General features: G+C 40.1%; 9 protein-coding genes across 11 annotated transcripts; 6 read left to right on the plus strand and 3 right to left on the minus strand.

Annotated features, from left to right (window-relative positions):
• Nucleotides 1-8,508: 8,508 nt before the first annotated feature.
• Nucleotides 8,509-9,557, plus strand: mrps17 (mitochondrial ribosomal protein S17). The gene is made up of 3 exons (XM_079565767.1): nt 8,509-8,587; nt 8,761-8,931; nt 9,142-9,557. The coding sequence occupies exons 2-3, from the start codon at nt 8,809-8,811 to the stop codon at nt 9,463-9,465; spliced, it is 447 nt and encodes a 148-aa protein (XP_079421893.1). The 5' UTR covers nt 8,509-8,587; nt 8,761-8,808; the 3' UTR covers nt 9,466-9,557.
• Nucleotides 9,558-9,936: 379 nt separating this feature from the next.
• On the plus strand, nt 9,937-14,024 carry LOC306970457 (protein NipSnap homolog 2-like). Its single transcript, XM_079566437.1, has 10 exons — nt 9,937-10,078; nt 10,735-10,859; nt 11,014-11,059; nt 11,125-11,219; nt 11,624-11,694; nt 11,897-12,037; nt 12,113-12,144; nt 12,480-12,574; nt 12,834-12,917; nt 13,200-14,024. The coding sequence occupies exons 1-10, from the start codon at nt 9,987-9,989 to the stop codon at nt 13,262-13,264; spliced, it is 846 nt and encodes a 281-aa protein (XP_079422563.1). The 5' UTR covers nt 9,937-9,986; the 3' UTR covers nt 13,265-14,024.
• An 819-nt stretch (nt 14,025-14,843) lies between these two features.
• On the plus strand, nt 14,844-21,103 carry cct6a (chaperonin containing TCP1, subunit 6A (zeta 1)). Its single transcript, XM_079566844.1, has 13 exons — nt 14,844-15,018; nt 15,492-15,555; nt 15,651-15,785; nt 17,081-17,254; nt 17,625-17,728; nt 17,982-18,252; nt 19,027-19,109; nt 19,306-19,402; nt 19,477-19,624; nt 19,903-20,036; nt 20,117-20,219; nt 20,631-20,703; nt 20,783-21,103. The coding sequence occupies exons 1-13, from the start codon at nt 14,882-14,884 to the stop codon at nt 20,853-20,855; spliced, it is 1,596 nt and encodes a 531-aa protein (XP_079422970.1). The 5' UTR covers nt 14,844-14,881; the 3' UTR covers nt 20,856-21,103.
• A 362-nt stretch (nt 21,104-21,465) lies between these two features.
• On the plus strand, nt 21,466-24,252 carry sumf2 (sulfatase modifying factor 2). Its single transcript, XM_079566858.1, has 9 exons — nt 21,466-21,620; nt 21,690-21,843; nt 21,917-22,031; nt 22,103-22,147; nt 22,405-22,555; nt 22,819-22,874; nt 23,527-23,611; nt 23,881-24,022; nt 24,101-24,252. Exons 1-9 carry the CDS (start codon nt 21,581-21,583, stop codon nt 24,216-24,218), a joined length of 906 nt encoding a protein of 301 aa, XP_079422984.1. The 5' UTR covers nt 21,466-21,580; the 3' UTR covers nt 24,219-24,252.
• A 2,342-nt stretch (nt 24,253-26,594) lies between these two features.
• On the plus strand, nt 26,595-34,371 carry bicdl2l (bicaudal-D-related protein 2-like). 2 transcript variants are annotated; one of them, XM_079566579.1, is made up of 7 exons: nt 26,595-26,730; nt 26,930-27,350; nt 29,333-29,452; nt 30,077-30,226; nt 31,752-31,837; nt 31,923-32,043; nt 33,906-34,371. In XM_079566579.1, exons 1-7 carry the CDS (start codon nt 26,708-26,710, stop codon nt 34,245-34,247), a joined length of 1,263 nt encoding a protein of 420 aa, XP_079422705.1. In that variant the 5' UTR covers nt 26,595-26,707; the 3' UTR covers nt 34,248-34,371. The 2 variants fall into 2 exon arrangements, with proteins under 2 accessions (XP_079422705.1, XP_079422704.1); XM_079566578.1 differs by having other exon boundaries at nt 26,597-27,350.
• Nucleotides 34,372-36,977: 2,606 nt separating this feature from the next.
• abhd11 (abhydrolase domain containing 11) lies at nt 36,978-41,142 on the minus strand. Its single transcript, XM_079566087.1, has 6 exons — nt 40,911-41,142; nt 40,286-40,421; nt 39,435-39,608; nt 39,172-39,342; nt 38,229-38,410; nt 36,978-37,927 (listed from the first exon to the last, which is right to left on the minus strand). Exons 1-6 carry the CDS (start codon nt 41,003-41,005, stop codon nt 37,789-37,791), a joined length of 897 nt encoding a protein of 298 aa, XP_079422213.1. The 5' UTR covers nt 41,006-41,142; the 3' UTR covers nt 36,978-37,788.
• Nucleotides 41,143-41,404: 262 nt separating this feature from the next.
• LOC306970299 (uncharacterized protein) lies at nt 41,405-47,836 on the plus strand. 2 transcript variants are annotated; one of them, XM_079566214.1, is made up of 10 exons: nt 41,405-41,523; nt 42,281-42,452; nt 42,531-42,940; nt 43,127-43,298; nt 43,378-43,754; nt 44,031-44,202; nt 44,279-45,637; nt 45,719-45,858; nt 46,455-46,656; nt 47,659-47,836. In XM_079566214.1, the coding sequence occupies exons 1-10, from the start codon at nt 41,485-41,487 to the stop codon at nt 47,796-47,798; spliced, it is 3,183 nt and encodes a 1,060-aa protein (XP_079422340.1). In that variant the 5' UTR covers nt 41,405-41,484; the 3' UTR covers nt 47,799-47,836. The 2 variants fall into 2 exon arrangements, with proteins under 2 accessions (XP_079422340.1, XP_079422341.1); XM_079566215.1 differs by lacking the exons at nt 42,531-42,940; nt 43,127-43,298.
• An 8,726-nt stretch (nt 47,837-56,562) lies between these two features.
• LOC306970168 (claudin-3-like) lies at nt 56,563-57,413 on the minus strand. Its single transcript, XM_079566046.1, has one exon. It carries the CDS (start codon nt 57,312-57,314, stop codon nt 56,673-56,675), a length of 642 nt encoding a protein of 213 aa, XP_079422172.1. The 5' UTR covers nt 57,315-57,413; the 3' UTR covers nt 56,563-56,672.
• A 2,372-nt stretch (nt 57,414-59,785) lies between these two features.
• cldn3d (claudin 3d) lies at nt 59,786-60,457 on the minus strand (the record flags this gene model as incomplete). Its single annotated transcript, XM_079566045.1, has 1 exon — nt 59,786-60,457. One exon carries the CDS (start codon nt 60,455-60,457, stop codon nt 59,786-59,788), a length of 672 nt encoding a protein of 223 aa, XP_079422171.1.
• Between the last annotated feature and the right edge of the window lie 622 nt (nt 60,458-61,079).

Here is a 61,079-nt window from a genome sequence, read left to right on the forward strand (position 1 = left end):
TCATTAAAAAGAACAAAAATAGAGATTAACTTTGCTCAGACCATGAATATGTTTCCACCCTTTATGTTTGAAACACCTTTCCTAACCTAAACACAGGACACAAAGTCTAACTATCGCATCTATTTACGAGATTAGAAATGATAAAAAATGATTAGGAAAACTTTGTAAATGTTTTATTAATAATAATAATAATAATAATGCATTGGTTTTATATAGCGCTTATATAGACGCTTCACATTGCACTATTCATTCTCTCCATACTCGGTGGTGGGAAGCTACTATTGAAGCCACTGCTGCCCTGGGGTAGACTGACGGAAGTGAGGCAACCAGTCTGCGCCATCGGCCCCTCCGACCACCACCTCTCACTCACTCACTACATTAGTTAGGCTTCCTGGTGTTCCCAAATGGTCTCCCATCCAAGTACCGACCAGGCCCTTCCCTGCTTAGCTTCCAAGGTCTGACGGGATTGGGCATAGCAAAGGCGGTATGACCATGAAAAAGTAAGCATTGCCAATGCTTTACAAATTCTTTAGTTGTCATAAAGCAAAATGTCCTCTGACCTCACATCTAGGTCAACATGGCACCATGGCGTCATGATTGGGTCTAAACACCATGCAGGCATCATCAGGCCTTTATTATTATTGTTATTATCATCATCAGAACTAAAATATGTGCTTGTACATGTTTACTGTATCTCGTCTCCACAGCCACAGCTGTGTGACATTTGTTCCACATTATTGTGTTTTGTAGATACTTTACTTAATCCTTAAATCCTTCAGAACCACGTAACGTGACTCATTTCCATTTATGCTGCTCTGTGCCCATGTTTGACATCACTCGTCACGTCTTGTCTTTTAAAACTCTTCCTCTGGCCATGCACAAATGTTTGCAGAGCTTTGTATCAACGCTGTAACGACCAGAGTGCAGTAAAATATAATTAAAACATAAAAGGGATAACTTCATTAAGCAGTATCTCGCAGGGTTCTTTGCATGGGATCCCCTATATTTACATCATGATCTCAGTCAAAATGATTCTCTTTCTTTGTTCTTTTGTTCTTAAAAACCGGGCTGTATACCTCAGAGGTGGGTCGCACAGATTATATTTGCGTCGAAAAGTCTTTGAACACAGCCAAGAGAAACAGACTTGGGAGCTCCATCTTTTATTTACAAATGGTGGGTTTTGCAGAGTCAACCTTGAAATGAAAATAGAGGGATTTTATTGTATAAGAGAATGGAACATTTAATTATATTTTGCCTTGTATTTTTGTGATGATTTTTGCAGTGTCACGGAGCAAAACAAACACACTTAGAGGTGGTCTACGCTTGCAGATTGTTTAGAGTTGAATATAAAATGGTTCATTAATCCGTGAACAATATTGCATTACTAACCCTTAATAAAATAGGTCATGAGGAAATGATTGCTCAGTTCAGGGAAAAGCACCAAGTAGTTATAAACGGACCTGCAAGTAAGAAGGAATGCTATTATAACCTGTAGCGCTGATTAGAAACTCGTGTGTTATATTGAAACAGCAACAGATGACTTAAATTACACTATTCTTCATGATGATGCCCATCCAAGAGCTGCCACTACATTTCACTGTGAACATTAACTTAAAAAAACATATACATCTAACGTAAGTGTGTCAAACATATGGAGAGGCTTTGCATGCCGCAGCCATGACTGTAACCTGTCTGAAGCTTGAACTCTGTCCAGAATGCAACGGGAGGAGGTAATCGCTCGGCACGGACTCAGGCAGACACCGAAAGACTGACAAGAAAACGATGTGAGACAATTGGAGCGAACTGCCACTCTCCTTCTTGGCAGCTGAATCTATGGCCTCCGCTTGTGGCTCGTACCTGTTCCAGCCTGACCATACATAGAGCTAGGCACAACGAGAAAGCCCTGACATAAATATTGAGTTTAAACTTTTTGGCAGCAAGGACCGTGACACTAATGCTAAACTATGAACAGCTTTGAGGACCATTTCTTGGAGGCAAACATCAGAAAATAAAACTAATGAAGTTACTGTAATCTTTTTATAGATTATTGAGGCAGTCTGGCCAATCCCATTAATCACGCGCTGACATGAAGTGTTGAATAAAAGTTATTTTGGGCCAAGTCATCATGTTTTTTAGCTCTATCCGGGCTGCCAATATTGTAATCTAAAGGGGAAAAATATAACTTTCAAACTAATTAAAGACTGATTGATGACACAAACTTTTACATTTTACTGGGGGTCCTCTTAATGATACACAGCAGAGCAGGCTTGTAAGCTCTCTCTTATGTTGGAGCCTGGACCTTTCCCAGGATTAAACTGCACCTTGGAAGTATCAGGTGTGTAGCTGAAGGCTACAAGCTGTTCACATGTCCACAGTCTAGACTCGACACCAGGTGCACGGTTTAACAAATGCGGTGTTAAAAGGCAAAGCCAAGAAGTCGAACTAAAACAAATTGCATCCATTGTACCTAAAGAATTAACAAACCCAGATAGTGTTGAAAGAAAAAATAACGTAGAGCTGTGAAGTTTAGATAACATATACCATAAGTGAGTCGTTTACACAGATGACATGACGATTTTGTCCTATTGATGTGCAGGTCAAGTTATAGATCATACATCATTTATTCACTTAGAAGATGACATAAAGAGGATAAAGAAATGTGAAGTATTTTTTCCATGTTTGTCTTTTACATCTCTTTGGAAACTGTTGTTTATAAAAGGTACCTGAAAGACTGGATAAAACTTAACTAATGCTTGCATAGTATTCAGTTTTGGATTGTAACATCATACTTAGTGACTGAATTCCTCTCACTTTGCCACAGTGACCTATCTGACTTTAACCACTACCTCTGGGTCCTGGCATGTTTGGTGAAAAAAAAAAGCCCTTAGAGACGTGAAGTTGTCTTTTAATCATGAATTCAGTGATAGCGTTGTTATCTCCAGCAGCCCCAGTGTCTTGGGCCAAACCATGAGCTCACTTCACTGTGGGAAATGTCAGGGAGCTCCATGACTCCACAGCCATGTTTATCTCCCACTAATCATAGGGATTCCCACTAACTCCTTATCAACCCCAGTGTCTTTCATAGATCAAGAGATTGTTCGATAAGATCCATCTTTGGATGAAAATGGTAAGAAAGTTAGGAATGAGCTTGGAACCCAACTTTGGACACTTCTCCTTCATTGTAACAATATAATCAGGTAACAATTGTAATAATGCATTGGATTTATATAGCGCTTTTCTGGTATATCTAGTCTATTTTACAGTTTAAAACCATTCTAGTCCATTTACTTTACAGTTTACTTGATGTAATGATTTTACATAGCTCTCCTGTCAAAAAGAAATGTATATATAGTATAAGTCAAGTTATGTATCATCCATTTTACTCCCTTGCACATACTTAGATCACATAACATTCATCCATTTTTTTTTTAGAAATATCCTATGACCCATTGCATTGTGGGTCCCCCTTCAGCGCAGGTACTGACAGAGCTCCTCTCACTGCATAACACTCTCCCATCCCGCGCAGCACATTTGAGGGGAGTATTGTCTTTCGGCTCGTACTGCGGAGGTCAGAGTGCTGTGAGCTGAGAAGAGTTGATGTCAGTGTCGGGGGAATATCGCTGATCCCACTTGCTGTGCGTGTTTCATTTAATCCATAAACTCATACCATATTGTTAACGGCATGACCTGTTGCAATACACAGTGCTGTTGGAAGGACGTTAAAAGCCCTCTTGTAGTGGAGGGAAATTTGTTTTGTCCTCCTTCCTCCAAGACTGTGCATCTAATCAGCATTTTCATTGACCATGAACTACTTAAGCTCCACTTTGTTTTCTAAAAGTTTCGAACTGTTTAAAAGAAATAGAGAAATAGATTAATTTAGACCCTTGACAAGTGGAGTCTTTAGCCTTGGCCTTTCAATGTTTTTTCTTGTTTCAGAACTGTGAAAAGGTGTTTTTTCTAGAGGCTGACCGATATGGGTTTTTCTAAGGCCGATGCCGATATTTTGGGATGTTAATTGGCTAATGCCGATATGCTCGGCCGATATTTTTGACCAATATTTTTGATTTTTCCTAATGTCTGATCTATAATCCTGTAAGAACAAATACTCGGCCGCTCCAGCACTGGCTGATTTAATTTAATTACTTTAGGTGATCCAATCATGTATCTGTCCCAGCTTTGATTAGTTTCCATTAGCATTAGCATATTGTTACTAGTTACTACTATTTTGCGTGGCGATCAAAAATACAATAGTGGAGGTTAAAACTAACTCAGTGATTGAAATCTCCAGATTCTGCACTTCAAAATAACATGCAACATGTCCATATTGACGGAGGTTTAGTGAAACTAGGGGAGTTGGGGGAAGACTGGTTTTAAAGCCCTGACTTTGCTCTTTCCAATGCAAAAAACGGGAAGTCTCTCTCATTTTCGTTCCCGGTAGCATCGGCTTTTTTCGGCGCTAGATCGGCCGATAGCCAATATTGCAGGATCCCCAAATATCGGCCGATATATCTGTAGTTTTTTTCATCATATATATTCATCATACACTCTGAGCATTATTGGTCATTATTGTCGTGTTCATCCAAGAGCGTTCATCATTCTTAATTGGTCATCAACTTTGCCTTTCTGTCTATCCATGGGTCTATCTTCTGAATGGTCAAAATTTACCAAAACGTCATCTGTAACAGTAATGTGATTGAAACCCATGAATACCCTCCCAAATGGACTCTCCAATGAAAGAGACTGGATCATGACTGAAATTATACTTGATTTACCTTCCCTCATAGTCGGTCACTAAGATGAATGAAGAATGTCCGAGTAAAACACTGCATAGTCTAAACTGAGAAACTTGGGTGTGGCTTTTCCTTGTGTTATTTCAAAAATTCATAAATGTTTTTAGACCAGACAGGTCAATCAGTCATTTTCTAATATAAAGTCTCAAAAAAGTGGACGTACTGACACATATTTTGAGTGTTCCCTTTAGGAACACATTTGATGTAATAGTTTCATGTCTGTCAGAGCAGACGGGTCCACACCAGAATAAATACAGCGCGGCCTAAACTTGTATTTATTTGCATGCAAAGTAAGGAATAAACAGTGTTTTTCCGTTCATATGATAATAAGCAGTGGAACCAGTGTAGTTTGATGTAAGCGAGGGGACAAGTAGCAACTTAGTAAGGACTTATATGACGCAAAGCCGAGCAAAAGACGAGACGTAATGAGGTGTTGTCGATTTAAATAATGCTCACTTTGTCTATTCAGGTGCTGCTAATGTACGTGGATGATAACAACACATGTAAAAAACATATACAAGTTTAATTTAAATAGTGCTCTGGATAAGCATATAAAGTGTTATGGGGATGTGTAACTTTGCAAGAAAAACATAGAGCTGCTGAATACTGTTGATGCCTGTTGAATGACCTCCCTGTCCAGACTCCGGACAATAGGACCACGTGCCTCTTGCACCTCTTTCCAAAGATTATTTATCGTTCATTGCTGTTACACCAAGCAAGGAGTGAAACAAAAGCCTGGAAAAAGAGACAAACAGGCCTCAAAGGATAACCATCTTCTAACAACATGAGCAAAAGTCTGGCTGCAGCCCAAAGAGGGGAACACATTTATTCACCTCTCAGCCGTCCACCATGAGATTAGCTTCCCCGTAATGACTTACTGCAGTGTTGTGTTAGCGCTGCCCTGCTTTTTTTTCCCCCTGTCAGCCATGCCTCTCCCTTCCTTGCTTCTTCTAGGCTATCAGGTTCAACTTTTGGCCTCAAGAACAAGCACCTCAGCAACCTGCAACATTTTGTTAAAATCATAACGGATGAATTTCACAAACACAAACGGGAAGAGAGGTTGTTCCGTTTTCACACTAACAATAAAAGTTGCAGGAGGAACAAGCTCTTCCTTCCAGTATTGTCACAGCCCAAACTGTGTCCTACTGTGCAGTGACTTTGATCAGATAGATTATGCACCTGATGCTCAACCTGATGTTTATATGTCTATATCAGAGCTTGGGCTTAGTCTGTAAACTATCACTTTTTACCATTAACAAAACGAAATAACGCAACGCTATTATGTGAAACACATTGTTCCGTTGAACTTGTCACTGGGGGATTTGTGCTCAATTTCCTGATTCAAACCAACCCCATGCAAAGTACATTGCAAGTAAAATCGAATTAAAAATGTTGCAATCTGTAAATTAAAAATTGCACTGCCGGGGGCACTACAAATGACTGTAGCTCATTAGTTCAGCAAAGTGGACAGATTTAGCCAATCTCAGGAGTATTTTATCACTGAAAACATACATAAGTGTAATAGGGCAGTGTGCGTGCTAGCAGGCCTCTGCCTTATGTCACTTGCTCACATGATTTAGAGCAGATAAGGAACTGTCTCGTCTACTTAGTAAAATATGCGCTATCTTTGGGTAAACATTGTGGTGCCTATGATTGACACAAATAGGTTGAGCACTGGTTTAATGGAAGATAAATCCAGTAATGTGCATTAGGGGTGTCCACAGTTTTTCTTTGTGGGCCATATATTAAAGTGTAAAGCTAATATAGAGTGAGGGGTCACAGATGGTGGTCAATGCAGTGAAACGTTCAACTGGGTGCAATCAGTAAGGTTTTGATTGTGCAACCACACCTTTATTTAGCCTAGGAACCTTAAAGCCCGCTTTATTTCACACAAAACTACAGTTATTAAAGTTAAAATTTGAACCACACTTTCGGTGCCGCTTTACTTGCATTTTAGATTGATTATTATCCTTTCAAGTTGAATAATTTATTATATTCTTTGAAGCCTATCTTGAGAAAGCAGCACACAAACAATAAGGACTTTGTGAATTGTTTCAGTGTTGTTGTTGTATGAAAGTCTAAAGTTGGCCAATGTTGTAATTTGGCAGAAGAGTACCAGCCCTGTACTGCCTTAAATGGAAAACACAGACTCTCATCTGTGCTTTACTACAACATGGTCCTGATTAAGTCCAGATTGGTCCGACTGTGGTTGTGATCAGCGGCCAGGACCTGCTTGGGGCGACCACTCTGTGAATGCACCCATACATGAGTTACTAGTGATCTGGTACTGGTAAGTTTCCTTAATTTAAAAAACACTAAAACATGGCCTGCGTGCTTTAAAGCAAGAAAGGATAAAATCATGTTTTGGTTGCCCATTCCCTTATCTGCTCAGTCATGAACACTGACATCATGAACAACCCCACCTCCGGCCCCCCTTGAAAAATATTTAAATGGTCTGCTTCAAGTTTTCGTATTTTGTATCTTTTATTGAACTAATGCAAGCTGGAGGTAGAGGTAAGCTGTGCATCCAAGTAACATAATTCGACTGTTTTCCTGGTTTGTATATTATTATATTTGATAAATTATATGTGCATGGCCAAATGGTGAGGAAAGAGGGTGCATTGGTGTGTTCACGACAGTAACCAATACCTGATTCTAACAATGTATCATTTACAATATTTATTAGTGGTGGGATTGAATTTAAAAAAAATGTAAACAAGCTAATTATGGCCTTTGTAATTAAAGGCACACTGTGTAACATTTTGGACTTTACTGTTGCCATCAATACAAACATGCTCTTATGACCAGCTCAACACTGACTTTAGTCACATCTCCATGGAGACGAGCTGGAGACGTACCCACTCCTAGTAAAATTACAGTCATGTCTTATGAGAGCTCATTGCAAAGGCACATGATTGTTTGAACAGTTAAGAGGAATTTTCAATGATGAAAATATCTGTCATAAAACAAATGCTTATTTATTGGGTAGAATTCTACGCGGTGTGGCTTTAATCAATCGCAATTAATCGCATTTGAGCATAATTTATTTAGGGGTTATATTTATTTGGTGTATTTTAGATGCTTCTTTGTATTTTCCGGCATTTGAACTCATCTGAAGTGGAGATGTGAGGCCTGTGTGAACATTTCAAACACTTTTTGGAGAATGATGTTTTTAAATAGGTTTATGTCGGCGCTTAACAATAAACAACTTTGACAGTCAAATTGTTTTTGGCTTTACGTGTTGTTTGTGCCTAAGCAACGTCTGCAGGAAAAACGAAACTGAAGTTAAGTGCGATTAATTTCGATTAATATTTTTAATCGCACTGAAGCTTATTCATCGTAATGAATCCGAAAAAGTCCCGTCCCAATTATTATATTTGATAAATTATATGTGTATGGCCAAATTGGTGTGTTCATTACAGTAACCAATAGCTACCTGATTCCAACAATGTATCATTTACAATATTCAGTGGGGAAAAAAAGTATTTGGTCAGTTTCACATAGACATTCTATTGGATTTTGGCCAAATACTTTTTTTCCCCACTGTATATATCAGAGAGTTCCTTACCTATATGTGTCTTAATAATTTTTAGTTTTAGTTGTGCCTAATTGTAACTTAGTCTGCGACCACATGTGCTCTATGTTATTATTATTGGTTTATTATTATTATTTGTAAATTCAGTTTGCTTTTTGTCCATTTTGTCCTCCTTTCGTTTGCCGTACTGACGTCATCAAAACATGACAACGAGCAGCATGGAGGAGCGTTTCGTTCTGTGACCTTCTGAAATCTGTGTTTTGTAAGTTATTCCAGTGGCAAATCGTATTCAACTCTAGTCTATGCACGTCGTTAGAAGTGCTACAAGCGTTATATACGTATATAATGTTTGCAATGACATTTTGACGTCCGTAGCGTTAGCCGATATTACAGTACATGCTAACAAGTCTGATTGATGCTCTGCCTTTGTTTCAGTTTGCCCGTGGAAGATTATTAAGTAGTCAAGACGTCGGATCTTTGAAGATGTCTGTGAAACGACCTGTTGTTCAAGCCTTATGGATCATAGGGAGAGTTGTAGGGACCAAAATGGTGAAGACTGTCAAAGTTCGAGTGACCAGGCTGGCGTTAGACCAGTATCTGCTCAAGGTAAATCACATTTAAGTGGACACAATATAATATTACAAATACACTGTTGCTAGGACTTGACACCATCAATACTACCATTAGTGTTTTTATTTCTTGTCTGTAAGGAAATAACTCGGGTTTTATATATCCAATTCCAGATTTATGTTTTCATTTACATAATTAATAACTGTCACATTAACCTATTGTTTCATGGTGTTTATGTTTTTGCAGTACTACAACAAGAAGAAGACTTACTTTGCCCATGATGCTCTGCAGCAGTGCACTGTTGGAGATATCGTCCTTCTAAAAGCCCTGCCTGAACCCAGATCCAAACATGTGAAGCATGAACTGGTAGAGATTGTGCACAAAGTGGGTCGGGTGGTGGATCCTTTGACTGGAAAAAGAGTGGCTGGAGCTGAGTTTGTAGAGCCTCTGACAGACCTTACAGAAAGTTTCTTGGAAGAGACTACGTTAACAGACAAACTGAAGGAACTTGATATTTCTGCAATGTCCAGTGAGCCTGAGACGTCCACATCTCCTCCAGCTGCATCATAAAGGACTGCACTATTTACAGCGCCCTGTGTTTATGATGAAGTTTATGATGAAGTTAAAAGATGGTTGAAAAAAAAGTACGACTTCAAATAAAATTGTATTGTATATTAAACTCACAACTGCTCTATTTATTGTTGACTGTTCATGACATGTTCAAATGAATTTACATTTTTACTAGTAAAGCTACAATTGTTAATGTGTAACAGTTGATTATATTATTACATGGCGTATATATGTATTATTGCGTATTTTACATCATTACAGAGAGGTTGATATTTGCAAGAACCTGCCAGGCACAGGTAGAGTCACAAGAAAAAGTTTTATTGATTGTTTAAATTTCAATATCAAAGTCTAGGAACGCATATGTCAGATCAAGACGAATAACACCAAAGTGTGAAGTCAGTCGTTTACAGATGTAACATTTTGGAGCCTCACAGTATCAGTGTGGCCGCACCATAGAGTAAATAAACCCACAGCGCTCCTGCCGCTCAGAGCTGCGCTGTGTTTCGGCCGCTCAGGTAAAGATGGCGACCAAAGTCCTTCAGAGAGTCGGCTGCGGCCTGAAACACACGAGAAATGCGTTTGTGGCGAACGGGCAACTCTTTGCGATCACAAGGTAAAACGTTTTGTATTGGTAAATTGCACTGGATATGAAACTGTGTGATCAGCTGTGTCTTTGCTGAGCACAGCATCAATGACAAAGTACATGCTAATGTGGCTAAGCTAAAGCTGAAGTTGCGCTTTGACGTGTGTTCAGTGTATTGTGATGCTAACATTAGCCAGGAAATGAAGTTCATTGATTTTTTTAAATACTGTTAGCAGTGCCTTGTTTATAATTATATAGAAATAGTAATTTAAGTCGCTCAACTTGATGTGTGTGTATCCCGTGTGCTGTTGGAAACATTGTTGCAAAGTACGCAACTCTCCCCAACTCTATTTAAACCTGAAGGTCAAAATGTCCCTAAACTCTGATCAGCAGGATTTGATCTGATGTGATTTGCAAGTCACTTTGCTGTAGGTTGAAAACTAGTTTGATACTGGTTATTAGGGATTTGCCACGTCTCGCTTTTGTTTTGCCTTGTTGACTTGACTTGTTTCTAGCACAAACTGATCTACAGAGGACTGGAGGATGTTAAACTGTTTGCTGTGCAGCATCATCTCTTCATTTAAATTTGATTTGATCCTGTTGAGGAGGATTGAACTTTCCTTTTGGTGGTTTTAACAATTGCACCTTATCCAAATATTTTCCCACAGTACCTTTTTGTATTTCAGGGGCCTATCTGGATCTCCAGACAGTTGGTTCAAGTCTTTGTTTGTGAGGAAGGTTGATCCCAGGAAAGATGCTCACTCACATGTCCTTGCCAAGAAGGAAGACAACAACCTGTACAAAATACAGTGTATGTAGTCACATGACTTCGAAACGGCAGCACCTCATTCTAAAATGGCATTATGTTTGAGAGGATTCTGTAAAAATCTAGTTGAAGTACAATGCATTGTTGGTAGATAGTTCAGCTTAATAAGTAAATAAGTGTTTTGTTCTTTGTGTTTCAGTTCATAATGTCAAGCCCGAGTGCCTTGATGATTACAATGAACTTTGGTAAGAGTTTCTTTAAATCTGTGTTTATTTACATGCCTGTATTTCACAAATGTATGTCTCTTTAGTGAGGATGTGCTGCCTTCAATCCACGCTGACCCTGAATATCCATGTGAGCTGGTTGGGACATGGAACACATGGTACGGGGAGCAGGATCAGGCAGGTACGAGACCCACAAACAAATGTGGCCACTGTGTGTGCAAGTTCTGATAGGATTAGCCGTCTTAACTCCTAGACTAAGTAATAATGCTAAGAAAACGAATGTCAGAACACTATTGCACTTCATTTAAGAAATGTCGTGATTGGTTTTGAAATAAAAAAATCTAACTTTGAAGTATCTTTTCAAATAAATGCATTGTTTATGCATATAATACATAAAAGAAAAACATAACATGAACAACAAAAGACTCCAATCTACTGGCTCTCTTTTTCTGATGAAATTAGATAGACACTATAAACTCATGACAGCCAAACAAGAACTTTAAATTTGTAAACCGACAGTGATGGGGAAAGTGTCGACATGAGAGGGCTGCATTATTGTTGGCTCTTCTGCTGCTTCTATTCCAGTTCACCTGTGGAGATATCGGGGAGGATACCCGGCTCTCACCGAAGTCATGAACAAACTCAGGCAGAATAAGGTAATGGGTGGTCCAGATTAGATACACACAACCAACCATCCAACCAACCAACCAACCTACAATAAGCAAACCTATTTGGCTGTATAAACTCACCACCCAAATGAAAAGTAGTAATTGAAGTGCTTGGTGATAGCTATGGAAATGGGATTTGTTTTTTTTAAAGTGTGCCTCAACTTGACACCCTATTTCTTGTATTTCGCAGGAGTTTATCAACTACAGAACCGAGCGGGGCAAGATGTTGCTGTCTCGTAGGAACCAGCTGCTTCTTGAGTTCAGTTTTTGGAACGAGCCCACTCCTCGTCCTGGGCCCAACATCTATGAGCTTCGGTCCTATCAGCTCAGGGTAACGAGATGCTAATCCTGTACTCTCATTTATCTTTGAAACGCTGTCACATCTGTCTTAAAATATTTGTTTCAGCCAGGAACTATGATTGAATGGGGCAACTATTGGTAAGCTTTATTTATTTATTTTTGTTACTCTGGTGTTATCAGGTCATGTTGCACAAGTAAATGTCCTTGACTATTATATTTTATTGGTTTTACAGATTGTCCAGATAACGGTATTTAACTTAGTTCATGCATTTCTTTAAAATGGCGGCCGATTGGTTTTAATTTATATGATTTTGTGTAATTTGGCTCGGTGTTTCCAAATAAGTTGAAATCCTTAACATTGACGCGAATGTAGGGGAAGTAATTGAATTCATGATTATGAGTAAAAGACTAATTCTGATCTCATTTAGTCAATTAAAGTTTCCCTGTTAATTTAATTTCTTTGAATTCTCCAGGGCTCGTGCAATTGAAATTCGTCAACACAGTCAAGAGGCAGTGGGAGGCTTTTTCTCCCAGATTGGTAGTCTTTATCAAGTGCACCACTTGTGGGGTAAGTTTTGAATGCTTTTAAGAAAGATCTTGCCTTCTTCTAGGGGTGGGTGATATGTCAAACAAACAAACAAACAAACAAACACACACACACACAAACAAAATAGACAGAGGCTGACCAATAGGAGAAGTGGTGGTATATGAGCATTAAACACAAACAACACAAGAAAATCCCTTCTAAATAGCAGTCCTATCGCCCAGCCCTATGGCTCCCTCAGTGAAATTATGAGAAGCTTTAATTTGCACTGTCATCTTTACAGCATATAAAGACCTGCAGTCAAGAGAAAATGTCAGAAATTCTGCTTGGCAGCGTGAAGGTTGGGACGAGGTGGTGTATTACACAGGTACTGCTGAGATTAATGTATTTTATAGGCTTTTTCTGCAACAAAAGCCCTTCATGTCAAACCCATCTTAGCTTTGTACAATGTTACATTTAATTCAAGTACAATGCAAGAGATATGGTATATATATATATATATATATATATATATTTATATATAAAATCAGGTCACTGTCACTTGACTGTTTCAAATTATAGTAGTTGTATATATTGCTTTCTGTGCATAAACACCTACTGTATGTCACAGTAATACATGTTTTCACCTGCTTTTATTTACCCTCCACAGTCCCTTTAATCCAGCACATGGAGTCTAGAATAATGATTCCAATGAAGACTTCACCCTTGAAGTAACAGATCTTCCATCGGCTTGTCAAGATTTTAACCAATCGCTGGAGTGCGCACTTTCAGTGATACCAACAAAGCAGCCTGGCGTGGATGGGTTTCTGTCTGTTTTCTTTTCTCTTTGTGTGTGTGACGCGTGTGTGTTTTTTCTTTTTAGAGCATAGCTCAACTTTTCTGATAAATGTTTAGATGGACTTGTTCCATTGGTCACGGTGTTGCTGGGATGTTGTTTACTGATTCTATTTTAATGGTCAAATTCAAGCCCCTCCAATAACAATAATTTAGCAACAAAGTAAAAATCAAGCAAAAAATGTCTCAAGTTTTTGTAGTAATGTACATACATTTTAACTTGTTTGCACTAGTTCTTGTTACATGATGTGATCAACTTCCCTGAATTTTCAATCTTCAAATTTGATTATTGAATATTTTTTTGTGACAAATGTTTTCTCGTTTGGTCTGTTTGTCAATAGAGGATCATGTTTACAAATCAAGACATCTTGCTATTGGGATGGTCATGGTATTTAATTCTCAAATGATTGATCAGTTTTTGATTATATTTATCTGGCCTTTGTTCGGCAGACGTCCTCTTTTATCAAATGCATTTGTATCTGCTGCTTCTCTACGCTGGTTTGAACTTTGGCATAGATTTCAGCTAAAGCCAACTGAGTGCTCCAAATGAGATTATGTTTTTAAATTAAAGGTCTAGCCATGTTGGCTCAGTTTAACTGTAAATGAAACTAAAGAATTAACAATAAATGGATATGGTATAGTAGGAGCAGATTGTACGAGTGGTATCGTGTGTTTTTAAGGAAGTACTTGTGGACATCTTTTGACACCTGTAGAAAAGCATTTTTAACTGCAATTTAAGCTGCAATGTAGAGAACCATTAGTGAAGGAACACAAAGATTTCTAGGGTAAAAGAGGACATGGTGACTTCTGAAAGTTAAGAATTAAAATATAAATAATCGAAATTGTGCTTTACAGCTGCAACAAATGGATGGAGAAAAATGGCCTGGTTTGAAATGTGCAGTACATTTTTTTTTTTTTTTTTAAGTGAGCCTTGGTTTGAGATTTGCCATTTTCCATAAATGTATATGTGTATATAGGAATTGAAAAAAATCCTTCCTTGAATGTCCAGGTTTGTATTCCTGCTTCCACCAATAGGAGGCAGTAGAAGACTGACACTCCCTGTTTTTACAAAATTAGTGCCATAGAAATTTAGTACGCCGTCTTTGGTGATGCCTTCAAGTGAAAATGAGAAACGAGTCAGCACAATATATGGTAAAGATAATACACTTCCCTCTAAGATACTACTCAACGAAAATAAACTGTTATTTATGGGTATCATGACACACAATAAAGTTCAACAATTGCGTTTTTTATTGATATATATTGTTCCTAACTTACTGCTAATTTGTTTATAAAAGATTCGGGTGAAAAGTAAAGAATTTGTGCATGACTTGAGGTTTCCGACTCTGCTCGCGTGCACTGAAGGCAGCACGAGACCACGTGTTTGTTGGAGCCTTCTGGAAACTACTCCTCTTCCCTTTAGCGTCTGAGCCGAGCAACGCGCAGTCCTCGCCGGCGTCACTTTTTACTTCACTCCGCTGGAAGTGCTGCTTCGCCATGTCTGCAGTAAAAGCCCTGAACCCGAAGGCGGAGGTGGCGAGGGCCCAGGCGGCTCTGGCGGTGAACATCAGCGCGGCTCGGGGGCTGCAGGATGTGCTGAGGAGTAACCTGGGACCGAAGGGGACCATGAAAATGTGAGTGCGTCTTTGTGCAGCACGCGTTGCTAGGCTAACACAAGCTAACGGGCTAACGGGCTAATGCTAGCTTCAGTCTCGCGCCGGCTTCACGCTCAAGAGGCGTGATCGCTCTCCCTCGACATACTGCGCACAATACCAGCGACGACATTTACCCCCGTACATCAAGTCTTCAATAACTTAAAGCTTTACTCTAAGACCTGAGCCTAAGATGGGGATGTAGCGGTTTTCCACGCTGCCATGCCCAGTCATCGTCATAAGCACACCCAGCCCCTGTCAGCATTAACGCATCCGACTCTGTCTGAGTTGTATTTGTGTCCAGTAACAAATACATGAATTCTATGGAAGTTGAAGTGATTGGTACAGTTTGTCCCCAATACTTGTCAACTCTGTCTCTGTGTTACATTTGGGGTGTTTCGAGGAAGACGTGATACTTGCCCTGGCTGAGATTATTTCTTGTCTCGTGTACGCAGGCTGGTGTCTGGAGCTGGCGACATTAAACTCACCAAGGATGGCAATGTTCTGTTACATGAAATGGTAAATGCAATACTATTTTATGATTTTTTTTTTCCCTATAACTTTTCTGCTTTATGGTCAACACACACATTACATCCATCTTGTATCTTTTGCAGCAAATTCAACACCCCACTGCATCCCTAATCGCCAAAGTGGCCACAGCACAGGATGACATCACTGGAGATGGTACAACATCAAACGTCCTCATCATTGGGGAGCTGCTGAAACAGGCCGACATGTACATTTCGGAAGTAAGACCGCTGTGATCAACCTTTTAAAGTGATAGTCTGTGAGTCCACATGCATTACGACATTCATGAAATGTGCAAAATCATCCACCTGGTCTTGCATTTTGATGTAAAGTGAGTAATAATATATAGATGTTATTTTTTGTAAAGTCCCCCCTCCTTGGATCTCAGCAACTTATCAGAGTCTAGTATCCTCCCGTGTTGACCAATGAGACGAGCTTTACCTGCGAACCAGCCTGTCGGGTCCAATTAGGGGGAAGGGGAGGAGCTTGATCGTTTACTTTTGAAAACTATTCACCTTATTCCGCCCCGCCCACTTTTGCCACTTTTTGCGTCGTCTCGGCGCCTCTTTTTCCTGACACTTCCGGTCGGGCGCGAAGCCCGTTCATTTTAACGGAGAACGAGGGAAAATATTCTCCGCTCAAATCTGATGTTTAGTCGATTGATTTGTGTAAAATGTCCGATGTTCATTTGCACCAACATGTCAACACTGCACCGTTCCTCTGTGCGGCCTGAAAACGGCTTTGTTTTCGTGTAGTGACTGATTTTATGCGGACTTCTCCAGTCCCATGTTAACACATAGGAGAAAAGGGGCGGGCACAATTCATGGCGGCGCCCACGCGAACGTCCGGAATAAGGTGAATAGATACAGGCGGAATCTCGTCATAGAAGGGGGCGTGGCCTCGCCGAGGGGAAAAATAGAATCTTTAGAGAAACACAATTTTTCACTCTTTTTAACCATTTTCTGGTGGAATATGAACTTATTTATCCCATATAAATAAAGTAAAGTGTAAATCAGGCCCATATGTATATTTTCTCACAGCAGATTGTTCAGTAGAAGTGAAAAAAGTTGTAGCTCGCGCTAGCTAACCGTTAGCATTAGTCTGATGCTAACATGTAGCATCAAGTTAGCATTCGCCATTATTTATGTATTTATGGGCTTTTGAACCACTTTGCTCCTCTCCATGTCTTTATATCTTTATTTAGTAGAAAGCTATATTCATAATTCAGTGTTTGTTAAAGTAGTTTTTGAAAAATTTGAGAAAGTTTTGATTTTTCTCAATTGATTTCCCACTTAATTGTTTTTAAACATGACCATATATGGATGATTCCAGAGATGCCCTCTGTATCTATTTCTTTTCTCCTCATTTTGCAAAATATAGGGCTTTCTGGTTTAAGAGGGGAGGATCTACTTTCAAAGTTCACTCTCCTCACTTTGCAGACTTACAGACTCTCACTTTAAGCACGTGCTCAGTGTGGTGTGTTTTCATGGTACATTCAACATGATGTGTTCTACAGGGTCTTCATCCAAGAATAGTCACAGAAGGATTTGAGGCGGCAAAAGAGAAATCCCTGGCTTTTTTGGAGGAGGTCAAAGTGTCGCAGGAAATGGACCGGGAAACACTCATCCATGTGGCTCGAACTTCACTCAGGACCAAAGTCCACGCGGAGCTGGCAGATCTACTCACTGAAGTATGGCTTCAAAATCATAGCATGAGTGCCCCTACAGTGATCCTTTTCTCAGCTAAATTACAAATATGACTGATATGTAGAATTTTGTTGAATTTATGACGATTTTAATGCGATTGGTCACGGTTTGATTGCACAGTGAACACCCCAGGATGCTTCTGTGGCTGCCCCTGGTTTAACACATCTGTGCTATACAAACACTGCTCTGTACCTCTGCATTAGGAGAGCCTCATCTCTCCTACATGTATTCAACAGATCAGGATAAAGCACATAGTGATGAGCCTGTTATCAAATACTTGCACTGCTGTTTTCAACTTGACTATTAAAGGCAACGCTAAAATAACAAAACATTGCTTATTTGTGTTGTTGGCAGGCTGTAGTAGACGCTGTACTGGCCATCGCTCGTCCCAATGAACCAATTGACCTGTACATGGTGGAGATCATGGAGATGAAGCATAAGACCGACAGCGAGACACAGTGAGTGACAGTAAATGTAATGCATGATTTCACACCAAAACAAGGCAACACCATAACAGTAGGACTCTTGGGGTATTTTCACTTGCATGTATGATTTTCTATCATAAATGCAATCTGAGGACAAAGTATTCATGAATGATCTTGCACAAACCTAACCAGACGAGATTATTGTTACTTCTTTTTTTCACTTCCCTGGTCATAATGGTTTGGTTCATTAAAAGCTCATCTTATCTGTTTCTTCCTTTCCCTTCAGGCTGATTAGAGGTTTGGTTTTGGACCACGGGGCCCGGCATCCTGACATGAAGAAGCGAGTAGAGGACGCCTACATTTTGACCTGTAACGTGTCGCTGGAGTACGAGAAGACCGAGGTCAACTCCGGTTTCTTCTACAAAAGCGCGGAGGAGCGGGAGAAACTTGTGGGAGCGGAGAGGAAATTCATCGAAGACCGTGTTAAGAAAATCATCGCCTTCAAAAACAAAGTGTGCCCCAATGGAGAGAAGGGCTTTGTCGTCATTAACCAGAAGGTACAGCTCACATCTATGTGTGGGATATAAGATGATTTACCACAGCTGTTGTAGGTCTTTAAAGCAGAACTTAGTAACTTGTTTACCGTAAATCCTTTTCATAGTCCTTCTGGGGGTCGTACAAGTGTTAATGGGATGATTAGGGGGTCTTTCCTCTCCCTCTGGTGTCTCTGGCCAGAAAACCACGCCTGCAACTGCCGGCTCCGACCTGGAGACTCAATACACACTAATGGAATCACTGTGGGCTCGCGCCATTTTCACAGTATTTACAGCCAAGTTTGAGCGACAGAATGATCTCCGTTATGGCACAACGTGCTACGACACCTGCAATGGGGCTTATGGCCTGTAGGGGCACAAGTTACTTAGTTCTGCTTTAAATGTAGCTGGTTTGTGCAGATTTTTTTTTTAAACGCGACTCAAGTCTTGAATGTGGTGCTTGATAGAATACATAAATGTCTATGGTATAGTAAGCAGCAGTAATTTACATTTCTTGTTCAACTCTGAGGGACCTTAGTCTTTAAATTTATTCAATATAAACTCTTCCAATTAAATACTATATTGACTGCACAGTGAACACCCAAGGATGCTCCTGTGGCTGCCCCTGGTTTAACACATGTGCTATAGTAACTCTGCTCTGTACCTCTGCATTAGGAGAGCCTCATCTCACCTACATGTATTCAACAGACCAGGATATCTTTTTTTTACAAACATCCACATAGGCTGTTTGTTTTTAAACTGAGATTCAATATTCATCTGGCTTGTCTTTTTTGACAGGGCGTCGACCCCTACTCTCTAGACGCTTTGGCTAAAGAAGGTATTGTTGCTCTGCGCAGAGCCAAGAGGAGGAACATGGAGAGGTGAGCACATGCATTTCTCTTGATTGGTTAAACACAAAACATTAAAGATGCAGTGTTGCTATTGGGGGATGAAACTTTGTGAAACATTTTTGATTCCATAAAAAAACACACAATAGATGTTTAACAAAATGCTCTCATTATTGAACTATGATGTTTCAGCATAGCATGACTAACAAATGCGGCATGTCTCCCACAGACTGACTCTTGCCTGTGGAGGTATTGCCATGAACTCAGTGGAAGACCTCACTCCTGAATGTTTGGGAAACGCTGGCCTTGTTTATGAACACACACTAGTAAGGATCTGTTTCCCATTTGTGTTTGGAAAAGTGGAAATGTTGAGCTCAACTTAAATTGCTTGCATTTTCAGGGAGAGGAGAAGTACACGTTCATCGAGAAGTGTGGAAACCCCCGGTCAGTGACGCTGTTGATCAAAGGCCCGAACAAGCACACACTCACACAGATCAAAGACGCCGTGAGGGATGGACTGCGTGCTGTGAAAAACGCTATCGAAGACGGTATGATGTGATTGAGGCTGTGTTTGTGTTTATTATGCACAGAGAACACCCAGAGATGCTCATGTGGGCTTCTCTGGTTTTAAATCTATGCTAAATCAACTCTGGTCATTTCCTCTGCATAAAGAGAGCCCCTGTCTCCCTTTCATGCATTCAGTTGATCAGAACAAAAGCTTTTGCAACCGATTATACAACAGTTTGTAACATTTTCATAAACGGACCAAATCAGTCTTGCCTTATTACCTTTGACAAACTGTAGTTCTGTTCTTTCTCCTCTGTAGGTTGTGTAGTAGCGGGCGGTGGTGCGTTTGAAGTGGCTGTAGCTGATGCTTTGGTAAAACACAAACCAAGCGTCAAAGGCAGAGCTCAGTTGGGAGTCCAGGCCTTCGCAGACGCTCTCCTCGTCATCCCTAAGGTTAGACAATACTTTTTCTCTTTCATCTTGTCTGTCTGTCATGTCGGCTTTCTTAATAAACGGTGTTGTCACTGTCGCAGGTTTTGGCTCAGAACTCGGGTTATGACCCTCAAGAGACCCTTTTGAAGCTACAGACGGAGTACAAAGAGTCTGGGCAGCTCGTGGGAGTTGACCTCGACACAGGTGACGTATTTACGACACTTGGGGGCAGTACAGCAACTATGCGAATGTGCGGTATTGCTATTCATAAACAAGCGAAACTCCCACTTGCCCAATTGTTTTTCCTTGTGATACCCAAAGCCACTTGTGCTTGAAGTTTTTGGCTATTTAGTCTGGTATTTGCGCATAATCTAGACTAACTTCACTATTCTCATAGCTCAAAATGAGTACATTTCAACCTGGATATAGTAGTCCCCCTGGCAAGTTGTATGTATTTTGCACAATTTACCTCGTGTTTTTTTATGGAGAGTATGTGCAACATTTCAATAAAAAAAAAAAAAAAAAAAAAAAAAAAAAACCTGGATATAGTAGCCATGTTAAAAACTAGTGAGCTCTTAATCCACTTTTCTAAATTTTACCTGTTTTATTTTCCAGGTGAGCCTATGGTGGCAGCAGAGGCAGGTGTATGGGATAACTACAGTGTCAAGAAGCAGCTCCTTCACTCATGGTAAGACTTTGATTTAAAAATACTAATTAAAACCACAACCAATTCAAATGTTAAGTAATGTAACTTTTTTTTCTTCCAGCACGGTCATTGCCAGTAACATCCTGTTGGTCGATGAGATTATGCGAGCAGGAATGTCTTCACTCAGAGGTTAAACCGTAACGGATGTTGTATCAGTAATAAAGCCATTTACTGGTGGTTTAGTTTCTCCACTCTCTCACCCACTCCGGTCTTGATGACTGTCTGCTGTGACCATCGTCTCTCAAACTCAGTAGTATTGTTTTTCATGGATTTGTCAAAGTTCCGTCTGCATCGATTGGTTTATTTATGAGATTTTGTTAAAGCACTGACCCATGAGATTTGGGTTTCGTTTCTATCCATTAAAGACGCCTTGGCTCTTGGACTATTTGTGGTGTTATTTTATGTCATTTGATTTTATTTGAACTTGGTATTGCCTGGTTCCTTGTGCCGAGTTATGTCTTACAGTGTGACCACCTGACCCTCTTTTAGTTCTGCACAGCCATTAAAGTGTTAATTTAGAGCATCCTGCCTTAACATCAGTGACTAGGCAAAGAAAAAATATATATAAACTGCTTGTTTCATATGTGGTTTTAATTATGTGACGACCTTACCATTTCATTATTACAAATTAAATGCGTATAATGAAGAAACTGAAGTGGGAGCTAGGAACCTTAGCCACGCGTCGTCAGTCGGACTCGGGGAACCTTTACGCCAACGGACCAGCTTCCGGTTTACGTCAACAACTTTACCATCAACTTTACTTTAGCTCTGTTTTGAGTACGGTTTGCGCAGCTTGATCAATTAAATAATGTGTTTCATTCAAACGCCATGTGAAAGCGTTATTTAAACTTATAAAATAATGTTGGTGTTTGTTGCTGCATGTTTGCTGACCGCTGCAGGTAAATCACTAAGCTTTTATAACTTTCATTTACTCGCATTGTATAAAAAGCTAAATGTTTTTAATGTAGCGGCTGCAGAAGATGAAATGATAGAAGTCCCTGGAGGCACGTGGTTGATGGGGACCAGTGCTGCTGATGGTAGAGATGGAGAGTCCCCAGTCAGAGAGGTCAAAGCCGAGTCCTTCCAAATGGACAAGTATCCAGTCACTAATGAAGACTTCAGGTAGATAAATACATATCGAGCACGGTTCAGTTGTGACAGAAATACTTCAGTCTTTTTAATCAAACACTTGCAGAGAATTTGTGAGAGCCAAAAAGTATAAAACAGAAGCAGAGACAATAGGATGGAGTTTTGTGTTTGAAGATTTTGTGCCAGAGGTGACCAGAAGCAAGATCACTGAGAGGATAGAGGTATTCTGCTTGTTTTTCCTGTAAGTTGACACATTTAAGAGTTGAATTCAATTGTGATTTCTTCATTGCAGTCAGCTCCTTGGTGGCTGCCCACCTGGCGTGCATTCTGGAGACAGGTAAAGTAACATATGTCAGATCTTCTAGTTTAATGGATTAGTAGCTTGTTATTAACCAAAACTGAAAATGTCATTGACCTTCCAGACACTTCCATATAACAAAATGAACAAGGGTAATATTTTGAGCAATGACTGTTACAAGTCAAGATTTAGAGCCTAATCCAAAAATAACCAGGTCTGAATAACCATCACATTGTTCCTGTTCCAATGGTTTGCTCATTTCTGCTGCTTTATTAGCATGTGTTTAACTTCTTCAGCCTGCAGGACCTGCTTCTGGGATCAAGGAGCGGATGGACTTTCCCGTGGTCCATGTGAGCTGGACTGACGCCTCGAGCTTCTGTCAGTGGAGGGGGAAGAGGCTGCCCTCAGAGGAGGAGTGGGAGTGGGCTGCACGTGGAGGGCTGGAAGGTAACTCTGGTGTATATATTAGAAGTGATTATTGTATATTTAATGCATTATGGTTAGTTTACTCAATCATCCACTCAACATTTGCATCATTGTAGTCTCAGAAAAACAAACGATACAGCAAGCATTAGTCTAACAGTTACCACAGCATATTAAAATTGTAAATCTCTGTTTTCATTGGACATAGATTTGTATATTTGGAAAACACGTACACACATGCAAAGTAACTTATGACTTTGACTGTGTTGATCACTTTCCTGTCTCAGGTCGGACTTACCCCTGGGGCAACAAGTTCAAAGCGAAAAGGGCCAACTTATGGCAGGTTGGTTTTCATCTTTGATGTGGTCTTTACTTATATAATACTGTATTATCCTCAGCAGGTTTGTGGTTCCTGTTAAAAGACTAGTTGCATGTTGCAGGCGCCCGATACTAAACTATGCCCTGAAACCTCTCACTCACACTGCGTCTACGGTTATGTAGGTGTTTGCAGACGAACGGCACCAAGTCCCGACCACAACAATTTAGTTAAAGGTTAAAGAGGAGCTGCAGTTTATTGCACTGTTAAACACACATGCTAAATGTTTAACTGAACAACGCTCCAGGAGATTTAAATATAAGAAATATTACATGTTATACTTTGTTACAACATTTAAAAATAATACATTATTTGTATTTAAATTAATTATTGTCAAGAAAAAATAGATATCTTTCATCACTGGACACAGATTTTAAGATAAATAAGTTACAGTTACTTACAAAACCCACTGACCCTCCGCTGTGGAGAGGCTGCAGTGACTTCAGCAAATTTACAGTAATTGTCTTTAGTGAAAGCCAACAAATTACTCTTGTACCTATCTATTCCATATGAATTCTGAAAAAACAGTTTTTTTTCTTCTTAATAAATCCAGGCACTTTGAACACTGCCTTTAATTCATGCACGTATGGACAGTATGTTCTTATTTTCTGTGTTTTAGGGATCATTTCCAGAGAATGACACGGCCGAAGATGGATTTCATGGTGTCTCTCCTGTTACTGCTTTTCCTGCTCAAAACAGCTATGGTAATTATAATGAAGATAACACACGTGACACGACTATACACATACACATGAGGCACGATACTTTTATTACATTCATCATGTCTTCTTGTTTTCAAAATGATCTAAAAGGTTCTTCTAGAAAGACAGTGGGTATAACATAAGGCATGATAAATGGAAATGTAACCAAGTAAATAACACAACTCCTGCTGCTGTGGACATCAGATAAAACAATAGAACTTTTTCCTTTCTGTTTAGTTTACACACTATAGAACTGTCATTTGTTCCTTCAGGTTTGTACGATATGTTGGGAAACACCTGGGAGTGGACCTCAACTCCATTTCGTGGTTCTCAGAAGATGTTTGTGCTGCGAGGGGCTTCATTTATCGACACAGTGGACGGATCGGCCAATCACAGGGCCAGGATCACCACCAGGTCTGTTTGTGCAAGACGTACAGGATTAATAAAGTAATACTTAGGCCCAAATAAACATGATTCTACTGTATTGTTTAGGATGGGAAATACCCCGGACTCTGCCTCCGATAACCTCAGCTTCAGATGCGCTGCCTCCACTGCAAACAAACCACGAAACAAGCACAAAGCGACTTCTCACACCAGTTCTGAATTGTAATTAATGGACTTTTAAAGAGGGGCCAATTTTGCCATAAATGTACAACTGTGAACGTAGTGACTGCTGTATCGCTCCTATGGAGACTTTATCTGTTTGTTGTTGATTTTTAAATAAACATTTGCTTTTCCAATACATTAAAATTGCCTTTTATTATACATAACAATGTATACATAACAAATTAGGACGGATAAGTCATAATGTATTTTACCAGTATAGATCTGAGGACCACAGAATGTATAGGAGTTTGCCAGAGTCAGCGATGGTGTCATTGTGCGGCGTGTGGGGTGAGTGACATCATCAGTATCGGTGCTACACAGTCAGTGGTTGTTCCCCGTGTGCTGTACAGTGAGGCATTAGTTAAACTGTGGACAGGGTAAGAGTGAAATGTAAAGCTTGGTGCTATTTGCGGTGGACTCAGGGTAGGGGGGAAGGGAATGTTATGTATGTGTGACGACCTCGGCCACTAATCACATACTGAATCTGATTAGTGGCCGAATCATTGAATCTCAAGTAACGAATTGAGAAGGAGAATGGTCTTTGTGTCTTTGTTGCTCTTTGTTTTTAGTTCCGTCTTTTTTATGTGTCTAAAGTCCAGGCCAGCTTTAGTCCTGGTCTAAACCCAGCCTTTGTCTGCGCTGTTTGCTTTCCCATGAGTGAATGGATCAGGAGAGAAATGGAAAAAAAACAAAAAAAAACACTGCTGTAATGTTCCTGTTTTATAGAAAGTTTCAGGTGACTGCGCAAACACAAACACAACGTCATTTGGAGACGTCAAGGCATTTTATTTGATGCAACAATAGATAAACCACAACACGCAGCAGAAACAAAAACACATAAAGTACCTGTATATTCTATGGTTTTTAGTGTTTCAATCTGTCTCATGCAGTTTTATTATTTAGCACACACTCCTTGAAATCTTTCCAAATAGGCTACATTAGGAGATCATCACTGTGAAGACATCAAAGTTTATGCAAATTACAAACATTCAAATAAAACATCCCATTACATCTATAGGATCGTCGGTAATAAGCCAAATACTTGAGACCAGCGTGTTAAGATGAACCAGTATTTCCTGCGGCTTATTTTTAGACTCCTTTTAGGCAGGATGTTGACTCACTTCTGTCTATCATTTACCACCAAATTTACCCTTATGTTTCCTATAGGCATTTCGTCCATGGATTTCCCCAAGTGACCCAAAAAAGTAGATGACTAAGTGCGAGTTACGTGAGTAATAGATCAACTACTTTGTTTAGACTTGCCATAAGTTCCCAGCTTGGTTTTGTGGTGCCACTGTCAATGAATCTGAAGAAAATTATAAACCATTTTAATCCAAGTGTATGGTTGAAATTATGTTGTCAAACATTGCAATGAAGTAATTGTCAATATTTGTCAATCATGCACAACCACTAGGTTCAATCAGATTTATTTGTATTCAATCAATTATTCACATTTTAATGAACTTACAGTAGACAAACATATAGTTTAATGGGGATAAAGTTATTGTCTCTAAAAGCCCCTCAGCTGTAGTTTATAAATACACCTGATATTCTTCTGTGAGCTGTTTATCGATTAGCACCAGAGGTCAAAATACTTACTCAAGTAAGAGTAAAAAGTAGTGGCCTTTATGCAAGTAAGAGTAAGAAGTAGAACATTTCATTATGGTGCTGCGAGTACAGAGTAACTGAGTGTAAGTTACTCTGATTCATGTTTCAGCATTGACAAAATTTATGAGAAACTAAAATATTTTCAACCTAAATACAGTAAAAACATCTATAAAATAAAATAAAATAAAATAAAATTAAGAAAACAAAACATCTATTTGAAACGTCAAAATGTGTGATTTCTATTCAAGTAAGAGTACTGATACTTCATGTTAATATTATTCAATTAGAAGTAAAAAGTACTGTATGAAAAAACTTCTTACAAAAGTACAGCTACTTCAAAAAGTTACAAAAGTACATGTACTTGAGTAAATGTAGCTGAGTACTACCCACCTCTGATTACTACAAAGTGCTTTGTGCAATAATGCAGTCTACATACAGTGTAATAATAAGTGCCTTGTGCTACATTATCATGACATTAGGCTGCGCCAAAGTGTTTTATCTCCTCCAGATCAAAGTCAGTCCAAAGTCTAGAACTAGAGCGTCACAAAACCTTCTCAGGTATTTACTAATTGTTTCTATCATTTCCATTTTTGTTTTCTTTGCTTCTCTGCTTTACTCTCCCACTTCATTGTTGATCCTTGTTACCAAGCACGCTGAGGTTTTTAACATGTCAAACCTTTCTAATTTTATCATTTATATCCACAAATAGGTCTCCTCCCTTTTAAAAAAAGGCAGTGCCAGCCTCAGGTATGTTTGCACGTCATTTGTTTGAAACCACACTCACACACACATCGCGCAAACACGCACACGCTATGAAGGAAGGGGGAAAAAAATAATCTTAGAAGCCACATCCTCCTTTGACATCACATCGTCTCATGTCGTCTCATGGCTCAGATCAGGAAGAGCAAGTTTGTGCACATTTTATTGACTTGTCTTTCCTCTCTCCTCTCCCAGTCTTTCACTTATACAGCAGCTGCAGGCACCTGATGTGTTAGTCGTGGCTGTTTACGATTCAAACATGGACTTCAGCCAATCTTTTTCTGCTCTGAACGAGAGACTTCGACCTCGCTATAACACCAGCAGTCAAATCTACTCCTCTCTCAACAGGTTAGAAGACAGGTCGGTACGACCAGCCCCAGCCTACAACACGAGACCGACAATATTACCAACAACTTCCTCTCCTGCGCCTCCAGAAGTTACTGTCCCGGATCAAGATGAGCTTGATTGTGGGCAGATTTTCAAACATCACCTGTTCGAAGACAACTCGACCCTTTTGTCCGAGATGGGACTGAGCGAAGCAGGGGATGAAGATGATTCAAGCTCCACAAAATCAGAGGAGAAGGACTGTCCCGGGGAGCTGCCCACGGACAGGGGAGAGGAGAACCCTGAGTCTCCCGGGGCGACAGAGGAGGGCGAGGTCCAGGAGAGCATCCTGCAGAAAGCGTTCATTGATGGGACACTGCCCGACCTCATCAGGAGTGGGCGACCCCTGGGCAGGAGGAGGACACTGGGGCACGTCAACGATACAGTAAGATCAATCTGTACTGTAGTTTGTTTTGTGTAGTAGCTTAAAATAGTGAAAAGATGAATCAAAATTACCTTTTTTAAATGTGAGTCCAGCTGATTTTGATGATTAATCTACACTGTTTTGTGTAGTAGCAGCACGTTGTAAGTGCAAGGGTCTCTACAGCTAGTCCCAGTATCCTACTTTACTCTACTTTAATCTACTTTAATCACACATTTAATATGAAATGTAATATCCTGCAGTAATAAATCATATTTGCCCTCAAGGTGACAGAGACGCTAGTGTGTTTTTAAATAGAGTTCAACAATATGCAGTGACTATGGCAACCGTTCTCAGTCTCCCAATATATCTGCACCTGCACCAGTTCAGCTTTGCCCAAATCTAAAAGCTTACAGCCTATTGGCCAGTTAGTGAAACACCTCATTTGAGAGAGAAGACCTACAAAACTCTGATCTAAGACCTACAAAAAATTATCTTTTTCCTTAAATTTTTTCCGCGTTGTAGTCACTTTCTTGGCCTTTCTTTTCATTGCTTTTTTTGTCACTTTGTTGCCACTTTTTTTTTTATTCTTTTGTGGCATTTTTGTCACTTTTTTGTCATATTTTTCTCTCATTTTTGTCACATTTTCGTCTCATTTTTGTTGCTATGAGCTTTTACGAGAAGCTTTTAGATTTGGAAATGTACCCGGTTCAGGTGGGTGTTCAGAGATTAATTGCAAAAAACCCCAATATAACAAGGATTTAACGACCTCTCTCTACATCCAGTTATTTCCTCAAGTATTTCCTTATAATTATGGTTGAACAGCACTTACTGTAGATTAGTGCACACACCATGTTCTGTCTTAATCTGCACCCATTGATATCCTTCAGTGCATTAGTGGTAAAAGCTTGTGGTAAAACTTCTCCAGTGGCAGCAATGAGCTCTTATTGTTAAGTCTCCTCGGCTTAAACTGGGTTTGTACCGACTCGACCAAACCCGTTGCACAAGTCAATAAACTCAACCGTCATTTCTTTAAACACAGTGAAGGCATGAGAGACGAGCAGAAAGATAAAATATTTCAAATGCTACAGCAGTCATACATTCTCTGTTATCTACAGTATGTTCTGGTACAGCGAGTGACTTCATGCTGTTCAGTCACACTGTCACTCAAAGTTGTGCATTCATTCCAACACATTTCCCTTGCAGTTGAAGATACTGAAGGTCAGAGTTGGGTAGAGTTGCCAAAATGCATTACTTTTAGATAAAGTAAAAGAACAGGCACAGCATTGGCACACCAGCAGGAAACAACATCATTTACTGGAAGTTGTACAACCTGCTGTTTTATATTGTCTAATTTATGGTCGGTGTGAAACATTATAAGTTTCCTTCCTCATTTTAGGCCATGTCTGTTTGGCAAGACAATGTGTTTGGTCTGACGAGGATTAGTATTTCCAGTTTGGCAAAAGAATTCATGTCAGGAGTTTCTGTTGACAGTCTAGATAACAACAAGATATCGTGTGCGATGGTACCGGGTGATCAACAAAGCCTTATATAGTTATGTCACTCATGTGTCACTCATTTTAAGGGACAAAATTGGGTGTTGATCTGTAGCTTCTTGTATTTTTAGGTCAAGTGAGAACAGCTTCTTATTTGTGCAGTGGCAAAAAGATGTCATCACAAAGATTGTACAAAGAATAAATAAAATTGTGCAGAGCATTCACACCACTCATGACAATGTATACTATAACATATAATACAAACAGGAGGTGTAACTGGACGGTTAAGGTGTTGAAGGTTCAGACTGTGCAGTGGCGGTGCAGAGTGAAACATTTCAGGTATTCATTTTAATTGTAGGGTTGAGTTTACTGCGGTATCTCTCTGCAAAGTAGGTTACGGCAAATTAAAATCCATCAAACACATGTGAATACTTTCTTTTTCAAAGGGCACATGTCGAGTGTTGCATTTTCTCCAGAGTAAAGCTAATCGAAGGTGTTTGTTGTTCACAGCTGAAGGAGGTGCGGAGGGAGGTGGAGCTGTCCCGCCGGAGGAGCATCAGACTCAAGGCTCAGGTCGATAAACTGCAGGAAAGCCACGAGGGCCACGGCTGGAGCCAGGATCGGGACAGAGTAAGAGAGTTTCATGCACATTTGAAAGCGTCTGTATTCCATTCAGACAGTATGTTTTGCAGACCTGTGATATTGGAAAACATCCAAATTACAAAGTTCATACGTCTCAATCTACAAATGTAACACCTGTGAACATTAATTTCTTTCCAGAATACATTTAACACAACTACATTGGAGATTAAGATTAGTTTTCCCTGGTTTGACATTTTTAGTGTGATTATTTTAATTTCACATCTTTATTGCATATGAACATAGGGTATAGAATATTAGTTAACGTACAAATTGGTTGGATTTCCATAAACAAACATTGGCCTATTAGTACATACTGTACCAAAGTCCCTGTATTATCCTTGAAATGTGGAACATTCGCTCTTCTTCATAAAATTACAACTTCACTGGTTTAAAGCCATTACATACTCCAATAAAAATACACTCAGTAATAATTAGTAAATTATGTAAAACATGTACCCAGATATCCAAAGACATACTGAGGCTCTCAAAATAGTGTCTTTAAAGATTTCATTGCAGGTGGTTTAAACATGTATTCACACAAAGAGATGGCCATCATTATGTAACTTGAATTATCATTAATCCCTTTTATTCTACGTCTCTTTTATGTTTCAGGTGACAGAGGAGGTGCTGTCCATCCTGCGCCTCTTGCACCCGCTCACAGATTCAGAACCTTTTAAGGCTCCAGAGGGCGAGAACCGCCTGGACACGGCTCTAAATCAGCTGCAGTTTGTGTCCCGAAAACTTGCCCTGGACAACACTCAGGTCAGGACTCACCCAGGACTCGGGGAGGGGGAAGTGGGGAAGTTAAAGCTATACTTTACTCTACTACGAGACAATCCTCTGATTATCCCGGCTTTAAGGTTGGCTTTCAGTTAAAGAGACTAGATGCAAGTTGCTCATTTTATGCTCACTACGGCCACCTCAGGTCTTACGCGTAACTGCAGCTTCTATATTAAGCTCGTGCATGACGGCAATTCAGACCCAAAGTAACACGTTTTTGCGTGACAGTGCAGGATTTTAGAGGCAGTTCTGGTGAATAGGTCGGGTAGTGATTAGGTCGGGGCTCATTCTACACATTAGGACATGGCTGGAACATGTAGGGGGATGAAAATACTTAGTTTTAACATTTTTAAACTCCGTATAGTCCCTTTTAATAAAGAAGGAAAAAAAATGGATTTGAACATTAACACCACAATTATTTGTTTGTCCTACTTGAGCTGTTACTGCAAATACTGCTCTACACAGGACAGCACTTACAAAAACATGTAAACAAGACCTTTCAAAGCTTAATGAAAGGTCTTGTTAAAGTCACAAATGCCACAGGGTAAACTATTATAATTTGTCTAACCCTTGTGACATGATTGTTTAGAAAAGCAATAAAATCTACTTGACACAAGTGAAGAAAACGTGCTTCCCGCAACAAACTATAATTATCCAGAAGACATTTTCAGTTTCACATTTTGAACTAAAATTGTTCTTATTACAGTTCAGTCATCTCTGAATGTTCTCAACAATTTGAATAAGCAGATTTCTCTTTCAACCAAATCGCACGAAACACCAATATAAAAGTTTTGACCAAAATGTATATAAAAATCCATCCGTAACAGGAAAACGCCATGTGACTCATACCCCAACTAAATGCTTTTCGTTTCTCTCAAGTATGAAACTCAGCCACAAACTGGATTAAAAGGATTGCTCTTGTAATAAGGAGTGAATTAAAGGATGTTGTTATGGTTATCAAACAATCTCTAATGTTTCAACTTCTATCTTCACATTATAAAACCCTCTCCTTCATGAACCCGCGCATTGTTCTGTAGCTTCATTCCATCAGTGGCACGTGTTTCCGATGGCGTGATGAAGGCAGCTCAGGTATGCGGTCGGGCCGGTTCACAAGTGCCTCAAGCCGAGAAAAGAAAAGCCCTCTGTGTTTTTACAAGGGCCTGAAATCGTCAGAGTCAATCAGACGGAAGTGCGTTGGGGTCAGATTAAAATAGATTCAGAGATTAAAATAGAGAACTAGACACCAGCAGGATGTGATTGAAGACTGTGATGTAAATAAAGGTGCAGCATGTAAAAATTTTCCATCCCTCCCAGCATTTAGTGACTTAAAAACCAGCTATGAACTTCAGACGTCAGATTTGAAGTGCCCCACATAAATAAATCATGCGTGATGTGATGATATTTTCTCCAACCTTTATCTGACTTTGCAAACCCATGAATGTATATAGTATCTCCAGGAATGAACATGAAAGTGAACCTCCTGTTTTATGTATGCTTGCTTTTGTAGGACATCACTTCAGGCAGAAGCAACAAAGTGGAGGAGACTGCTATTCTCCAGCAAGCACTACGGGACAGAGACGAGGCCATTGAGAAGTACGGGACAGTTCAAGTCTTAAAGTGGAAGGACGTTACGATGAGTGAATCTGTTTTAAAATATTGTGTCATTGGTTTGTTGCAGGAAAAAGGGGATGGAGGCCGAGCTTTTGCGCAGTAAAACGGAGATGATGTCTCTGAACAATCAGCTGCTGGAGGCTGTGCAGAAACGACTGGAGCTCTCTCTGGAGCTCGAGGCCTGGAAGGTGGGTTTGCAGACTTATAAACGCACCCTGTCCCGCAATACGTTTGTGAACCGCTGCCTTACGTCATTAGAGATTTGGGCTTCTTTCTACTCTCCAAACACACATCATGCATTACAATGATTAAGGATGGCTGTGCTAGGAGGGGCATCTGATGTCAGGAGAAAATCCAAAATAAAACTGGGAGGGTAACACCAGCAAAAGCATAATCCACATGACGTTAGTAACTGAAATAACACTTTGAACTTGCGTCTAAATATAGAAACCGAAGCATATGGGTGGAGACGGAGAATGAGGACACCAACTAACACAGCTATGCGCATAATTAGCGGGAGCCACACGTTGTATTGTGAATTTTAATGTGTTTGGTCATTAACCGCAGTGAAGAGATACAATTAAACTGAGGAGCGTGAAGAGGCCCAGAGCAAGAGCCAGCTGGAGTCTAGCCGAGAGAGACGGGAGATGTTCAGGATGTGGGGTTTAGTTTGGGGATGGAGAGTAGAGTGTGGGAAATCAAGTCTAAGTTTGCTGTATCTACAGCTTCATCTCCAGACCTGCCTCCTCATCTGAATGTTTGCATCGATTATAAATTAAAACTGCACCTTTCCCCTGCACATTAGTCTCATTAGGTAATACTAAGTCACAATGTTGCTAGTGAATTACATACCGTATGGCTTCAGGTTATCAAAACAAATGCTACAAATTATTTTTCTTCTTCCACATATTCAACAAAGCCTAACCCTGATGCCAAAGTTCTGTGTAAAAATCCATTTGCATTGTTAGTCATGTCAGTAAATACACAAATAAAGGCTCATTCATGCTTCACAAGACGCAAGAACTTCTTGTTCTTGCACCCTGAGCTGCAGAACAAAATGAAGTCACTTTTGCCTTGTCACCATGAAACTGTGATCAGTTACAAAATGTTTCCATGGCTACAAGACAAAAGTGACTTCATCTTGTTCTGCAGCTCAGGGTGCAAGAACAAGAAGTTCTTGTGTCTTGTGAAGTATGAATGAGCCTTAAAGGGATATTTCAGGATTTTTGACATCGGGCCTCATTTTCTAATTATCAACAGTGTTGTTAATTTCTGGAGATTTTTTTGTTGTTTGATTCATGTAGTCCTTATATTTGAAGAGTGTAGTGGTGCTAGGCTAGTGCAAGTCTATATTAACTAGTAGCCTGCTTTAAAATCTTCAAAATCATCAGGTAGTCCTCCAAACGTTGCCATATCTGATTTGTAGAGCTCCTTTGTGAATTCCACGTGTAGTAATGCTGGCCGCAAGTAAACAAACTACTGTAGATCAGGTAACCAAGCAGATCACTCCGCCGCTTCGTAGCAAATATAAGTTTTAACTTTTAAATGCAAAATGGTTATATTTCAAAAATGGTTCAGTCAACACAGACATTTATATCAGTCGTCTGGTGTTATAAGTGATTTGCCTCAGGTGCACTGTGCTTGGGTCAGACTGTTATTAATGGAGGCTACTAGTTACCATAGACATGCACTAGCCTAGCACCACTAAACTCTTCAAATATAAGGACTGCATGAATAAAAAAAATTAAAAAAGAAATTGCCCCTATGTCAAAAATCCTGAAATATCCCTTTAAGTCACTTTGGAAACCTGGGTGTTATCATTTAATATATGTGAAAAAGAAATGCACTCAATTAGAGAAATGTACAAACCACATTGACCCAGCAAACCTGAGATTTATAAAGAATTTCACTGGAACCATCCCTCGGTGCATTTAGTTCTTTAGTTAATAATTTGAGCGAAAGATCTGAACATAAAATATTGTATAAAGTATCATTTACATTAAGAGGCGTGAGCACAAACACCACATTCTCCCGTTTCCTCTGCTTTTAGGAGGACGTGCAGGTGATGATACAGCAGCAGCTCCAGGCTCAGCAGCAACAGGCCGAGCAGTCGTCCAGGCGGAACTTCCGGGGCATCCTGCGTCGAAACAACAAACCGCTCAACCAGCGCCCCTCCAACATCCCCGCCCCTGCGCCGCCGGCAAGCACCAACGCGAATCACATCTACACGAACAGGCCCGTCAGCCCGAATCCCGCCGCAGGGAACCCAAGTCTGACCTCGAAACTGAGCCTAAGCACGGTCGCTGCAGGGACTCTCCCACGAAACTGGAGGCTGAAGAAGAAACGACCCGAGCAGGAAGATGACGGGTTTCAGGTCGTTTCTCTGGATTGAACAAAAACATTGATGATTTTTTTTTACGCACTACTGTAATGTAAATTATGGTGATATGCCTGTGAAATGTAATATCTATGGAAAGAAGAAAGTGGGACAAGTGCAATGTAAGTCTGACTGTGATGAGTAATTGTGTTATGCTGTACACTTGCTTTACATCTTTCACTGTAAATAAATATTATAAAAAAAGACTCTATAAACTGGTTTTCCTGTGATTCCTGACAAATTCCATCACAAAAAATGTCTAAATCTCCCCTGTGCTTGTACGAGTACTGCTTGTGGAACAACAGCTGCAGCAGTATGTACAAAGTTTTGCCTCGGAAGTAAAGAAAAAGGCCAACAGCAGCTTAGAAATTTATTGAACACTGTCAGGGTATACATACTCCATATTACTGAATCCACTTGCCCTTGCTCACGTTCAAACACATGGTCCAGGTTAAATATTAGCATTAGAGACGACAAAGAACAAAATGAAACCGTCAAAGCCACACCTGTTGATACAAGGCATGCTTTCGATACAACACACACACTGGACTGAACAAGAACACATAGATTTATGATGTCATTCAATTTAAAATAACACTAAAGTCTCTGATATCAGTCCTGCCCCACTGAACAAGACAAGGCATTCAAGTGTCGTATATCATAATTGACAATCTATAGATATTGTGCATTTATTAAACTTTCTCTATATATACAACTTTTTAAAGCCTTTTAGATCTCGCTATAAGAAAACTGCCCTCGAGGTGTGCTGGGAATGGACAAACCTGGCAACCCAATAAAAGTTAATATGCGTTTTTTTGTTTAAATATATAAAGGTAAGGTTTAGACAAAAGAGGCACAAACACATCAACAACACCCTGCTCAAGACAATTGGCAGTTCACAACTGATCTCCCCGAATCCACAGAAAAAAACTATGATATTTTTACAACTACATTTAGGTAACAGTGAATAAGTTGCAGCATATATTTGAACAAGAGCCATAAGGTAGACTTAGGCCTAACATGGCTTTACAAGTATTAATATTTGGATATTTAACGACAAGAGACCAAGTGGGTACAAAGACATCAATAGTATAAGGACACATTGCTGAACAGACACGAGTGTAGCAGGCGCTTGTCAATAAACTGGAACATTGTGGAAATGGTTTCAGTAGTTCAATTGTGTAATGTTGTAGATTTAGTAAATGTCAGTGTAAAATAGCTGAAACATTTATCTCCACTTAAAACATTTTGTCATTGTGGAATTCACTTCTCCCACAAAAAAATGTTTACAATTTCAGCCCAAACTGCAGCTGTATGTTTGCTAGCTTGACCATAGTTTTTGTATTTTTGATGAACTCACGCTGTAAAGGTAGCCGAGCAATATCATTATTTTCAGAGAAATTTTGATTTAATGCCTGTTCATTTTATTGCCCGGAAACCAGACTCACTGCTGCCCCAGCGACTGAGAGGGGTATCATTCTGGTCTCACCAGGCTATACAGTTCAGGATTGGATGTCATATCGCTAAGCATCATGGGATTTGCAGCAATAACAAACTAATGGAGATTTTAAAAAGTAAAATACTGGAGTTATTGTTCACATTAAAATATTTGTACTCCACCGTGAGTTACATACATTTACCAGTAGTGACTGAGCAGCTAAAGGAGTTGTTCCACAGTTTTTAATTCCACTTTTTATATTGTTTTTAGCCAGTGTTAGTCTATGGAAAATGTTTGCTACGACTCACAAACATGGCGGATCTCCATGGTAACGTTAATAGTTTCCCGAACTCTATTAATTTTGGCACAATTCCTTTGGTTAGTATTGAAATCAATTTTGAGAGCTAGGTATTGTGGCAACACTAGTGGTAGAGTGCGTGCGTGTATGTGTGGACAATGAATGAAACTGCATAAAAATGCAGATTTAAAATTGAAAAACACTATTTTACTTTGTGTACTAAATCTACTGCACTGTCACTTGTGTAATCAATGGAGCTTTTCCACCATATTCTAATTTATTGAGCTGTGCTTGTATAGATAGTAGGATTACAATAAGATCCAAATGTTACCTGAGAATAATCAGGAAACACGGCATTAGCTTGTTAGCCAGTAGCTTAACAATAAAATGCACAAAATGAAAACATTGCAGGAGCTGCAAATGAACGTAAACGTTTAACCAGGACATCGGCTCAAACACAGCATGGATTTATATAGCACTGTACAAATGCAACGCAGCATTGGCCAAGTTTAAACCTGCTCACCACAGCACCACATACTGTACACTCTTTCATAATAGTTTTCTGTGCATTTAATAACGGTTTTGTGTTTTTGCCAATAAGACAACCAATCATCAGCACTCCCTGGCCAAGCAAAAACAGTTTCCACCTTAATCTGAGGTTTCTGGAGTTGGTCTGGTCTTGGCTCAGCAACAATATGTAGCAAAAGAACGAGACCAAGCTATTCCATCAATGATTTTCTTTTTTTCACCCCTGATGGCACAGGCACATTCCAAGATGACAATGCCAGGGTTCATTGCTGGTTCCCAAATCGGTAATTTATTGTGTAGCCCTGTGAAGCAATGGCTGTTGTGATATTGGGCTATACAAAATACACATTTTATTGAGAATGGGATGTGCAAGAGAAGCTTAACCTTGCACTACAAGATTAATTCCCATGAGATTAGTGATTTCACAAACTCACAAAAAAGTCCAGTCTTTTGGACCAATCACGCGGTATTGCCATGAGTGACCCGGTTTAACATTGGCAGAAACAGAAAGCACTTTTATGACTAGACAAACGACTTTTAAATTACTAATTAACGACACGGCGAATACAGAAAAACACCAGGTATGCAGCTACCGACTTATAAACAGTAACATTTTCTAAATATTTCATTGCTTTAGCGCTTTCTTGTTTAGCTACATTTGAGACTTGGCTGTGATTGGCTAAAACTGGTGCTCTGGATCTAAATAGCAGCAATTATCCCCCTAAAGTCAGTCAATTCCAGAATAATTTAAACCGGAGCCTTTCCAGATTGCTATTCCTTTGCTAACGGAGTTTGCACCGTAATATCAATGTGGCTTTTGCCAGGTTGAGAGAAGCATAGCACAGTGGTTAATGTGTGCCATCACCAAAGCTGAAGAGCATGTGATGTGTTTTTGGAGAAGTTTTTTTGTTTGGCCAGGCAGTGCATCTGTAACTGAGCCTTAACCGAAAACAGTACTTTGCAATCAAGTGTCTTTGGATTAGTACATCACCCAAACTATATTCTACACTACTGCCTTTCTACCTATGTACAAATTGAAATGCCATCAATCACGCTAATCTAAAAACATGGCTAAATATGAAAACAAATACAGTTACAAGTACACTACAATGTTTGGTAGAGCTAAAATTAAAAATTAAAAGATGTTTGGTCCAGTATAGATATAACACTATCTAATTCTTGACCTATCTCTTGGAGGATTTCTCTCAGAGGCTGAAACTGTTGTATGGTAGATGTAGCATTAGTATTGGTAGTTGAAGTACAAGTACAAGTAGTGCCACTAGCAGTAGGAGTTACTCAGACTGTAAGAAGGAGATGATGGAGCTGATGAAGTCCAGAGGTTTGTCGGCGTGGATCCAGTGACTTGCGTCGGGGATGTACTGAATATCTGCGAAAGGAAACAGTCGCTGGATCTCTGGGTACTCTTCAGAGCTGAGACAGAGGAGGCAGGTTATAGTTAAATGGCAACATTGGTGACACTGGTGCACAATAATGTCAATCAGTGCAAATGTTCTAGCATTATAGCAAGTGGGTAAATGCTCTGTCAAATAACATTACATTTTTTTGGGCCTGCAGTCTGAAAATGTGATGAGAGACTATTAGTATACTGAATTGTAGTGTGATTAGATAAATACAGCAGTACATGTGACCTTGGCATTAAAATGAGAAACATTTGTGGTTCTCAGCCCGGCATAACCCCCCTATGATCAAACAAACAAAACCTATTTGATACCTGATGTAGGCAGAGTTGGCCCCTCCCAAGAACAGTGTGGGTCCCTCGTAGGCAGAGTCAAAATAGGGGAATCCCAGGAGTGCTTCAAGGTGCGCTGAGATGGCATCTAAATTCACTCTCCAGGCGTAATGTCCGTTCTGCTCAATCAGGTTTGTGAGCAGGAACTGACGCACTGAGTGTTCCTGAAGAAGCATACATTTTATAGTTAATATCTGTGCATTGAGAGGTAGAAGACAATCAAATGGGATATACAGTAACTATACGACAACCACTGATATGTGAGGCAAATAATAAAGGTGGGTGGGGAGATGTCATGTCACCTGTGTTTGAGAATAGAGCTGTATAACCATTGTATCATTAAATAAATCTTACAAGTGGATACAGATAAACCAGATTTACCGATAAACCACTGCACAAACAACGTCAGGTATATCGAGGTTGAATTAAAACACCAAAGATTCAAAACTTGAGTATGAGTCTAATGGCAACTGCCGATATTTAAAGCAGGATTTGAAGAGTGAAGCTAACCCCCCACCCCTGCCTGTTGTCCTCGGGGAGCTCAAAAACATGTAGTCTGGGGGTAACAACTCAGGTTGGACGATGGGCTAGTGTTCTGTTCAGATGGTTGCCCCATGTCTGCGTAGGTTTCCTCCGGGTACTCTAGTTTCCCTTACCACCAAAAGCATGTGCAATAGCCCGGGATGGGTAAATGTAGTGTATGAGTGAGTGGCCATAGGGGCTGATGGTGCAGATGGGCAGCTTTAGTAGCTGTGGCAACTAATGTAGATAACCACCACCGAGTATGGAGTGAATGAATAATGCATGAAATAAGACAGCATCATTATAATCATCATCATCATTATTAGCACTACTAATGCGTTTAAGTTGTAATGGTATAGAGTAGCTCATTAATAATGTGATGAAAGAAGAAACTTTTCAATACTTTGACCCAGTTGCGGAGCTGGTCCTCTGCCATCCTTCGTGCGGTGGATCGGGGGATGTCCGACGAGATCTTGACATTCTGCATGGCCTGGATATAGTATCTGAAGTTGGTGAAAGTGGAGCTCTGACTGGGACTGATGTCCACCACCACCAGCCGCTCCACCAAACTGGGCTGAAAACACAAACAAAGAAAACAAATGATTTAGAGAATGACAATGCACATCTACTCTCTGTAACGTTGGACACCCTTTCAGACCCGCTCACCTGTGTCAGTGCGGTCGTCATGGCAGTCTTCCCTCCCATACTGTGGCCGATCAGGACACACCTCTCGATCCTCAGCTGGGACAGGAGCAGCTTCAGGTCCGCGCTCATGGACTCATACGTCAGCTCCGGGCTGTGGGGGCTGGTGCCATGGTTACGAGCATCAACCGTCAGCACCTAACTGACACAGGACGGTTAGGACACTCTGAAATAGTTTAACCCGTCCTCATGTCCTCAAAAGGCGTTTACTGCCAAAGAGTATTCAAAATATTAAAATAAACATATTGATAGGTGAGGAAAGGGAATACATTTAAATACATGGAGGTTTAGCTTCAAGTGGTCAAATATAATCAGACGCTTTGAGTTTTTAAAAAGGACAGCACAGCATATCGCCAAATTACTGTTTCTGCAACATCAGCTGATGCAATATTCATGTTGTAAAAAGGCAAAATGTATCACAAAATCATCGGGGTCTTCATCTTTCTGCAAAAGGTCAGTTTACCTCCATTTTGACCAGGTTTTGGTCATGATTTTGTGTTTTTAAGTCTTGTTTTGGCACAATTTGAAATAAGAAACTGCATTCAAAAATATTAGTGTAACACACCGTGTTGTAACAGTTTATTAACATATCCTTTTTATCGAGGTTTTATGTGACTATGATGTTAGTGCAGACAGATCTCTTCACTGCAGGTGATATAACTGACACTTTGTAAATGACAAAAAAAAGATTTACACAGTATGTACATATTACTGAAGTTAAAGGGTTTATTTGTTTGTCTCACATTTATCCACACAAACCAAAACAACCCTAAAAAGTATAAAAACTGTAAGACCGTATGCTGTCTCAGCATTACCTTTCGACCAGTCCTCTGAACCAGGGACTTTGCTATCGAGTGGAAGTTGGACTTGCTGCCAAACAGTCCATGAAGAAACACCAGGGGCGTGCCTCCATTTTTCCCATCAAACACATCGTAGGACAAGTTCACCGGGCTGGACACAAGAATTCAAGACACAAACCTGACTCATTATTGTTATGGCTGAAAGTCCTTTCTACTGACCAACATCACGCTCATGTTTTTGAATATTGTCACCACTTCATGAGGAAATAATTGGACATTAGTTTAAACAGAGAAGACATTGGACTTTGAGACAGTTCATGTTTCATGTTGAATCTCCCAGTAATGACTAATATATTTGCTAAAACTTATCTGCAGTTCATCAGTTACCATTGTTTCCATCATGGGATTTTTAATTTGATGTCAAGTAAACACAACCTATTTCCAGCAACACCACTAACCAGAGTAAGATCCTAAGACAAATTATAGTAATGCATTACAGTGAGGAAGCAATTATTTCATGCTTCGATGCTTGCGATTTTTGTTTAGTTTAAAGCATGTCTATGAGTGCATCACCTTGCCCAGACCAGAAACACAGGCAGGCTAGTACATCCAGAGAAAGCAGGCAGGGCAGCTAGCATACCTGGCCGAGCTGAGTGCACGGGCTTCGGGCAGGAAACGACACGACGAGCCGCTGAACTGAAGCCCTCCCCGCACGAGCCGACACAGGGCACTCATGGCGACACCAGGACCCGACGACAGGGCTCGACAGACCGCATGTGCCTGTGTATTCACCCCCCTTACAGCTACGCTACAGGACGGTCAGGAGTGCAAGAGCAGCCAGCACGCCACTGAGGTCAAACAGCTGATGTGCGTAAAGCGTCAGCAGCAGCAGTGTCAGTGACATCAATGCTTTGGTGCATGACTGCCATCTAACGTTACTGCTGGATCCTGCAGGACTGAGTGTCTGAGTGAGCCAGTCCGATGAGTAAGGTGAAAGTGCCCATCTATCCAATCCAGCTGTTATCTAAATAGCACATTTTACCAATACAGACTTTCTACCATGCTGGACAGAGAACTTAGCTACCTCTTCATGCAGAAAAAACAGCATGTAACAGAGAGACAAGAGCTTGCTGTACACCCGCCAGAGCAGTAGGCGGCGCCATGTGCTCCACACAACAGTTGCGCCAGTCAGCCCAGTCACAGCAACAAACAAGATGGAGGAGAACGAAGAAGCAGCGGCACCAAAACAAACCGTGAGCAGCAGAAATTAATAATCAATTCACCTAACTTTTTTTGCTCAGCATATCGGCGTATGAATGGTTTATTCAGTACACGTTCGTTTTGGCAAAATTGCCTATTTTATTTCCATAGAAGGTGGTTTTGGTGTGCTAGCTTAGCCAGTTAGCTGCAAGTTAGCTTTGATTGTTTTATTTTGTTTTATTATTTCGAGTGTAAGGTTAAATAATAAAACATGCAGTGTATAACTTGATCTATTATGTCAATACAATGGCATACTTGACTCCAGTAGTCATTGAAAAGGTAGATGCATCTGGGCTTGTCATTTACAGTTGCCAACTAGCCAAAGCTGCAGGCCCAAAGGCGCAGCAGATCCACCGCGCCGCGTCCTGGATCTACTGCGCCTCCGGCCTGCTGCTACTGACTCACAACAACACTTAAGGCCGTTATTTCTATTTCTAGCAGATAATGGCTTAGAAAGGAAGTGGGAAACTATAAAATAAATAGAATAAGCATTACAATGTGTTAAATACTGTCGTTTTTATTGTTTCTTGTCAACAATCCGGTAAATGATTGTTAGATGTCCTCAAAATTGCATGCAACCCCAGACCAAACCACCACAAACTACTACCCTGATTTGCCCAAATTCATTTGGCACAGTCACAACCGCCTAAACCTGTTAATTCTCTCCAGGTAGTTTAGATTGAGGTATATCTGTCTGCAGTACCTGTTGATGCTCTATTCATTGAGACACATTTATTTTCCTTTCTCCAGATGGACATAACAATACAAAAAGGTGATTCTCTGCCAGAGATTAAGAAGTGTACTGACTGCTGCAGTTATTTTCACTGTCCATTTTGTTCTCCAAAATCATACCTGCCTACCAATAAGTCCAGAGTTAAAATCCACCTAAAGATGCACTTCAATAGGGCAGTGCAGTATGCAGGTAATGTTTGAACTAAATAAACATTTTATTTGATTTTTGCAACAGACAACATGCAGTCCTTTTGTTATTCTCTTCCAGGTTTTACCGTACACCGATGTGGACGCACATGTCGAACCATGCCACACTACCATTGCCCATATTGTGAAACAACGGTTTTGAGAAAAGAAAACTTTCAGAGGCACATGCAAAACTGCAACGTAGAACACAAGTCTGACACCGCTGTGCAAACCCCTGCAGCTGCAGACGGCACCTCTGAGCCAAACACTCTCACTCCAGACTCTGAAAGTGGGTCCTCAAAAAAACAAACCAAAGTTAAAATAAACCAGCGTCAGAAGTGCCCTGAATGTCATTTGACATTTTTGAAAGCCAATCTGGAAAAGCACATAGAGCGCAGACACTTTGCAAAAGGGATCGACAGTTCCGTCTCCACCCAGAAACCCCAACCGAGCCCAGACGATGACACTGAAAATGGAGAGCTAGAACCAAACGTGAGTGGTGAACATTTCATTTTTGGTACTTGGAAGGTTACATTTTTTATAAGGTGGTACTTTGATGACATTTTTTTCAGAGTGACTGCAGTATTAAACCACGTTTTTTCAGCTTAAGTTTGTCTTTATCAAGTATCAAAAAAGTTTTCTGTAAATTCATACATGTTTTTTTTTCTCCTTCTCTAGATGGACATAACAATACGAAGAGGCAATTCTCTTCCAGAGATTAAAAAGTGTACTGATTGCTGTAGTTATTTTCACTGCCCTTTCTGTTCCCCCAAATCGTTCCTTCCCGGCAAAGAGAGCAGAGTTAAAGCCCATCTAAACACACACTTCAATAGAACAGTGCAACATGGAGGTAATGTAGTAACAATTTAAATCAACATATTTTGGATTTTGCAACACATATAATGCAGTCCTTTGTAAATTTCTTTTAGGTTATACCATACACCGATGTGGACGCACCTGTCGAAACCTGCCACACTTTCATTGTCCATATTGTAAATCAACGGTCCTGAGAAAAGAAGACTTTCAGAGGCACTTGAAAAACTGCAGCATAGAAGACAAGTCTGACACCACTGGACAAGCCCCTGCTGACGGCACCTCTGCGCCGAACATCACCACTCCAGTCTCCAAAAGTCCAGGCCAGCGTCAGCAATGTCCCAAATGTCACTTGACGTTTTTTAAAAAAAACCTTCAAAAGCACATAGAGCTCAGGCACACTGCAAGAGAAAACGACTGTACACCCTCCCCCCATAAACGGCGACTGAGCCAAGCCACTGGCAATGAAGGTGAAGGAGCACAAGAACAAAACGTAAGCAATGGAAAGTTCATATTTAAACTGTGTGTCATGTTGACCACTGAATTCACCTTGCAACGGACACAGCTCACAGATTTATTTATTTATTTAGTAGGAAAATATGGTGTTATATCCCTTTTTAGTCACATTTTATTGATCTTTTTATAACTTGTAATTTAGAAAGGAACATAATTACACAAAAAATTGTGCACAAAGTAGCGTAATAAAGTAGATTTATGAAGACGAATACAGTATTTTGACACTAGTTGACTGAGCTTTTCCTTCTTCCAGATGGATATAACGGTACAAAAAGGCGATACTCTCCCGGAGATTAAACAGTGCACTGATTGCTGCAGTAATTTTCACTGTCCATTCTGTTCCACCACATCGTTTCGCCCCTGCAAACTGTCCAGAGTACAATACCATTTAAAGATACACTTCAATAGATCGGTGCGATATGCAGGTAATGTTGAAATCAAAATCAAAATGTGATTCATTTTACAACAGTCAAAGTGCAGTCCTATGTTGTTCTGTTTCAGGATACACCATACATCGATGTGGACGCCTCTGTCGAGGCCAGCCGCACTTTCATTGCCCATTCTGTAAAACAACAGTCCTGAGAAAAAGTGATTTTTTACAACACCTGGACTCCTGCAAAAGCAAAGACATGTCTGATCCAGCTGTACAAGCCCTCTTATCTGCGGATGGCACCCCTGAGCAGAATACCCCCATCCCAAGAAAGAGCATGACAAGGACGCGGAAGCCACTGCTGCGTCAGAAATGCCCCAATTGTCATTTGGCATTTTATAAAAAAAATCTGAAAAGGCACATACAACGCAGGCACACATTAGAAAATTCACCTTACTCGCATTTGAAAAGTGAGTGTGTAGACCCGCAGAATGGAATCTATGCCGTTCACCAAATTATTCGTGGAGTTTCTCGGCCAGTCCACGTGCAAATAAAAATGCAGGGAGAGGAACAATATGTCTCATGCGAGTTTAATTTGTGTCAAGCAAAGATGGAGTTGGCTCAGAAAACTGGGATGATGACATATAAATGTATACATCTCCAGTCAGTTTTAAACTGTAGGAGCTTCCTGAGCTCCCCGTGTCTCACAGAGAGAACACTGACAGAAATCGTAAAGAGGAGATTTTTTAGAAAGAGCAGAATAAAAATGTGCATTGACCGTCAAATGCAAGCTATTCAACAAAATGCCCCGCTTTCTGTTCAGTCAGAGGTCGGTGTTCCTCCATCCAAGAAGTACATCTCTGTTTTTGAGCCGAATATTTCCCATTTCAGTAAACTGCACAGAGTCATGGTGTCTTACAACACCCAGAAGAATGTGTGGTACTGCCCTTGTTCAAGGACCAAAAAGTCCTGCACTCATAAATACATTGCTAAATGGCATCTGTTCCAGAAAGATCCAGAACTGTTTCCTAAAGTAGCTCTGAAGCCTAAAACTGTGTTTCCTAAAGCCAAGAGGCCTAAAACAAGAGCTCGTAAGGTACAGAAACCTGAGACAGGGTTTGTGTCGGCCCAGCAGCCTGAAACAGAGTTTCAAAGACCTGAAGCAGAGGTGCAGAGTGATGCAGAGGACACGGCAATGGAAATATTAGAAACTATTGCTACAGCGATGGAGACCAGTGTGAGTGTAATCACGTATCCACCAAAAGAGGTTCAGATGATCAAAAATATGGTGCACTACCTTCTGGTAAACAAGAAGTTGCCTTCAGTTCCTCCTGAACACCTGGCACTTCCTTCAGCGGAAAAAGATTATCCACAACACCTGGTTCCTGCTGAAACATACTGCCTCTTCTGCGCTGACGCCATTGCCCTGAGCCAACCCATCCTCATCACACAAAAGGCCAAAATCCTTACAAACTCCAGAACCCTTCAAGGTCAATCTTTGAAATATATGACTGATAATAGTTCAAGTTCACGTGTCTTAAACCATGTTTTGTTATCCAACTTCTTTGCAGATATTTCTACCTACTATAAGTTCTGTCCTCGCTGTGGAGTCCCGTACCGGTATCAGGAGTGGGGGGATGGCCTGCATAATTTCAACGACCATCTACTTCTGGATCTCCCTCTTTGTCTCTCGATCAGGAACATGCTGCAGGTAATTATTTCATGCTCTGTTCCAGAGCATAATGTTGATGATGTTCTGACATTTAGAGTCATTAAAATGCTACATTCATGCTTTAATAGAACTGTGTGCCTTTGTGTATGTGTATGATTAATCAATTTTTTTTTGTATTATCAAAGCAATGGAATAAATCTGATGTAGTTGTACAGATTTTTTTCTAATTATTTGCATTCATAATCACTGATGAATTATTACTGGTAAAAATCGATTAGAATTTTTTTGTATCAAGTGGCTACTGGTTACAATATAAAAATATTTTCTGAGTTCGTCACAGCCTCCCCCTATTGATCAAAAGATTCCATGCCCAACAATATATGAATTTACTCTTTTCAAAGTTTATTCATTTCTCATAATTTTCCATAACCTAGTTAATTATGAATTATTGGCTAATACTTTTATCAAATCGTTCACGTCCATTTTAAATTATTATTCATTTAAAGTTAATGATGTGTGGACAACCTTCTGAGGCCCCCAGGGGTCCCCTGACTTGTAAATGTACTTTTTAAATTATTAATATTTGATTTAAATGTTCAGGTTAAAAATGTGATAAAAGTTTTTTCTGTTTGCAGGCCCACAATGGCTTTGGCCAAATAGTGGAGTATTTGAAGTCCAGCATAGGCGCCACGTTCCCCTCGGCTGACACTCTCCTCGGTGCCTACCTTCATTTTGAAGCCCTCACTGACCACCAGCACCAGTACTCCTGTGTCACCTGGGGCGAACGTCCGCCTGTGGTCGTCATGGAGCTCGAAAACAAGTCATTTAATTTGTCAGGTAATTTTTAATTCAGATATATATTTCTCTATATTAGCGGTCATAAACCATGGCATGTTACTGTTGTCAATTGAAGTGATTTTGATCGGGACCAGGAGCTGACAATGAATAGGACCGTTAATTTATAGCCTTTTAAACCAAGTGTAAAGACTAGCAGAGCTATATAAATGTTACCTTTTAATTAAACGATTTGGTTAGAGCCATATGGTTTTGAGCAGAAATGGGCCTTCTGATGGTTGGTGGTTTTAAGAAAATATAAGCTGCAAAATGCATTTGTGTTGTTTAGTTTAAATTCTTCTGCAGGAGGGTCCAAGATCCCCCACTCATTGAGAGTGACACATGAAAGCTTATGCTACAATAAAACATGTAAAAACTACCCCTTGCTGTACTTAAATTAGTTGCATGATAAAAAAATAATAATAATCTGAAAGAAAAAAGAACGGGTGTCCAGAGAAGGTTAGAAAGAGCTCCTTCTTCACAACTCTCTGTGCAAACATGACATCTGTTCAGACGCTCAGGGGGTGTGATTGTTTTCTCCGCTGGGACAGCATGGACGCGTCGGGCAGTTCCTTTTTTTAATATATATCTTTCTTACAACAGAAGTAATGAAAAAGCTGTTTCTATAAATTACAATCAGGCTGGAAGGCATTACATTACAGACGTCAGGCACTTCTGGTTTAATGCCATAGTGTCACATAGTCATTCGTCTTCCAGGAGAGGGCGGAGCAGCTGCTCAGTGAGCAGGATTCAGGAGAATTGCTTTGAACTGCGTGAATGACGCCAAAAAACACTCTGGGGGTGTTTTTGAAAAGGAAATGGCATAACAACATGGTATAGGACATGGTATAGGACCTTTAAGACCTTTATGCTGTTTATGGTTGACATCTATGTTTTGTATGAACAAATTCTAGAACATGCCACATCTGTTTGTTTATAAGAGGAATGCAAGAATCCTAGCCCAGACCCCTAACCTACTTTCTTATCTGACTGGTATTGTTCTAGGGAGAGACCTTGCAGGGCCTGCTGCAGCCCTGAATGGACCGGGCGACATGGACCACTTATGGAAGGCTCTAACAGAGGAAAGAATTGCTCGTGGGTTGGTCTCCAGCACAAAGAAGTCTGTTTTATATAAAATATTGTGATTGAGACGATTTTAATCTCTCTTCTCACTAGGGCTGGGTACTGTCACATTTTTTGAATCCGGTACTTGAACGATACATTTTCTGATACGATGCTAAAATATTTGCCATCTAGAACCATGAAAACAGAACAATAATGTTTGTTTATTTATTTATTGACTATTATAGTCTATTTCTTCTATATTTAGGGAACTTCCTTTAATGCTGACTCTGGACCAACTTAATTATAATAAAGCATTGGTTTGATATAGTGCTTTACTGGACACTAGAAGATGCTTTACATATTAATCTATTGAATCTCTCCATACTCGGCGGTGGTAAGCTACTATTATAGCCACATTTGTCCCGGGGTAGACTGACGTCTGCGCTATTGGCCCGTCCGACCACCACCAACCGCTCACTCACTACATTCACCCAGTGTACCTGCTGTTTCCAAACGGTCTCCCATCCAAGTCCTGACCAGGCCCTTTCCTGCTTAGTTTCTGAGACCTGATGGGATCATGCAGAGCAAAGGCGGTTTGGCGTTTTTTTCAATACCAAAAGTACTTACACTTTTTTTTCCAAATACCATACTGGCATTGTTTAACGGCACCCAGCCCTACTTCTCACACATGGCAATGATGTTGATGTTTCTGGGCCGGATGATGAACCCTTCTCTACAAGATGCTATGTTTATTATGTTTGTTCCATACTCTACTAGAGTATGTTTTAAAGTGTATGTTTTAATTGTTATTTTACATCTTCCCATTGTTAATATAGTTACTTGTTTTTTTTTTTACAAAAACAGGATAAAGAAATTCAATGTGAAATTCTCACTTCTGAGGACAGACCATGATGTAGATGCTTTTGCCTGTTATCTGAAAAATACAAACTTCAAAATAACCGTATTTTTGTCTTGTATTTTATTGAACATACACAACTTTTATTGCAAAGGCTTTTTTGCACTGAATTGCTACAATTGTTGGTGTTGTTCTACTAAAATTATTCAAATGCAAATGTGGGCTATAAAAAAGGATCAAAAGTAATTAAAATAAAGCAACTTTGTAATTTGCAGTTATATGTGTTTTTCGTGCTTGACATCGCCGTGTTTGGCCCGTGACCACAGGCACTTTTTCATTTTGGCCCTCGGAGATAAAAAGTTTGGGCACCCCTGGCCTACAGTATAATAGATATATAAAAGTACAAAGAAAGAAATTATGAATGAAAATTCTTCTTTTCCTTCCCCAGATGGACATCACATCACAATACAATACAATACTATACATCAGCGCTGCAGCCATTCTGCAGCGCTGAATGGATTGGGCGACAAGCTCTGACTGAGGAAAGACACCTGTTTTATACCAAATGCTGTGATCGAACCGATATTGGGAAGCGGTTGATGATTTCCTTGATTTTGGTCCAGGTTGAGTGATAAATCCTGTGCCAGATATGTCATTTCCATATTTTGAGATAATGGAAACAAATTAAAAAAAATTTGTATCTGAAAATGTCTTATTACTTTACTATTACTTTTTTCTTCCGGAGCGAAACCTTTGTAGACACTTTTGGAGAACATGCAAATACCACAAAGAAAGGCCTCATCCGTCTTGGGGATTGAATCTGTGAACGTCTTGCTGTGAACTCCTGCACCAATCATTGACACGACAAATAAATGCACAAATGTCACATTACAACAAATGATTTAGGATTATTGGGGATTTTATGAATGGGACCAACAGTGCAGTTTTAAAGATCAGGAATAGTGTAGACTCTTTGATTGCTGCTTTGGACAGATAGTCATCACTCAAACATTAAAACGAGGGTCATGTATAATTTAATAAGTCTTTGTTGCTTGTAACGCCTTCAAATACTGCATTGATTTTGTTGTGCACTTCCATTTTAATCCTCCTGCTGGCGCCAAAATACTGTATCACAATTTCCTATCCTTCATGGGGTGATATCAAACCGTCTGTTTTAAACTAGTATTTTCAAATGTGAGTTCACAATCACTGCTTTTATGTAATATTTTGCAGTGTACAATGACAAACCACAGGCAGATGTTATCTGACATTTGTAAAAACTGGAAACTGGAATGATTAAATGATCTTAAATAATTAACATAATAATGAGAAGTATAAGTTCCGTTTGAGGACTGTTTCTCCAAAGAGCTTTAAAGATAAATTAAACAGAGGACAGAGGTTTCTGTGTGCACCGCTCAGAGCAGGAAGGCTGAGGAAGGTCTACGCAAAGGGGTCTCTGAATGTGCTGTGTATGACTTATGTTTGGGTGAGGATGAACTTCATTTAGGTTGTGATTTCATTGTATAATAATGTACTGTTTGGTTAGAACAAATTAAAAAATAATAATAGTGATATATTTTGGTTGGAGGAAGATAATATGTTGTGCTTATATAAATAGATACACTAACATATATGTGGAGAATTAATTAGATTCAAAACGGCATCCTGACAAAGTGATTTTCTTATTTTGGAAATGTTATGTTGCATTATTGGAAACATGCTGAAGTTATGATGATCCTCTTCATATAGTGTGCCATTATACAGCTATAAGCTATAATGGGCTGGTCACATGAGTGCATGACACTTATATATTATATATTTACCTAAGCTTAGGTACAAATATTCCGTCATTCAGTTGGCCCACTAGCTGTGTCTTACAATTACAAACATTTACATTTCATATTTGCATTACAGTGAATGTAACTATATTAAGTGGCACTAACAGGAATAGGTTGATTGTGCATTCATTGCTGTGGGAGACGGGGTGGTCGCTATGGGAGACCAGCTGCGAGGGGAAGCGGCTCAGTTGGGACAAGAACTGTGGTGGCCTGTCGTCATGGTGATGGCCCAGGGGGAACAGGATGAAGCCTCAAAACACAGATTAAAACTAAAATGCAATTGGTCAATATACGTACAGGTTTTACGTTCCTAAACTGCAAGAAAAAGAAAGAAAAACAAAGCAATATCAAAAATATGCATGTCCACAGTCGTCTCCCTGAGGCAGGACTCAAAAGGCTGTGAGATGGGTGTGGTGTCTCCGTCAGAGATACCCCTGTCCAGTCAGCTGTTGGAAAGCTGGGCCCTGGCCTGATTATTATTGTTGAGCCAAAACAGCAGCCTGCATCATAGTCCACTGAGTAGAGCGTAGTCCAGCACTGACCTGTGTTTTCTTAGTAAAAATGCTTGTATTAACAAAAAGTGTACTTGTATCAGTGCAGTTATGGGAAATCTCTATCTCGGAATGCTCTTTTCAATACCCTGATTAATTATAATAACAGTTCTTGTTTCTGTTTTTCTTGGCTTTCATAAGACCCTCAAAGTATATCTGTATTTACAGTTATAAATAGCTTGACTTCTCATTAAGTCATAAAACATGGCTCAAAACTCCCTGATAAAAGCTATGGTTATCAGTAGACATAAAACTAAGTAAACATCCTGACACAGACCACAAAACAAAATGTGGAGAGAAAAAAAGACTTGGTTGTTGCATTTAATGGAGCAGAAAGTATAACCAATATCTCATGAAGAAATACTAAATTATTTAGTGAAGTGGTTTGGTGAAAAAGTATCATATTTTGTTAACGCTGTCTCGGCAATGGGTTTATAAGAGGTGCATGACTTCCACTTGTAGATGATGTTAGATATGCACTGTTGCCACTTTATTCGTTTTTCTCAAAGATATTGGTTATAACAACTGTGAGCTTCCACCTTTGAATGTTCCCCTTAAACACCCGGCCTTTTACAAAACAGAACATTATTTTAATCTACACAAAAAGCATTCAGTTTAGATTAAGTAAAATTATCACTTTTCAAATGTTATCTGTCCAAATTTATATTATCAATAAATGTCTCCCTTTATTTTCTTTTTTCAATATTCTGATGTCACTATACCCCTATGGTTTTAGGGGGTGTTACATCAGAATATTAGGTTCATTAGATCATCTTGGTACTCCTCCTGTCCTTGAACCTATAGAACTCAAGGTCAGGACAGGGGGCCCGGGCGCGAGCAGTTCTTATGGAGTTTGTGATGGAAAGTTATAAATTTAACATTTGTGATAGTTTGTGAGCCTGCAACATGTGGAGAGAGTAAACAATCACACTTCTCTCACACCTCCTCCTCCTCCTCCCGCCCTGATTGGACCTGAAAGCCCCTCCTCGTTCCTTGGTTGATTAACATGACTTAAAATCAAAACAAAACGTAAAAGGAAGGAAAAAAAGAGCCGTGAGGTGCGTCCCAACAGTCTATGGTTCCAACTGAAACACATTGCTGTGTCCAGATGTTTCAAGTCTCTTTTTAGTGTGTAATGGAAAAATGAAAAAAAAAATTGATCACACAGGCCTCACAAAATGTTGGAAAATACAAATAAGCATGTAAAATATACCTCTAAAACATGAGTCGCCAACTAAATCATCTCGAGGTCCACAAACCTTTCTTTCATTATGTTCGACATATGTCCAGGGTTGGGACATTATGCCGTCATTGCTCTTGAAAATGTTAAAACATGAGCACAGATTGTCTATTTACAAAGCAGAAGTGATTAATGAATCAAAAATGTTGCCATCTAATTTCAATGTTATTCAAATTGTTTTGGTAATTTTTAATTCAGCCTTTGAAATTAAGTATATTGAGGGGATGAAAAGGCTTTGGGTCCGGACTGAAGCCTCTGGAGGTCCAGATCTGGACCCAGGTCCGCCAGTTGGGGACCCCTGCTCTTAAAACTAAATACATCCCCTAAATAAATTATGCTTAATTTCAATTAATGAATTACAAAGGCCAACTCGAGTCCCAACAATCAATCCCAAACTTTATGTAAATTGCAGAAGGTTTTCTGTCTGACTAAGGTTTATATATTTTGTTTGCTTTGCTCGAAAGGTCAGTTTTGGTAAAAACATTTTTTAGCCATGTTTAGGACCTGATTCAGTATTTGTATTCATGCTTTAATGGAACATACTGTATTGCAGTGACACTATTTTTCCCATAATGTGCAGCCTTAACCTTTAATCTCTGGCTATAGGTTTGGCATCAACAATGAGAATGTGTAAATTTGATTCTGCTTTCTCATTCTGCCTGTGCATGAAAGTTGTCTCTGATATTTTCTCATCACATCTTGTGTTTTAGTATTAGGTTAGCCATTATGAATCTGCAGCTCGTTTCTGACACTTGCTGCTATATTGCTGTAGATACGATATCAGTTTTACACAGCTTTACGCCCCATCTGGCATTAGGGGTTGAAAAATCTGAGATAACCTTGCCTTGTTGCATCTCTGACTCCGAATGAACCGTTGGACTTTGTTTGGGTCACCATCTTGTTTGTTACATTTGCTACCTGTCAGCTTCACGTGTTTCCTGCCTCCACAGAGATAAAGCTGTCAGTGGCATTTGTCGGTGTGGAGGAACAATGGTTATAAAAGGGCAAGTTCTTGGTAGAGAAAATCTGACACAGCTTTGAATAGAAACAAATGAGTGGGGCTGTTTGGGCTCAATATTTAAAGGAAGTAAACGTATTTGCTCAAAAAGGGAACTTTTTTGTCAGCAGTCTCAGTGCTGTAGTGATGATAAATAAATGGTCTTTTATTGTGTTCCTGATTTATTCTTGCACCTTCATTAAAGGCACACTGCGCAACATTTTGAACTATACTGTTGCCATCAGTATAAAACATGTTCCTAATGACCAGCCCGACACAGAGAATGCCATTTTCACCTCATTCCGGACGCTCGTGTGGGCGCCGCCATGAATAGTGCCCGCCCATTTTCTCCTATCTGTTAACATGGGGCTGGAGAAGTCCACATAAAATCAGTCACTACATGAAAACAAAGCCGTTTTTCGGCCGCGCAGAAAACCGGTGCAGTGTTGACTTGTTGGTGCAAATGAACATTGGACATTTTACACAAATCAATCTACTAAACATCAGATTTGAGCGGAGAATATCTCCACTTGTTCTCCGTTTAAATGAACGGACTCCGCGCTCGACCGGAAGTGTCAGGACAACGGAAGTGCCGAGACAGAACAAAAAGTGGCAAAAGTGGGCGGGGCGGAATAAGGTGAATAATAGCAACAGGAAGTGCGCTAAGCCACGAACGGTGTAATTTTTCATCACAGCGCCGCTCAGTGTATGAAATTTTGGGAGAGCAGAACGCCCGAATTCACAAAGGAGCTTTCTACAAATCAGATATGGCAAAGGACAGCGTGAACTAAAAAAAAACAAAAAACAGTATATATATATACATATCTCCAGAAATCAACAACACTGTTCATAACTAAGAAATGAGGCCCTATGTCAAAAATCCTGAAATATCCCTTTAATACTTTATTAAAACCGGCACACCTTAATATAATATTGTACATCAACGACTGAGTTGCACTGAACTACCCCTTTGAAACGTGTACTTAACTTATTTTTTATGTTGGGACATGAGAGTTAATTGTTTGCACTGTTTGTACGACCACACCATTGCATCCAATCAGAAGAAGCTGTGGACTTTGTTTACATTGTTAACAGCAACAGTCTCCATGTTGTCAAAACTAAAGCGTTATTACCAGTACTGCCACGCCTTCATCTACACCAGCTGCTGTGTTAACAACGAATCTTCAGTGACAGAGGAAAAGCACTCGGAAAAGAAAAAGGATGAAACAATTGCAACTTCTGCTAATGTTTTCTATATAATACTATGAGGTTTCAATGAATCAGCTGTTGGCACCAAGATGACCAACATTAACAATGTGCTCATGGTTCACAGCTACAAGGTGGTTTCCTCCAGGTACTCCTGTTTCCCCTACCACTAAAAACATGTACAATAGGCCAGAATGAATGAGAGTGTGTTTGAGAGTAAGGGAGTACATTAAAACATTACTGACACTTCCCTTGTCTTATCCTCTCTAAGAGTCTAAATCATTGTAATTATAATTGATTTGAGAATTATATGTACCAATAAATAAATTATTTTAACAAAGAAGTTTTCTGCTCAGTTTGCCTCTCTGTTCTACACTTCCCTTTATGTAATTTTATGGACACAGAACTCCAACTAACTTCTCTCTGTGACATTTAACATCATCCTACTTGTCCCTCTCATGTTAGCCAGTATCTTTGTCCTGAGTTTCGGTGTTGTACAGCCTCAGGTGCTTCTCTGTGATCTGGTTTACCTGTGGTCTGAATTCACCTGCCACACCTGGGCGCCAAACAAAACACCAACGCCCCTGTCCCACGCACAGTCCAGACGGCACTTTACATATTATATCAATGGGCTCATGCTATCCTGGGGTGAACACATTTACAGCCCATAGGTCTTTAAAAGATTAAAGAGAAAGACTGCGGCCTAAAATGACTATATTGAAATTTAAAAAATAGAAACAAAGCAAAGTTGTAACTTGAAATAGATTTTTCAAATTCAGTTTACATAAAATAGAATTTGCAGTGAACACAAAATGACACAGGTGACAGAATTTTGATTAAAGTTAACATTTATTTGTGTAAAAATGACTTGTCTTTGTTTGAAATTCTAGATCGACAAAGCTAAACTAAACTTGCTGTATACTATTACACACCATGAAAACTACTCATATGTGTGTACATACACATATTCATAATTCACTATTAGATATACACATAATTAAGTAGTATTATATCACCACAAAACATATTTTTTTGAATATTGCCTTTATTACGGCAAGAGCAAACAGACAGGCTATACTGCTGAAATAAACAAATGTAAGTTGCCCAACAATGAAACTGGGTTTTCTATCTACTTTTATTGAAATGGTTGACCACAAAACAATCACACATTTTCTTGTGTAAATTGTAAACATTTAACAAAATAAAAACATTAAAAACACACATTCTTGCTTTGTTATACTGATTACAAGTCACATCCGGCTCCAAAGACAAACATCCTACAACAGCCACTTTATCATGAAACAAGCATCACTGACAAGCCTGTACATTATATAACATAAAATACAAAAAACAATGGCACATATGTACAATTAACATCACTGCTTTCTAGTATTTGACCTCAAAATAGGATAAATAGAGTATGGCCTAAAAGATGCGTCCTCAGGCAACCGTCTATAGTTTCAGTCTAGGTAGAAACTCACTAAGCAAATAATACGCAAACTCACGCGCACACACACATTAGGACAATCAGGCAAACAAATGTATGTAAAATGATAGGCGGTACTTCCTGGATGAAGAAACCGCGCTGAATTTTAACAAACAGTTTCAGTGAAAGATGACACCGAAGGGCCAAAAGCTAATTATGGCGACAGGTGCCTGTTCAATGGCCACCTGGGGTCTATATACATTATGTGCTTAAAGCAACGGCTCTCAACTGGTCGAAGCCGGCTCATTTTGCTATGGCAAAATATATATAAAAACAAAGCCTTCCTACTAACCTGCTAACTTGACCTGAGATTCAAAGATTTAAAAAAATGTAATTCAAAAATGGAGGTCAAAAAGGTCAAGTCAAATTAAACCTGTTGTTGTATAGTGCTAAGTGTGCAAAGTTTTTAATGTCATTTTTTGGCTACATTTATTGCACATCAACTTTTTCTCTGCTACAATTTCAAGTAATAATGATCAATTCAGTAAAACAATCTTTTTTCTTCTCATAACTGCCCAGTGAACCACTTTTGGGCCCAGACCCACCAGTTTTGAACCATTAAGAATGATGAGTCACAATTTATCAGATACAATATTGGCCAAATAAAGAAGCATACATAATCATGGCTATTCTAAAACAAAAAAGTAAAAAGTAAAAAAAACAAATATTTACATTCATCCCTTCAGATCGGAGTCTCTTTTGGGGGTTTCCCTGTAACTTTTCAAGCAAAACAACATTATGTGCAAAAAGGAAAGGACAGTTCACATAACAGCCACAGACTCAGACATAATCTTTGCGGTCGTACCCTCCGCTGCTCCTTGGGGCCGTGTAGGCCATCCTGGGGGGCTTGTACTTCTGCTCTTTTGGAGGACAGCTGCTGCACAACATGGCTCCTCCGATTAACAGCAGAGCAGCTGCAGCCCATCCGATGTACAGCGACGCCCCGATCTCCCTTTTCTGTGGGCCGATCACTATTGGGTTGTAGAAGTCTCTGATGATCACACTGGCCGTCCAAGACACCGGAATCAAGACCAGGAGTCCTCCCAAAACGAAAAAAATCCCAGCAATAATCATGACTTTTGCCTTTGAGGCTTCGTCTTCGATGCAGTTGGTGCATTTGGCCCCCACGATCGAAATCATCACGCCCAGGATGCCCAGGATGATGGCGATGATGGTCATAGCTCGTGAGGCTTGCAGCTCTTGAGGTAAAGCCAGTAAGGAGTCGTACACCTTGCATTGCATCTGCCCAGTGCTTTGGGTCACGCAATTCATCCAAAGGCCTTCCCAAATGGTTTGCGCGGTCACAATGTTGGCGCCGATGAAAGCAGTCACCTTCCACATTGGCAAGGCACAAACCACTATAGCTATAATGAAGCCTATAGTGCCCAAAGCGATGCCCACAATCTCCATTCCCATTGACATCTTGGTAAGGTCTCTGTTCCTCTATAGACACAAAGGCTTTCAATGTCCGGCCCTGTCTCCTTCAGGTGTTTGTATGGAGTGGTGGCACCTGTTCGAGGGCGTGTGTCTAAGAGATGATGCTATAGGAACCAGAAAGGCTTTATACCTCAAGAGAGCAACAGCAGGGAGGGCAGAGGGAGGAGAGAGACGAGAGATGAAAGGCGGAGGGAGGAGGGACATCCAAAAACGGGCACCTGAGCACACAGTGAGGATGGGAGGAGGGGCACGAGCTAAAGTCTGTACACAAATTAGAGATGCAATGTAGGCTAAAGACTTACAAGCCCTTTTTGTATTGTAGGATGATTGAAAGACCCATAGGTTAAACTTATTGTAGAGTAGCTAAAAGAAATCAAAGTGAAATGTGCAGAACAGCAAGTGCTTCTTAAGTATAGAATAACATTGATAAGTAATAAAAGATATAATACACTAAAGCCCATTGTATATTGGAGTCAACTGTAAGCCCCGCATGGCCAACGGTCCATGTTATTGGTCCAAACAGGCGGGCAATACAAACCAATAGGAGCTGCTGTGCCTTTGTTCAAACTCTGGGTTTCCCGTCACTCCGGTTTCTACAGTCAGGATTTCGTTTTTTGGAAAATGATCCCAGCGCTTGGAGAAACTGGAGAAACTGCACCTAGAGCAAATAGGAATGAGACACCTTCAGCACACAGACACTGAGCTTCCAAAGTATCGACTCAAGGCCCTGGCTAAACAATCACCAGAAGGGCGCACACGGGGGCAGGAAGTCAGCGGGAGAACCGAAATAAACAAAGAAAGGGGTTTTCTGGCTATTTTGTTTTAGTCATGAAAAAAAGACATGAAAGTAACTGGGATAATATCACATTTTACGGGAAAATGAGACTTAAAGGAAATTAAATATTGTGGAATAGTTTTACATTTTTCTTAATTTTACTTTAAATTAGTTCATGGGGAACAAAATGATTTATCTCATTTGATAATAATAATATCAAAAGGTCATGAATATTGGTTGCATGAAGCCAAGAGGAAGAAACAATGACTAGCCTTTTGAAACAAGCAAACATTGCACGAAGCAGAAGAAACCCAAATAAAGAAGTAACTATTGAATAGAAGCACAAGGTTTGTTTGCCTTTGACTCTGATGCCCTGCTGTGATGGTCTGTCCTGTTTATGTGATAACAGCAGCCTGTATTTACGCCAGGTCAGACAATGGATGCCGGGCCTGTAGGTTATAGTCTTCACCAAAACAAAGAGCTCAAACTGAGTCACCACATAGCACAGCAACCACAACGGACACAAGCACAATGTTGTTGCTCGGAGGGAGACGACATCCAACAACTTTGGGCCTTGGAACACGCGCTCACAATGGTACATCATTCACCCATAGAGGTCATTAATGTTTCATAGGAAGATCGTAAGGCCAGTAAAGCATACGCCGAGTAAGTTGAGTTTCTGAAGCAGATTTGCCTAAATTCAAAACAGCAGAAAGTCTGGATGGAACCAGCAGCAGCCACTCTCTGCTCACACAGTATCTGTATGAATCTATTTGTTGACACGTACGGCACACGGCTTATCTTATCAGACACAAACTGACGTGTGAAGGATAGTAGTGAGGTTTCGTATTGAATAATAATGTGAGATAAGATTGAAGAGTAAAAAAAGTTTATTAACATATGATAAAAAGTAATGCAATCAAACAAAATATATCATTGATATGTACATCCAAGCTCTATACAAATGTGTTCCAACAAATACAGTATTATATATTTACTTTTGGCATTGCCTCTTCATCAAGCTGCCCTTTCAAGTCTTTCTGGCCCTCATTTGACAAGTATATTATTTCTAATATGTGACTTGGTTTGGACTTTGTCATCCCTGTCACGAGACGAGCGAAGAACAGCATGTGAAGACACAGTTATTGTCTATAGCACAAGACTGTAAACAATAAAGAATACAATATTACATGAATAATTGACTATACACAATGATCAGTACGTAATAAATATACATCTAGAACACCACACTTTTCCAGCTTCTCTTACCAAAACAGGTCTTGTTGCTGCTGCAAATGCTCCGGACCAGCGGTAATTGTAAACAGTCACAGACAAACGTTTCAAATTATTAACAAAGTTGTGACGCACAATGGTATTCAACAGAAATGTAGCTGATCAAACATAACATTCACACAGATGTTTTGGAAATGTCAGGCAGCAAATTATCATTTTATCCTGAAAGTTGGAGCATTAGAAACAATTTACGTAGTGGTTGGGTCAGAGCATCTCCCGAATTGCCGCTCTTTTTGCTTGTGTCCTGTTGAATTGATCCAAGAAAGAAGTGTGATGATCCGGTCATGGATATGTTTTTTTTTTGGTGGGGCTTTATGACCAACAATTCTAGGCACAAGGTCACAATGTTTTGCCTTGAACTTTTCAGCGTGTAATGAGTCGTCCTCTTTCAAACATAGTCCTTCCTGTTATAGGAGCTTTGAGCCACTGATCTTGGTGCAGCTGAATATGCCACTCGACTCTGTGGGGGAATGCTGTACCTAAGCGCTTTCTCTTCTTGTGGAGGACAACTGCAGCAGAGGATACACCCCCCGATCATGAGCAGGGCGGCAGCGGCCCATCCAAGGTACAACGCCACCCCGATCTCCATCTTCTGCCCCGATAGGACAATCGGACTGTAGAACTCAACCACAATCGTATTCGCCGACCATGAAACCGGTACAAGCAAGGCAAGGGACGCAGCTATGAACGCCCCTCCCGAAGACGCCATCACCCGCGCTTTGACGGCTTCATCCGGGATACAGTTGGTGCACTTGGCCCCGACTGTCGCGATCAGAAGCGCGAGAATTCCAATTATCACCGACACTACAGTAAGCGCCCGGGCTGCTTGGAGGTCTTGAGGCAAAGCGAGCATGGAGTCGTACACTTTGCACTGCATTTGGCCCGTGCTCTGGAAGACGCAGCTCATCCACAGGCCTTCCCAGTAAACTTGAGCGGTCACGATGTTGGCGCCAATGAAGGCAGAGACCCTCCACATGGGCAGGGTACAACAGACGATGCTCATGATCCATCCGAGGGTGGACAGAGTGATGCCGACGATTTCAAGAGCCAAAGACACCATTGTTCGTCCCAGAATATTTGACAACACAAAATCTCTTGACGTCTTGTCCTGAGCTGATCAGTCCAAAAAGGCGGCCTCCTCAGTCGTCTCCTGGGAAGATCGCTTAGCCCTGGTAGTGCATACGTGCCTTGTCCAATGTAATGTTTCTTCTTTCCCGATCAACCTTATCTACTTATTGCTTTATTGCGGTCAAGCCCATCTGCGAAGTGACATCATTCGCCAAGTCTATCCAATCAGATTGCACTGCTCTGAGAGAGGAAAGGAAAGCTTGCAATGTGCCTTTTTTCAAATAAAGAGCAATTTTATGGTTTGACCCTTTGCTCATGGTAGCACGGGGCGCGTCTGCTTTATGGCTGTCACGAGGTAATGAGTGTCCAAGAGAGGGCTTGTTATGCAGTTGATAGGTGACCACGGGCATGACATACAAACATGGGTTTCAGTTATAGAGCTATTTCCTTACACGTTGAAAATGAGTAAATGCTGCTTCTTTCATAATTATGGCAACATTTTACAGCACCGGCCATGCTCGTAATGTTTATATGAGATCATTATTCAGTTCGAACCTAAAGTGTGACTACTTTAAAATGTAATCTTTAAAAGCTGCCTGTTACGATTCATTTGT

This window comes from Gobius niger (assembly GCF_951799975.1).
Source record: "Gobius niger genome assembly, chromosome: 11".
NCBI lineage: Eukaryota > Metazoa > Chordata > Actinopteri > Gobiiformes > Gobiidae > Gobius > Gobius niger.

Coding starts and splice junctions, on each gene's coding strand:
- mrps17 (XM_079565767.1), top strand. CDS start 8,809: ATGTCTGTGAAACGACCTGTTGTTCAAGCCTTATGGATCATAGGGAGA. Junction 8,932..9,141: donor TAGACCAGTATCTGCTCAAG/GTAAATCACATT, acceptor ATGTTTTTGCAG/TACTACAACAAGAAGAAGAC.
- LOC306970457 (XM_079566437.1), top strand. CDS start 9,987: ATGGCGACCAAAGTCCTTCAGAGAGTCGGCTGCGGCCTGAAACACACG. Junction 11,220..11,623: donor CGGGGAGCAGGATCAGGCAG/GTACGAGACCCA, acceptor CTTCTATTCCAG/TTCACCTGTGGAGATATCGG. Junction 12,918..13,199: donor CGAGGTGGTGTATTACACAG/GTACTGCTGAGA, acceptor TACCCTCCACAG/TCCCTTTAATCCAGCACATG.
- cct6a (XM_079566844.1), top strand. CDS start 14,882: ATGTCTGCAGTAAAAGCCCTGAACCCGAAGGCGGAGGTGGCGAGGGCC. Junction 18,253..19,026: donor TTGTCGTCATTAACCAGAAG/GTACAGCTCACA, acceptor CTTTTTTGACAG/GGCGTCGACCCCTACTCTCT. Junction 19,403..19,476: donor TTGTTTATGAACACACACTA/GTAAGGATCTGT, acceptor TTGCATTTTCAG/GGAGAGGAGAAGTACACGTT.
- sumf2 (XM_079566858.1), top strand. CDS start 21,581: ATGTTGGTGTTTGTTGCTGCATGTTTGCTGACCGCTGCAG. Junction 22,032..22,102: donor AGATCACTGAGAGGATAGAG/GTATTCTGCTTG, acceptor TCTTCATTGCAG/TCAGCTCCTTGGTGGCTGCC. Junction 23,612..23,880: donor TCCTGCTCAAAACAGCTATG/GTAATTATAATG, acceptor TTGTTCCTTCAG/GTTTGTACGATATGTTGGGA.
- bicdl2l (XM_079566578.1), top strand. CDS start 26,841: ATGGACTTCAGCCAATCTTTTTCTGCTCTGAACGAGAGACTTCGACCT. Junction 27,351..29,332: donor TGGGGCACGTCAACGATACA/GTAAGATCAATC, acceptor TGTTGTTCACAG/CTGAAGGAGGTGCGGAGGGA. Junction 31,838..31,922: donor AGAGACGAGGCCATTGAGAA/GTACGGGACAGT, acceptor GGTTTGTTGCAG/GAAAAAGGGGATGGAGGCCG.
- abhd11 (XM_079566087.1), bottom strand. CDS start 41,005: ATGAGTGCCCTGTGTCGGCTCGTGCGGGGAGGGCTTCAGTTCAGCGGC. Junction 40,422..40,910: donor CGTGCACTCAGCTCGGCCAG/GTATGCTAGCTG, acceptor TCTTGTGTCCAG/CCCGGTGAACTTGTCCTACG. Junction 39,609..40,285: donor TTCAGAGGACTGGTCGAAAG/GTAATGCTGAGA, acceptor TGTGTCAGTTAG/GTGCTGACGGTTGATGCTCG.
- LOC306970299 (XM_079566214.1), top strand. CDS start 41,485: ATGGAGGAGAACGAAGAAGCAGCGGCACCAAAACAAACC. Junction 42,941..43,126: donor ATGGAGAGCTAGAACCAAAC/GTGAGTGGTGAA, acceptor CTCCTTCTCTAG/ATGGACATAACAATACGAAG. Junction 45,638..45,718: donor AAACTCCAGAACCCTTCAAG/GTCAATCTTTGA, acceptor ACTTCTTTGCAG/ATATTTCTACCTACTATAAG.
- LOC306970168 (XM_079566046.1), bottom strand. CDS start 57,314: ATGTCAATGGGAATGGAGATTGTGGGCATCGCTTTGGGCACTATAGGC.